Source organism: Sciurus carolinensis, chromosome 5, assembly GCF_902686445.1.
Source record: "Sciurus carolinensis chromosome 5, mSciCar1.2, whole genome shotgun sequence".
Taxonomy (NCBI): domain Eukaryota; kingdom Metazoa; phylum Chordata; class Mammalia; order Rodentia; family Sciuridae; genus Sciurus; species Sciurus carolinensis.
Genome location: NC_062217.1, coordinates 66,563,607 through 66,635,695, shown reverse-complemented (window position 1 = coordinate 66,635,695; position 72,089 = coordinate 66,563,607). Strand labels below are relative to the sequence as shown.

The following is a 72,089-nucleotide window of genomic DNA, read 5'->3' as shown; positions in this document are numbered from 1 at the left end:
TAGTTAAAGAAGGTATCCCTCTCTTGTTCTGGTTTTTAGAGGGAACGCTTTCAATATTTCTCCATTTAGAATGATGTTGGCCTTGGGCTTAGCATAGATCTTTTACAATGTAAGGAAGGTTCCTACTATCCCTAGTTTTTTCTAGTGTTTTGAACATGAAGAGGCATTGTTTTTTGTCAAATGCTTTTTCTGCATCTATTGACATGATTCTATGATTCCCATCTTTTAGTCTATTGATGTGATGTAGTATATTTATTGATTTCCGTATGTTGAACCAAACTTGCATCCCTGGAATGAATCCCACTTGATTGTGGTGCACTATCTTTTATGTTTTTGTATGTCATTTGCCAGAATTTTATTGAGAACTTTTGCATCTATGTTCATCAGGGCTATTGGGCTAAAGTTTTCTTTTCTTGGTGTGTCTTTGTCTGGTTTTGGTATCAGGATGATACTAGCCTCATAGAATGAGTTTTCTATTTCTTTCCATGGAATAATTTGAGGAGTGTTGCTCTTAATTCTTCTTTGAAGATCTTGTAGAACTCACCTGAGAATCCTTCTGGTCCTGGGCTTTTCTTGGTTGGTAGGCTTTTGATGGCGTCTTTTATTTCATTGCTTGAAATTAATCTGTTTAAATTGTGTATGCCCTCCTGCTTCAGTTTGGGTAGATCGTATGTCTCTAGAAATTTGTCAACATCTTCAAGATTTTCTATTTTATTTTCAAAATAGTTTCTAATTATCTTCTGTGTTTCAGTTGTATCTATTGTGATATTTCCTTTTTCATTATGAATTTTAGTAAATTGAGTTTTTTCTCTCTTTTTGTTAGTGTAGCTAAGGGTTTATCAATTTTATTTATTTTTTTCAAAGAACCTACTTTTTGTTTTGTCAATGTTTTGTTTTAATTCATTGATTTCAGCTCTGATTTTAATTATTTTCCTGTCTTCTACTGATTTTGGTGTTTATTTGTTCTTCTTTTTCTAGGGTTTTGAGATGCAATGTTAGGTCATTTATTTGTTGACTTTTTATTCTTTTAATGAATGAGCTCAATGCAATGAACTTTCCTATTAGCACTGCATTCATCTTCATATCAGAGATTTTGATATGTTGTATTGGTGTTCTTTTTTACCTATACGTAATTTTTTTTATTTTTTATTTTCTCCCTGATTTCTTCTGCTATCCATTTGTGATTCAACAGAGCACTGTTTAGTCTCAAGGTGTTGGAGTAGTTTCTATTTTTTATTTTATTGTTGATTTCTAGTTTCATTCCATTATGATCTGTAGAATGCAGGGTAGTATTTCTATTTTTATTTTTGTATTTGCTGAAAGTTGCTTTGTGGCATAACATGGTCTGTTTTTGAGAAGGATCCGTGTGCTGCTGAGAAGAAAGTGCATTCATTTGATAATGAACAAAGTACTCTATATATGTCCATTAATTCTAAATCATTGATTGTATTTTTTAGTTTTTAGTTTTTTTTGTTTAATTTTTATTTGGAAGATATATCCAGTGATGAGAGAGGTTTGTTAAAGTGACCCAGTATTATTGTGTTGTGGTCTATTTGATTCTTGAAATTGAGGAGGGTTTGTTTGATGTACGTAGATGCTCCATTGTTTGGGGCATATATATTTATGATTGTTATGACTTCTTGTTGTATAATTCCCTTAAGCAGTATGAAATGTCCTTCTTTATTCCTTCTGACTAACCTTGGTTTGAAGTCTACTTTGTCTTTATGAGGATGGAAACCACTGCTTGTTTACACAGACCATGTGAGTGATATGTTTATTACCAACCTTTCAACTTCAGTCTGTGAATGTCTTTTCTAGAAGGTGAATCTCTTGAAGACAGTCTTCAAGACTGTTGGGTCTTTTTTTTTAAATCCAACCTGCCAATCTATGTCTTTTGATTTATGAATTAATGAGATATGATTTGTATTCCAGTTATTTTGGTTTATTTTTGTTTTTTATACTTGACTTAGTTGTTGGGGTCCTCTCTGCCACATCCTGTGAAAAGGAAAGGGTTAACTGCCAGAGGAGGATGTTAGTGTTTTTTCTGTCTATTACCCAAAAAACTTATCTACTCAATAAACACACAAGAGCCAATAATCTTTTTATGAGGGGGGGGATGTGACGGGTCCAGCTGTTCCAACTCTGGTCTCTTTACAACTGAGTCGCCAATTCTCCTTTATTTATAATATGCAGGTAAAGAGGGCAAAGAGTGGGAGGAGCTTCTGTGATGGATAGGATAAAGTAGAGTTAGGGGAGCTTTCCTCTTAGGGGGAAATTCCAGAAGGAGACAGGGAACCACTCCCAAGCAGCACCACATACTTCCTGGCAGTTCCTGGAAGCCAGGCCTCTGCAACACATGGCTCAACTAGTCTGATTCTACTAAATAAGGATGGCTTCTTAATTTTGTCCTTTCAATAACCTTTCTTTAGTGTAGTTCCTCCCTTGGCTGGTTGTCATTTTCTTTTTTTTTTTTTTTTTCATTTCTTTCTCGTGGAATATTTTGCTGAAAATGTTCTGTAGTGCAGGCTTTCTAGTTGTGAATTCTTTTAACTTTTGTTTATTGTGGAAGGTTTTAATTTCATCTTCAAACCTGAAGCTTAATTTTGCTGGATATAAAATTCTTGGTTGGCATTCATTTTCTTTCAGAGCTTGATATATATTATTCCAGGATCTCCTGGCATTGAGGGTCTGGGTTGAGAAATAAGCTGAAATCTTAATTGGTTTCCCCCATGTGTAGTTTTTCTTTTGCAGGCTTTATAATTCTATCCTTATTCTCTATGTTAGTCATTCTCATTATAATGTGCCCTGGTGTGGGTCTGCTTAATTTTGTACATTTGAGGTCCTGTAAGCCTCTTGTAGTTGATTTTCCATTACATTCTTTAGATTTGGGAAATTTTCTTATATTATATCATTGAAAAGATTGTGCATTCCTTTGATTTGTATCTCCATGCCTTCATCTATTCTGATAAATCTTAAATTGGTCTTTTCATGTTATCCATATTTCTTGGAAGTTCTGTTTATGGCTTCTTTCCATCTTCTCTGTGTGGTTGACTTTACTTCCAAGGGTAAAATTTTGTCTTCATTGTCTGAGGTTCTGTCTTCTAAGTGGTCTAGTCTGTTGGTGATACTTCCATTGAATTTTTAATTTGGTTTATTGTTTCCTTCATTTCAAGGATTTCTGCTTGATTCCATTTTATAATCTCTGACTCTTTATTGAAGTGATCTTTCACTTCAGTATTTCCTCTCCAATACCATCCTCTATTTTGAAGATCAGTCTAACTATGTATTTTCTAAATTCCTTCTCTGAAATTTCTTCTACTAGGTTGTCTACGGATTCTATTGTTGGAACATTTGGTTGTTTGAGGCACTTTGTTCCCTTGTTTTTTCATGTTGTTTGTGTATCTTCCCATCTAGCAGTATGGATCTGAGGCAGAACAATTTCTAACCTGTAGGAAAAAAATATTTATACAGATTTTTTAAAAAAGTAAAAATATAAGAATACACAACAAAACGATACTATATTATTTAAACATCCCATTCCTCAATAAATTCATGCACGAAAAATATTGGGATTCAAAGATGATAGAGGTGTGAGAGAGAGGGAAAAAGAAAAAGAAAAATCTCAAAGGAAAATTGAACAATTGCTTCCACTGGCTTTCAAAAATTTTCTCAGCTTCCCTTCTCCACCAATAGGTGGGGTTGTCTGAAGTTTGATATTAGCTCCAGTCCAGTGGGTGCCGGACTGGTTGAGTGGGTGAGCCAATAGCAAGATGCCTTCACACCTTCTTCCAGTCTTCCCACCTGTTGTAGCTGAACCCTTCTGTCACTGTGCACTTCAGGACTCACTGAGATGGAGAGAGCTTGGTTTTCTCCAGTTTCTCCAATCTGTGATCCCCCCAGGGAACTGCCCCTAGTCTCCAGCTTTCCACATGCTTGACAGACCCAGATGGACCCACACAAACCCAGCTGCAATCTATGCACCTGGGCTTTAGCTTCCTCAGGCTCTGCCTTGTTATAGTCCCAAGATCTCAATGCCCTGTCAACTTGGCAAAGAGACCACCAGGATGCATTTACACAAAGCAGCGACCCTGCAAAGAGGCAGCTAGACAACTGCCACTAGCACACCCAGTAGAAAGACCTCTGGTGCAAGAAGACATGCAGGTACACCAATTTATCTTCAGGCCCTGACCTGTGTCTCCAGACTGAGGTGGCCACACCCCGAGATGGTGGCAGGGGTGGTGGCAAACCTGCAGGTTCCATCCAGTGACATAAGATGGCGGCAACTGCATGTAACCAAATCTGCGGGTACTGTGCCAGTGGACTTCCAGGCAGCTACAGGCAGCAGACCATCCACTGGTGGTCTGCTGGTGGTCTTCAAGCTACTGACAGGCGATCTGGGGGTGGACATTGGTGCAGTGGGTGATGGGTAGGTGAAAGGTGGGAAATGGGCAGGTAAGAAGCAGGCAAACGGGCAAATGGCAGACGACAGGCAGTGGTCAGTGAATGATCTGTGCTCAAAAGGCAGGTGATATGCTGGCAAACTGCAGGTGATCCAGGTGGACAAATGGGGGTTAAGTAGCAGGGAATCTGTGGGCAGTAAGGGCTGCCTCACAGAGAAACAGTATTTCCTCTGCTTGAATCCTGAGTCATGGAGGGACAAGGAATGCAACCTCCCTCTAGTTTTCCATCTTGGGTCCTCAGATGACATTTGAAATCTTATAGTGCATTTCCTGCATTAAAATAGATTGATAATTTATTACCAAGACTTTCAGTTCAATAAATAAGAAAAGTAAAAACAAAACAAAAAAGTAGAAAGAAATATGTAATATAGGCAAACAGAATTTATTTATTAAGATAAGAAAAAATAAAGCCAATAGTTTTTCAAAAAAACATATTAGACTAAACATTGGCAAAACTTTCTGAAAACATAGTGGAAAACAATGATAAGATGACAAATGAGAAAAACATATATCATACCCCTTTAAACTACATTCAAAGAGATTTGAAAATCTAGATGAAATGAAAGATTCCTACTATAGATGAAGAAGGGTATTTTTATTTTTTTTAGGAGAGGCTAATAATCATCAGAGAAATTCAACAGAGGGTACCTTTTAATAGAGGTATGATGTCCAGATAATTCTCTGAGCAATTTGTGCCACATCTTTCTCCAATATGTCAACTCTTTCAAAAATAATAATTGGCAGCTTCCCATAGTCAATTGATAGCTCTGATATCTAAGCCAAATACAGTTGAGAGAAAAAATAGAAATCAAATAGTATTCAAAGCTATAAAAATCAATGGAAAATTTCTGAGTCAAATATTAAAAAAGAAAGTCACCACATTTTAAAACAATAATACATTGTCAATAAGTACAGATTATTTCTATAATTCAAGAATGTGTCAATAATAGCAGGTTCATTGATATAGATGATCATGCTGGTATATTAAGGAAGAAAAAATAAATATGAGCATTCTGATAGTTATGGATAGAGTTTGATAAAATATATCATTTTATCTAAACCAATATTAAAACCAGAGATAGTCTTTCCAGAAATTAAAAAAAAAAAAAAAACTTCCTAACCTAATATATGCTCTTGTGTAAATACTCAGAGCAAATACCACAATAGCAAAATAATAGTTATTCTCCTAAACAAGACAAGATGGCATCTTTTAACATTGCTGCTCAGCTATGTACTAATTAATAGTGTAATCATTCTAGTTGTGAAATAAGAAAATAAGTAACAGTAACATATAATATTAGGAAAATATTGTCATTGTTGGCAGATATTAGAATTTCAGAAAATCTATAGAATGAACTAAAAACTATTAGAAATAATATAATTCAATGAGGTGACCACATTAAGAAAACCACTGATTTTTTATTGGACAATAATAGTGAAAAATAAAGGAACTCAGTTTACACATGCAAATAAGCCAATCTCCAAATAAGATAGATATAAACCTAACAACAATGTGAAAGTTCTCCACAGAGATAACTTTAATGAAATTAATGTAAGAAAAACCATAAGGGTAAGACATATAATCCCAGGGGTGACATAATATAGTAAGGATGTCTTTTCTCCTAAATAGATGCACTAATTTAATGCTTTTCCAGTTCCAATCTTATAGAATCTTTGTGACATTTGACAATCTAATTTTTTAAAAAAATACTTTAAAAAGGGACAATGAGAGCCATTTTTTGGAAAGAGAAATACTAAGTAACTTACTTTCTACTAAGTTATTATTTATATAGAGTGAAATTCAGAGATACCTGTTAATGTCTGTCTCAAAAGTTTGTTCCTCTTTATCAGTAATATTCCATTACATGAAAGTACCACAATCTGTCTCTTCTGTTGAGAAGCATTAAAGTTGTTTCAATTTTTGACTGTTTTTCTGAAATCTTTTCAGTTTGTTTCCTTGGGTCTTTGTCTATCCTTCCTTTTGCACAGATTCCAGTAAGCTACAGTGAACTGAATGTTCCGAGACTATTCTTCATGATGGAAAACCGAACTTTCTGCAAATGTGAAGAGAAGGCAGTGATTCTCACAACTATAGACAGTAAACAACCCTATCATCTTTCTCTCTTCTCTGTCTTACTTTACTCCATAAGTCAACCACTTATGAAAATGATGATACAGAAGAAGAGGAAAAGGTAAGGTAACTTCTTTTTCTTCCAGACCCTTCTGACTTATCAATAAATAGAAGGTAGAGACTCTTAAAAGAATGTATATTCATCTGTGAGTAAAATGATAATTGAGTTAGTTTTGTACAACTTTTCCACCATTTTGGTAAGAACAAAAAACATGCATATATAAGCTATGAAATGCAAATTGTATAATTTTGCTGATTCCAGTACAAATTTTTATATTTGCATTTAAACTGGCATCATATGAAAAAGTAAGCCTGGCAAAAATCCATGCTAATAGTGTCAACTTTCAATTTTTCTTTAGTTAGAATGACATTAAATAGCACATAAAACCACCATGACAAATTGAAGGACTATGGAAAAAGGAAATACAAAACAAAACAAAATAAACCCTGTAGGTTATAATACCTTTAATGGCACTTTTTCCCTTTTGACAAAGGGCCCTAAATCTTTATTTTGCATTAGACCCTGTAGATTATATACCAGCTTTGTCCAGAATACCCACCATGATAGAAGAGGGAAAGAAAATAAGAACATCGCCATCTGTTTGAACCAGAGTTCTTCAGAGCAACAGAGCCAGGTGGAATGTACATGTAATTATAAGAAGGATTTATTAGATTGATTTACATGACTAGAGGGATTATTCAATCCCACAATGGCCATATGCAGCCTGGAAAGCTGGATAAACCAGTAGCTTCTCAGTCCAAGAAGCTGGGGACCACAGAAGAGGGACAAATGATGTGGCCCCATCTGAGGTTGAAGGAGAGAGTCACTGGAGAGTCTGTGTTCAAAGGCTGTAGAAACTAGGGTCTGATATCTGCAGGTGATGGCAGCAGGAAACCATGCACCTACTCAGCAAGAGTTGCACGCGTACATATGCGTCAGCTTCCCCCTTCTTCCACTTTTTGCTTCATCTGGCCCTTAAATCTTTGGGATGGTGCCACCAACATCCAGGATTGTCTTCCTCATTCAGTTCACTGACCCATATGCCATCATATCAGCAAACACGCTCATTACACATTCAGAAGTGTGTTGTTCCTATTTTCTAGGCATCTCTCAACCCAGTCAAGGTGATAATCAAGATTAACCAACCCACAATATAGACTCAGATATTTTTTTGAGAGTCCCAGAGTGGTTTCCTAGAAATAGAAAGGAATAGGACCATTCTCATTTCTTAGCTTTGATTGGCTTGCTTTCTGTGAGTGGCTTTCCTCACTACCCGCCGCCAGTGCCATTTGAGATAATGCTGCTTGACTTATTTGTCTACTTACTGGGCGCTGCAGTGCTTCATCAGGGACCATTAAGAGGACCTTGAGCAATTCATGGTTAATCAGTTTGCCCTGAAACCATTTATACAAAGCAATTTCACCAACTTTAACTTGACAAAATGTAATCTGATTAAAATCCAGCAAGCTACACTGGACAACAATTTGTTTTGAACAATGAGTTGGTTGAAAATGAATAATCTATAGTTTTTGTAATTTTGAATTCAGTTCCAGCAATTAAAGCATGAGCATCAAATGACTGAAAATGAACTGAAATAGCAACCTCCAAATGAGAGGAGATGTTCCCCAACCCTGGAAACAAAGAAGAAAATGATTAAGATGAATAAAGTATGGCAAAACCCTTCTATTGGACATTAACATTTCCTAATTAGTGCCTCACTCTCCCATGAACAAATGACCAGAGAACTTGTGAGTGTGGAACATTTATTTTATTTCAGTTATATAACTTTGTCCATATTGCTCTGTCTGATCCTTGTGGTCTCTATTTATATTGGTGGACAAGAGCCTCTCCTCTCCCCATGGCGACTGCTTTTTCCAGGGCAATGACATAGTTCCCTGTCTGCGCACAGGGACATCATGACTTTGTTGACTATACTTTGTTCAATGTTTGTCTCTCTTTTCTCTATTAGGGGAAAGACAGTGCTGCAAGATGAGTAGAGATTCAGATGGCATGCCATGCACCAATTCTCTTCCTCTCTGCTCTCCTTCTCGATGCACAGTCATACAAGCACAGACTGAAAAAATCTCCCACTTTCAGTCCAAAAAAAGCAAATCCTCATGCTTATCAGGGCATAAAGAATGAAGATGCATGCCACAGAATCTCTTCATAGTATTCACCAGTTCCACAAATAGCAAGCTCAGAAACTAGTTTGGTCTCATTTAGGTGTAGGAGTCATCTAGGAATAATGCTAACCTCTTACAAAAACCTTTACTGAGGATTTTAAACATAGGAAGGTGACCTTACTAATCCTTGTACTTTTCCTGCAATTGCTCTGCTTTATAGATTATACCTGCCTTGAAATTGCTGCTCTTTTATAGCCTCAGGGATTTGCTTTGACCTTCTTGTGCCATTGCTGATGCCTGTTGTTAAATTAAAGTTGGCCTGATTTGCTCTCCACACCTTGAGTTCCTTTATTAATGACTACAGCCTAACTTAGTACATTAACAAGCTGAAAATCTAAGTTAGGGATATAACAAGCAGCCAGGTGTCCACCAGTAATAGGCAGCCAACTGATCAGACCTTTCCAAATAAGGCAAATGCCTAGCTGTAACCAATCAAGTTATTTGTGCATTCTACCTCCTTGTTCTGTCTAGAAATAAGTACTGCTCACTGTTGTAGACTGGAAGTTTCTGAACCTCCTCTAGTTCTGAATGCTGCCTGACTCATGAATTGTTCACTGCTCACCTAAATACTGTTAAATTTCATTTGTCCAAAGTTTTTCCTTAAGCAGTGCATGAGGTGATTATTTCTTAGAAACTAGCCTACCCAGAGACAAAATACGAAGAGATATAGATCAGGAGGGTAAAATGCATAAGCAATGTGTTTTTTTTTTTTTTTGTCTTTTCCTGATACTGAATTTGTGATGTATTTATACTTATATCTCTAAAAAATATTTTACCAAAAAGCTGAGGATTGCTGAGGATTCAAAAGTGTGTCATACATAACCATTTTAAGAAACACCTAGTTTATTGGGCTAGCCAGATCTGTGCACAACTTCAAGATAGGGAGGCAAGTTCCCTTGTTAAGGGTCCAGCATATTGATACTGAATCATTCAACTTTTAACATGATGTCAATAATAGTGTAAATGGAGTGTCAGGAGTGAATCAGAAGGTCTAGCTAGAGGTATGATTTTAAAAAACTTTTCAGACAAAAGAGCAAAATCCTTTCAAAGATACAGAGGAGAAAAAACAATGAGGTACATTCAGGACCTGAAAGGTGAGTGACAGTATGACTGGGACATAAAATGTGCTTGTAGGAGTAACAGAGGGCATGCCAGGAAGGGCTGGTGTTTTCTGTGAAGAATCTCTGACTTTCTACTTGTTATGGTTTAGATTGAGATGTCCTCGAAAGGCTCATGTGTGGAACAATGCAAGAAGACTCAGAGGAGAAATGATTGGGTTGTGAGAGCCTTAACATAATCAGTGAATTAATCCTGTGATGGGATTAACTGAGTGGAAACTGAAGGTGTGGTTGGAGAAGCTGGGTCATTGGGAGCCTGGCTTTGGAGTATATATTTTGCATCTAGTGAGCGGAGTCTCTATCTCTCTGTTTCTTGATCATCATGTGATCCACTCTCCTCCACCACACCCTTCCACCATGATGTTCTGTATCACTTTTAGCCCCAAGGAATGGAAACTGGCTGCCTACAGGCTGAGACCTATGAAATGGTGAGCTTCAAATAAACTTTTCCTCCCTAAAATTGTTCTGGTCAGGTCTTTATGTCACAACAGTAAAAAAACTGCCTAAAACACTACTGTAGAAAAATTTTAAAGATTTTGAAGATGGGATATCCATGATGAAGATTATGGGTTATAAAGATCATTTAGGGGAGAGCATGGGGGAGACTGATTGAAGCAGAGTGGGTCTTCCTAGAAGAAAACTTGTCATGAAGTCAGGGTAGGACTTAGATTAGAAAATGTTGAAGCAACAAACAGAACAGTGGTAACTGGAATGGAGAAGAAGAAACATCTGAGAAACATACACAGGATTTTCTAGGCATCAAAGCTAACTGCATGCCGGGAGTGAGAGAGAGATGGAAGAGCCAACCTTGCAAAATGGAGGACAGGGAGTGGAGCTTTTCTCTGAGGAGCAAGGCTGAGTGAGGAAGAGAATGCTTTAGTGTTAGACATGCTGAATATTAAAGTCAAGTTTGTTCAAGTATCACTGACATACAAAATTTACCTTTTTTGGTATTGGTTCTATGATATCAATCAACCACCAAAATTGAGAGGGAGGGAATATTCATTGCGCCAAAATGTGGCCTTAAATAACGAACGGCTTCCTTATCCCCAACCAGTGGAAACTACTAGTTTATTTGCTGTTCTTATAGTATCTAATTTTCTAGAACTAATTTATTTGCTGTTCCTATAGTATCTGTCTTATAAATGAAATCATATCTTAGTTTTTAAAATATGACTTATTTTACTTATTATAATGTCTTGAGATTCATGGAGTTACTGATTACATCTGTGATTTGTTAATTTTATTTATAAGAAATATTCCACTCTAAGAGTGTACTAAGACTTATGTATCCATTCACCAGTTGATGGACATCCTTCAGTTTTGGAGGCTATGAATAAATATGTAACAAGCATTTATTTGTATACAGGTGTTGTGAAAGCCCAAGTTTTCATTTCTCTAGGTTAATATGTAGGATGGCATTCTTGAGTCCCATAAGTATGTGTTCAGCTTCATAAGAAACTTCTAAACTGTTTTCTAGCACTTCTTTATATTTAATAGAAAAATTAAATTAGCTATTCTAAGAAGTTTGTAGTGATATTCCATGGTGATTTTAATTTTATTTTTTCTAATGATTAATGGCATGAGTATCTTTTCATGCACTTATTTTACATCTGCATATCTTTTTTGTGATGTTTCTATCAAAGAGTTTCCAATTTATTCTATCAGGTTGTTTGTCAGATGTGTGTTTCACAATTTTCTCACCATCTGTGACTAAACTTTTCATTTCCTTAATGTTACCCTTCCCCCTACATTTTTTATTGGTGGATTATATTTGTAAGTAATGATGAGATTTGTTGTTACGTATTCATACATGCACACAACGTAACAATACGATCTGGTCAATATCACTCCCTAGTACTTCCCCCCTCCCACCACCTGGTCCCTTTCCTCTACTGATGAGTTCCCTTTTATTTTCATAAGAAGACCCTCCCCCTTTCTTTTCCTTTATTACTCTTTAGCTTTGTATTTGAGAGAAACATACAAACCTTGACCTTTTGAGTTTGATTTGTTTTGCTTACCGTAATGACCTCTAGTTCCATCCGTTTTCCTGAGAAAGACATAATTTGTTTTTCTTTATGGCTGAATGAAACTTCATTGTGTGTGTGTGTGTGTGTGTGTGTGTGTACACACTACATTTTTAAATTCATTCATCTATTGATGGACACTTAAGGTGGTTCCATATTACTTTTCGAATAGCTGAAGTTTTTAATTTTGGTGAAGTCTAATTTATCAGTTTTTCTTAATAGATTGGATTTTGGTATTGTATCTAAGGAAGCTTTGTTTAAACCAAGTTATAAAAAGCCTTTTTCCTGCCCCCTTCTCCCTGACCCCACCCTGGAAGTTTTATACATTTTGGTTCTAAATTTATGTCTAAGATCCATTTTGAATAAGTTTTTCTATACAGTGTGAGGTATGACTTGAGGTTCATTTTTAATTTTTGCAAGTGAATATTTAATTGTTCCAGAACCATTTGTGGAAAAGACAATCTTTCTTTATTTAATTGCCTTTACACTTTTGTCAAGAATCAGTTGACTCTATATATGTAGATTTATTATTGTTCTTTGTCTCTTTCACACTATATTAAAAACTCTTTGAAGCATAGAATCTCTTTTCATAATGATTTTTTTCTTATTTCCTATTATATATGAGATACTCCATGAATGTTGGAGGTAACAGAAAATACCTGCAAGAGCATGAGGAATTGGGCTTGAATTTGAACATTTCCATTCATTAATCTGATTTTAGATCATCAATTACATATCTTTCCTATATTCAAGTTTCCACATTCTTGAATATCAAAACATTTAGTCCATAGAATGTTGGAAGGATTAAATGCATACAGAAAAAAGGGTTGGTATTTGGTTGTATGATGCCTGATATGTACTAGATACTTCATTAAGATAGTTATTTATATAACTGAATAGTTAAATCCTTCTTTCTTGAGAAGGATGAGATTAAAAAGTGAATGTTAAATTATGTGGACTTGGTTAATTTTGCATGTTTCTCAAAGAATATTAGGCTTCCAGTCACCTATGAAATAACAGCTGCTTTCAATTATGTACTGATTTGAATGAACCGACACCAGCTCAGTGAAGTTGTATGAGAGAGGAAAAGGTCAAGTGGGTGCTGAAGCAATCTTTCTGTTCTGTGCTGGAAATCTCAATAGCTCCACCAGTGGGCCAGGGAGTGGCAATTTTTTCATGTTTCTGATTGCAAAGCAGAACTTGTTTCTTTGGGTCGGTCTGCTATGTCGAAAGTAGTTGTGTTGAAAGTCTCTGTACATGGCAAAAAGCTGTTTCCATGACATGACAAGGATGATGATCTGACCTGCCACTGTCTTTGACGTGCCACTGACATCTGCAGATTTCCTTCACTGTCCTTTCCATTAACATAAAGATTGTGAGACATGGTCTAAAAATATCTGATGGCTAAACAGGCTTTTGTTTGACAACAGAATGCATAACCATAGCTTCTGGGGCCACACTGTTAGACAGTCACCCATTTCTTGGCACTTCTCAGGTCAGCTGGTGTAGCTTCCAGTCAGGGCACAGTTCCCAGGCATGACTGACATGCTACCAGCCCAAATGATTTGGGTAATTGATACCAGAATTTCTTAGGTATCTACTTTGCAAGATTTTTTTCTTCAACTGAATATAGATTCTCATGGACTCTTAAGCTTAGACACAAAATTTATTGGCAAATCTACCAGGGCTGGACAGATTACCAGGGAGGGAATTGTAACAGAAAGCCTTCCCTAAGAGAACAAGTTAACTGGTTGAACCTGGCTTGCACTTTGGGAGAATGTGTTTGGCAGTATCAGATTCAGAATTTCTGGAAAGGACCACGAACAGTGTGTCTACAGTACCTATGTGGCCATACCATGGATGCATAGTCATCTCAGAGGCAGGATAAGTGACATCCCTGTTTGTGATTCTCTCACATTGGAGTTAGGGTTGACCCTTTTAAAATACCTGTGACTCACTTTTATCTTTCTATATCAAAGCTCACAAATCATACCCAAGAACTTTCCAACTTAGATGTGTGCACAGAAGAAAAACCTTTATTTTGTGAAGACACAGCAAATTCTGCCAAGTCTTCTTAGCACCCTGGCAATTCAATTAGGTTTGAATGGGCTCTAACTGATTGTTTGATTCTGATTGTAGCATTAATTTGGTAGCAATCACACACACACACACACACACACACACACACACACACAAATTACTCAGGATTCACTTTTTAAGGGACATTTTCCCTTTGACCTGATGAAAGTCCTTCTCTTCGTGAGTATGTGATCTGTGAAATCAAACAGGACCCTGCACATGGAAGAGCTCATGTTTGGCTTCTGTCACCATTTTAAAATTCTAGACCATTTTTGAACACAGAAACAAAGAAGAAATTCTTTGGAAGGATATGAGTAACTTGGGGTCAATGGAAAGCCTCAAAAACAGCCTTAGAAAATGCTAGAAACTGACAGAATTGGGTATTTCCAATCTCAGTCCAGGTGCTGCCTCTGGGACAGAGCAATAGGCAATGCTGGTATCTCCACTGCTGAGCAAGGCTGCCCAAGACACAGCCACCAGAGAGGAAGTCTAAACCACACCTGATCCTCTGTCATACTCACTCCCAATGCATAGTCCTGTTTGGAAACTTCTGGTTTGCTAAGAATAGGTCATTGTTTCTAGCCTCACTACCAGGATTGAGAGAGAGAATAAATAATATTCTTCGATGCCCCTATGCTAGCTGCTACCAACTGGTAGGACTCACGCAGTGACACTGAACAGGAGGTGGTTCACATTCTGGACAGTCAGCACACGGGAAGAAAAAAGTGACACAAACCCACTTCACTTGACTTCTTAGATACTCTGGGGTTTTCTAAATAACTAACCTGTTCATCATATTCTTCCCTAAGCCCTCTTCTGTTAGTTCTTTATAGCATTGACCCAGAGCACTCTATTATTAATTTTGCAGTGCTGGGATGGAACCCTGGGGGTTCACCCATGCCAGGCGAGCACTTTACTGCTGAGCTGCATCCCCTGCCCTCTATGTTAATTTGGTTCTCATGTTCATTTCTGGGTGAACTCGTTTCTATATGGTTGATAATCCAAAATAACTCTGGAATCAACTTACCCATCTTCCACTCCCAGTTCTCAACATCTCTCAGAACATTTCTGTGCAATATGATTGAAACTAAAATTCACTCTTCTAACACCCTAACTCAAATGTCCCTTTCATTTATATTCATGCTTAGAACCACAGTGAGAGATTTCCACTGGCATATTCTCCAAAATATAATGATCTTGGTATCTGGTGTGGTGAAACTAAAGCTCTTTCTTTCAATTATTCACATAAGGAAGAGAAGTTAATTATTGAAGAGGTTAATTGGGAATATCTAATTTCAATACGGCACCAGGGTGATTATGCAGAAGAAATGGACTTGTTTTAACTATTTAATTGGGTTTTTTAAATTTGTTTAAATATTTCTTCTAGATTTACATGATACAGTATATTACATTTCTTCTGAAATTATAGATTTTCCTCACTTCCGTTTGCATTGACTCCCAACTTATTGAGTCTTTGATAAAGTCCTTTAATTTACACATCATTAAGAAATCCATGCACTATCAGGTTCAAAGGAGAGCAAGGCAGGTGTGAACAAACTTTACATAAGTCAAGGAGTGTGGCCACCCTGCTTTCATTTCACCAGTTTTTCAGGATCATATACATTTTTACCAGGGCCCTGTCTTAAGGTTCTATCTTGTCACCTTTCTGAAAAGTACATTAAAAAAAAAGGAAGACAGATGAAGGTGGAAGCAGAGGACACTAAAGAAGGATAAAATGCACCAAAGTTAAGACATCCTCCAAGTTTGCCCCTCACTTTCTTTCACCTTGTCTTTCTTGGTTCTTGAAACCTGAGCAGAAAGGGTGATGAGGTCTCACTTCATCACATGCTAACAAATGGTTCTCACCTTGATTTTTTTTTTTGCCATATTTTATGAAAGTTAACATACTCTATAGAGTGTTTTCCTCCAGGTGTCTGGTCAGTGAAAATGTAATTTTGATATCATTTCCAAGATGACATATTTTTACTATTGTCTACCATACAGATTTTAGTAATGATCAAAACCAATTTAAATACCTTAGCTATGAAGAGGTTTTATTTTCACAGTGGATATTTTAATTCATTCACAGGTGTTCACTTAAAAATGTCACCAATGAGTACTTTAGATTTAATACAATATTTTAGATATTAAATCATAATTTGAAGTCTTGTTGGGAGTTTTAATAATATAGAAAGAATTTAACAGAATATGGAGCAACATACAGACTGGTGATAATGGGGAAAATAAACTAGAAGAGCATTCAAAACAGAAAAACAAGTACACATAAAATAAAGTTTCAAATTTCAAATTTTTATACTCATTTCCTTATCTCAGTTATTTCAGATAGATTGAAGTTACCAAAAGTCCTCAGGAATTTTCCCATGATCATGTTGAATTTCCACAACCTACCCATGTTCATTCAATTGGCAACTGTGTTTTATCAGGTCTATCCTGGCTGTCTGTGGACTCTCCTACTTTTCGGGGGATGAGTACTAGGGATTTAACACAGGGGTGATTTATCCCTGACTGAGCTACCTCCCCAACCTTTGTCTAATTTTTAATTTTGAGACAGGATCTCACTAAGTTGTTTGGTACCTCACTAAGTTGCTGAGGCTGGCCTCGAACTTGAGATCTGCCTGTCTCAGCCTCCCCAAGCTGCTGAGATTACAGGCATAGAACCATCCTCCCCACTTCCACCCTTATGGCAGCTTCTCCCACTTCTAAAGCCACTGCTGTAGTACACAGACACATCATCTCCTGATGACTTACCAAGGAAGAATAAGGTTTCCTGTTGACTTTATGTTGCTGTTGTCCTCATTTCTGGCAGAATGCTCTTTCGAATATTCATATGTGATCATTTTATTTCTCCAGTTTAAACTACAAGGTCATTCAACTGCCTTCAGATTGAAATCTAACATTGTTAGCATGACTTCCAGGTCAGACAACTTCTCCATTCTTGTCTCATTGCACAACCTGCTGTAAATATGTGCCCGTGATATTTAAGATACTCTTTCTTCCTAAAAGATACCATTTCACTACTTTATGTGTCTACTCACCTATCAAGACTCAGCTCAAGCTTCCCTCCTTCCTGCAGCTCTTCATTGTTACCCAGCCACACCATAGAGTTTTCCAATTTGTTTTCTGTACCAACTCCTTTATTCCCACAACTTGGTGTGGATTGCTATTAGAGCATATGTGATATTGTTATGTTTTATTTGTTTACCAGTCTTGATCATTACACAAAAAAACGGGAGTTGTTTTCTTAAAAACTTTGAGGGCAAAATCTACTTTTTAATGATGTCATTCACATACCATGAAACTCATCATTTAAAAATGTCCAATTTCTTTGTTCTTATTTTATTCACAAAATTTACCACCCATTGTTAGTATTAATTCCAGAATATTTTCACCATCCCGAGAAGAAATTCTACAATCATTGTCAGTCACTCCTAATCTCTTGTTGTCCCAGATTTTAAAAACTAAGAATTTCATTGGAACTCTATGAGTTTACCTAATCTGGACATTTCAAATAAATGGACTTGCATGACCTTTGTCTGGATTCCTTTACAAGCATAATATTTTCATGGTGCCTCCATGTTGCAGCATGTATCCATACTTTTGCTTTTATGGTCAGTGTTCCATTGTATGAATATACTACATTATAAAAATCTGATGAACATTTGGGTTGTTTCACTTTGGGAAACTATGAGTAATGCTACTATGGATATTTATTCAAACCTTTGCATGGACATATGTTTTCATTTCTCTTAAGTTTATACTTTGGAGTGGAATTTTTGGGTCACTTGTTTTAGACCAGGGAAGGCAGCCTGCTTTTGTTTCAATCTAAATGTACTTTTTCTTCTTTCATTATTTCCCATGCTGCAGCTAAGGAAAGGATTTTAATTTCATGTGATAAGTAAGAAAAATATTTCTCCATTGGTCAAGCACAACACAATGTCCACCTCAGTGAGGTGACCAATGCCTCCCCAGACTATAGCATCTTCAAGTGTTTCTGTCTTCTTATTTGTTTTCTAACATCTTGGCTGAGATAAATAGAGAACTTTACCTAAGATCAAGTATGAGTAGGGAGACCATATTTCCTGCTTGTCTGTGATAGTTCAGGTTTATATGTATTGTACAGTTTAAATTAATAATAATGCTCCCTTTAGTTCTAAAACATGTTCTGGCTTAGATGATAAATTATCTGCTTCCTCACCCAGTAGGGACAATATCTGATAATCAGAGAAGTTTTTTTTTTTTTTTTAAGTCTCATCTTCCGATATTGATTTTAGAAAGTCTCCTTAGCTTACACTTCAGGCACTTAAAATTAAGTGATAACTTAGGTATAAAAAACTACTATTTATTAAATTAGGTATGAAAAAGGTCTTGTAAATTACCTGAGGAATTTAAACCATACTTACGCTAATCAAAATAAATTAAAAATAATTCCCACATGGTAATCAAAATATTAGAATGAGTAAATGACCCATGAATGATGTCCCTTATGGAGGAAACAAGATTCTTCTGTCAGACTGTGGTCATCACAGGTGTTTCTCTCTTTGAAGAATTACCTGTTGGTCTACAATTGTTTGTAATATTGAAAAGAATATACACTATAGAATAGTGTATTGTAGATCATATGGTGTATACAGTCAAAGGCATCAACTTTTCCAGGAAATATATCCAGGGAATGTTTCTCAAAATTCCAAATAAATTTATGTAAGAAAACTTTTTTTTAATAATGAAGAGGTATTACACAAAATTTCCTGGCATGTTCTTAGTTCTGTTCCATAGCTAGTTCACTAATATGGCATCATTTTGATCTAGTAGGAAATAGGACGTTTTACTTCTTAGCTTAAGAGGCAATGGGATTTTTAGCATTTCTCTTAGTTCTGTGCTTATTATTAATAAGATTGCCAAACACTATTGTTCCTGGTATTGTCTGTACTTCCTTTAATTTCATTTATGGAATTTGTAGACATTAATTTCATACATTATTCCCCAAATTATCTGAGTATCTCAAGCAAAATTTCCTCCGGAAATAATGATACAAAGTAGAGTTATGTTCCTAAACAAATCCAATGGAGGTGCTATGAGATGTCCCCCCAAATCTCCTGTTAATGCAGGAATATTCAGAAGTGAAATGATTGGATTGTACGTGACAGTTGGGACCTAATCAGTCCATCCAGTTTAAAAGAGTAACTGGGTGGTAGCTGTAGGCAGGTGGGTGTGGCTGGAGGAGGTTGGTCACTTGAGGTGTGCCCTGGGGTACATCTTGCCTATAGCCCATTCCCTCTCTCCCTTTCTCAACTTCCTGACCCTGCCTTGAGTCCAGCAGCTTTCCTCCACTGGCCTCTTCCTCCATGATGTGCTGCCTCACTTTGGGCCCAGAGTAATGGAGTCAACCATCTGTGGACTGAGACCACTGAAACTGTGAGCCCCAAATTAATTTTCCTTCTATAAATTGTCCTTTTTGGGCATTCTGGTCACAGTGATAAAAAGGCTAACCAAAACCAGAGATTAGCTAGTGAGGAATATCTGACCTCTCATAATTCAACACGTCAACTGTGGAGGAAAGTCTACTCTATCTGTATGACTATCAGAGTGCTCAAGGCATCTTCAGTTTTTCCTTCCCAAAGAATCAGGTAAGTCTTCCCCCCAAACAATGTAGTTTTGAGTAATTTTCTGTCTGTAAGTACTGTTTGGTCTTTTTTCAATATCAGAGATAGATTTTCCTTTGAGCTAACAGAGCAGGCCATAGGGAGTTACTGCTACTACAGAAGTCACAGAGGTTGATCCAAAAAGCCATAGTGCAGTTCAATAATATGGCATCATTTTGGTCCAGTAGGAAATAGGAAGATTTTCTTCTTAGCTTAAGAGACAATGGGATTTTTAGCATTTCTCCTAGAAATAGCTGTAACTTTTTTTGTTTGTTTGTTTTCTTAAGGTATTTGATGAACTTTCATCAGGGCCTGAAGTGATGTAAATGACAGATATTGTGTGGAAAATGTAACTATTAAGTAATTGTTATTCATGAATTAATGTGTAAGTGATGGTCTTGTGAAAGGATGACCCATTTGTAAGTTAAGACAGTGTTTGATAACAAATGGCTATTAAAATTGAAGATATTTAATCTTTCAGCAATCAATGGGATACAAATTCAAATAATATAGGTCAGTTTGCCTTATTAATTTTGTGAAGGTTGTAAAAATATATAATATCTATTGCTGACAAGAATGCAGAAAAATAGGTACTTTGTAGCCTACTAGTGAGAAAGTAGAGATATAAGCTTTATAGATGGAAAATTTGTAACAACCATGGAAATCCTTAAACATGTCTACATCTTTTGATGTTAGGCATTTATTTGAAGTAAAATACTCCACTTTTTAAAAATTATTATAAAGAAATAATCATGTACAAAGATGGCAATTAAAATACTACATATAAAACATTGAGAGAAATTAAATAAACAATTAAAGATTAAGTTCAAAATGCAGTCCACATGGGTCTATATAGCTATTTAATTGTATATGTTGGAAGGATATTTAGAGAAATGGAATAATATTTATGACATTAACTGAAAAAAAGCGTTATAAAACATATTACAGCATGATTCTCTTTTTATAAAATAAGATTAAAGGAATATACAGTATTGTTTATTATCAGTAGAATGGAAAATAAATTATGATATATTCCACAATGGTATCCTATAATACAATGAAAATAGATGAACTTCAGCTACACAAAATAACATGAAAGAATCTTATGAATATGCTATTGAATAAAATAAACAATGAGTGCAAGAATACATGTAGTGTGCTTCCATTTAGTCTAACCTCATAAACTGGCAAAACTAAACAAAGCATGTGAGGGTGCATAATAGATAGTAAAACTAAAGGAAAGCTGGGAATAAGTACAAAACTAATCAAGAGAGTGGTTACGTTTGGGGAGGAGGGACTTCTGGGCTGAGAATGATGTATGATTTCATGATCTTGTAGTGGTTATATGAGTATTCCCTTTATATCTGTTTGTTAAAGTTTTTGTTGTTGTTGTTGTTGTTTTTTCACATAAGGGAGTTCATTAAGCAAACAGAGTGTCTCCCAGCAGGGTAAGAGAGAAAATGAGAGAAAAGAAAGGGAATGAGAAAGGCACGCACAAGAAAGTGTGAAAGCTAGGAGGATAGAGAAAGTGAGTAGGAAAGAGAGAAAGATGAGGAAAGATGGTGGGGTAGCTACAGTGAAGTCGTTGAATTCCACCAGGCTAACAGGGGACCAATATCGGAGAAGGATACTTGCAAGCTGACTGATGAACCAATAGCTAGCTAGGATGTTCACAGATTGACAAGTGGTTGGGAGGTGGGGAAAATGGCTGCAACAGAAAGGGCGGGGGAGCAGCTTTGTACATTACATTCCCCCGTTTCTGTTTTTATAAGAAAATCTTTTGTTCTCCACTTCTTTCCAAAGCCTTCTCTCTCCTTCCTGCTTAAGTGACTGGGGCTGGTTTTGCAGGTGAGATGTAAAAAGTCCATTCTCCTTCCAGACTTCCAAAGGCAGATGGTTTTCATGGACTTCATTTCCTCGATTTGACTGATCCCCTATTTCTACACTAACTGCCTGTCCCCAATTCTGGCTTCATTCACCCCTCTAATTTTAGGAACTCCTTTGCTGTAGGGAAAGGGGGTCGATGACCGCTCTGGCTTCTTCCAGCTGGAAGGGGGCAGCATGGGGCAAGCAGTTTGGAGTTCCCTTTTTAGAAATCAGGTCAATTGAGGGGTCCAAGGTAGAAGTCTGGTTGGGGAAAAGCAGGTTGTAAAAGCATCTGGGGATGGGTGCTTCTATGAGAGAAAAACAAAAAGACATGAGTACTGAAATGAGATTGATACAATATAAATGTTGCAGAATCTGGAACATATCAATGCATATTATAAAGATGACAGAAGTCAATAATTCCTCACCAGGGGGTGGAAGAACTGAGAAGTTTTTCCTATAACAAGGCCTAGCAAAGGCTGGAGAGGACAAGGCCTTTATTTGGGAACTTTAACATTGTCCATGTTATCAGGAATGTAAACACAACATTTAGTAGAGATCTCTCTATTTCTGTTACTAGCAAACATAGATTAAGCCTACCTGTGTCTGTAGGCTTTAAACTGACTAAAACTTCTGACTCTGGCAGTTTCTCTTGATAGATATCAGGCACATTTGCCTAAGAATCTCTTTTGTAGCTTTTAGTCTTTATTCTAGTGGGTTAACACAAGTGTACATCTTAAGTTACACTTAAGTATTTTTTCTTTTAAATGCCCAAGAATGGTTATATTTTGGTTTTAACTGTTTTGCTAGGTGTTTAAGATCAAGTTGGTCAAAGTGACCTGTTCCTGTCTGTTAAAGAGTCAGCTGAGTTCCCACAGGGATCACTCATAGAGAACTTAAGAGCAGCTTCTTAGTTCCATTAGTACCATTGGTTAGGCAGGTTCTCCTCGATGAGGTGGCTTCCCTTGAAAGCACCAGGGATGTCTCCCTTTTTCCTTGACCCTCCTCTGCGGCAGGTGCACTGAGTGGCTTTTCCTCTAATGGCCTTATCAATCTCCTTGATCAGGAGGTTGTGTGACCCAGAGTTGCAAACCTCCTTAGAGAAGTCCTCTTGTTCCCTGAGTTCAGGCTGACTTTGAGGGCAAGACCCAAATATGAACTTTTCTTGACCTCTGTATTTAATCTCAATCTCTAAATTTGATCTTAACCATCAAGCAATCAGTCTCACCAGTCATAAAGTAAGAGTACTGGGCTTTAGCTTCAATGTCTATAACTTTACAGTTATTTACCCCTTTTTATCTAATTGGGGTCTACATTATCTGTCCTATAGGTGATGGCTTTTCAAGTTAATCTATGGTGTACTTCTGCAAAATATCAGGCAACAGAGTTTATAAGCAAATAAAAAATGGAATCACCAACAGTAAAACATTCAGTTTGTGCAATAGCTATCTTGAATTTTGGCTGGGTTATTCATTATATCCCCTGGTTGAGATCACAGTAATCTTTACAACAAACATCAAACTTTTGAACACAACTTTAAATGAGTTAAAGTCTGGCTTACTTTGGAGCCATTCTAATGTGCAGCAGGGTTGTGAGGCAGAGCCTTATCTCAGGTAAGGTGGGGCTTCCTCTTTTGCCATGACCAGCATGACCAAATTCTCAAGTTCAGTGAGGGACAAAGGAGTATTAGAAAATAAAGGTTTATAAACACAGATTTTGAAGATTAAGCCAAGATCAGATGGAACTCTGTTCTCTGATGGAAATGCAGATCTAAAGAGTTATGTCTGCAATCTTTATATATGTATGTAAGCATTATTCTTTGTTTTCAGGAAAGTTACAGAGACTAGGACATTAATGTAACTTTTTTCAGAGCTGCAAAATGCAATGTTAGGAGCTCTGTGTAGCTCTTAAGGAAGTCCACTGTTCAAAGTTACTATAAGGTGGGCAGGAACCAGAGAAGGGAGCTGATGAAACACTGGTTATCTAGCAAAAGAATTCCTTCCTGCCCAAGAGCTGTGTGCCTGAGATCAATGTACTGCCACAGCAGTTAGGCATCTTGTGCCCTTGCACAGGAGCACTCCCAGGCACCAGGCATGCTACAGCCATGAGGTCATCAGAGACTTCAATCTCAGTCACTGTTGTCCCATTTTTGCTACTGCACATTACACTTTTTCTTTTTTCTTTTTTTTTTTTTTTTTTGCGATACTGAGGATCGAACTCAGAGCCTTGTGCTTGCAAGGCAAGCACTCTACCAGCTGAGCTATCTCCCCAGCCCACACTCTTTCTTAAATGTTATTTTAAGAAGTTTACATATATTGACTCCTGAGTCTATATGAGTATTAGTTAACACAACTTAATATTATATCTAAAACATGAATTAAAGAAAGGCTGAGAGAGATTTTAAGTTTCCTTTTGTGTGGCAAAGTGGCAAAATGCTTTCATGTTTAATCTTTAAATAAATCAGCCTTTCAATAACTTTTAGAAATACATTTAACAAATTTTACATATATCCTATTGATGACAGGTCCTATAATAGAACATTAAATGATAGGTTTACCATTACAGACAAGTTTAATTTGGAGAATAGCAGCTTGATAATTTTTCTGCTTTAAAGGCTTGTATACCGGGAAAATATGAACACATTCAATATACAAGGAATAATGTTTTTAAGTATGTTACTCCATGGAATAACTTTGTAAATTAATTAGATGTTTCTAACAATCATGTTTGAGTAATCCCATACATGCCATCTCTAATTCACTCATCTTATTGTAAAAAAAAATAAGATATCAGACAAGTGTAAAAAAACAAGATGTTAGACAAGTGTAAACAGTATTTGCTGTTTCTTTCCTGTTGAAGAAAAGTTCTAGAAAAATTGATGTTAGACTTTTTATAAACATCAACATTTTATTAGTGTGACTACCTAGAGACCTGTGAGTTAATTTTAAAGACATTTTACTTCTACTAGTTTACCCAATTTAAAGTGAGCCTCTTTAAATCACGTGAATTAAAAATATTTGGATTCATTTTTAAATTTTTAATTTTTATGTGTGCTTATATTTAACACAAAAGTAAAGGCCTTGTAATATTTATCTCCATTGCAATGTAACAGATGTTCAAAAATAACTCTAGAGTTGGATAAAAAGAACTGATCAAAAATCATTAACCTAGGTATGTAGGATCAAAATAGTGAGCTCAAAAATATAGCATTTAAGAAAAACAAAAGTCCTAGAAGAAAAATGATAATGGCCATTAATTATAGCATGAGAAAATGAGAAAGAGAAGGGCAGAGAGAAGAGGAAAAGAGAGAGATAAAGTGTTGTGTTGCAGCCCAGGAAAATTTAAGACTGACGCTTTTTTTTTCCCTTGGTTTTGAGACTGGTCTCCCACTGCGCCTTCCTCCATTTACATTTCAATGTAAGCCTTGACTGAGATCTGAATCTGAAAGGGGCTAAAATGTTCTAGCAGAAACTTGATGCTTAGGTCCTTTTAACCCTTTTTCCTGGTTAGTAATTAATTTAGGTTTGGATGCAGAAAATTGTCAAACAATTATCTCCCACTACTTGTGGGGAATGGGGTTGCTTAGATTACATGGGGGAGCAGGGGAAGATGGAGAAGCAGGGTCTGGAGGCGCTTGAGCCTGCAGGAAGAGCCAAGAAGCAAGAAAGAAGAGACTTGAAGATAAGGAATCCCTTTCCATCTGCCTGCTCGCTCACAGAAGCTGTGTGCCATTACACAAACGAATTTTGATGGCTTTAAGTCAGGGGTTGGGCGAAGGGTTCCCAGGGTTGAATCTGCCAGATTGGAGGACCGAGATTCCATGGTGGGGACTGATACAGCCGAGTCTGTGCCCTGGCGTCCCGAGGTCACAGAGTAGTCGACTGAAGACAAGAAGGCAGCACATAGATGGTGTCATCACACAAACATCAATGTGGGGCCAGGCAAAAGCCGAGAAGAGTTGAGGACCTGATATCAGGGTTTTCGAGTGCGAGAGCACGAGCACAAGATTAGCCTCAACACTGAGAGAATCTCCACCACAAAATCAGGAATCCACCCGGCAGATAAGATCGACTATAGAGGCCAGCTGTAACTATAAAAGTTGTGGCTGGGGTACCCCCACCCCTCAGCCACCTTGAGGGTCCCAGATAAATCAGCCTAGGGGAACCAGCCTAGAGGACTCACCAACCTGAAGTCCGGTGATGAATGCAGAGCAGAATGGAAGGTGGGGCCATGTTCGGGGGCAATGGGGCTCAGATGGGGTTCCACTCGCTTAAGAGACAGTGGAAGATTCCATCCCAAGTCACGGCACCAATGTAAGGAATCCCATGGAAACCACACCGGACACAGGAAATCACATAAGGGAGTTTATTAAGCAAACAGAGTGTCTCCCTGCAGGGTAAAAGAGAAAATGAGAGGAAAAGAAAGGAAACGAGAAAGGGCGCGCGCAAGAAAGTGTGAAAGCCGGGAGGATAGAGAAAGTGAGTAGGTAAACTATAAATTTTAAGCATAGTATGTGTAATGTAATACAAAGCTGCTCCCCTGCCCTTTACACTGCATCACAACCTAGCTCATCAGTCTGAAAGCTGCTCTCCCCGCCCTTTCCGCTGCAGTCATTTCCCCGCCTCCCAACTACTGTCAGTCTGTGAACATCCTGGCTAGCTATTGGTTCATCAGTCAGCTTGCAAGTATCCTTCTCCTTTATTGGTCCCCTGTTAGCCTGGCGGAGTTCAACTGCTTAAGGATAGCTTCCCGCCACTTTTCTCTTGCTTTCTCTCTCCTACTCACTTTCTTTCTTTCTCTTCTTCGCTTTTCCACTCTCTCTAGCACGTGCCCTTTCTCTTTTCCTCTCATTTTCTCTCTTACCCTGCAGGGAGACACTTTGTTTGCTTAATAAACTCCCTTATGTGATTTCCCGTGTCTGGCGTGGTTTTCGTGGGTTTCTTACAGTATGTCAGTGTTATATTTCATTATATTAAAATTTTAAAATTATTATCAGAGGATATCTCTAGTTGTAAGATTTTAAGCTGTGTGACTTGGATATGAGGTTTTCCCCAAAAGCTCCTATGTTAATGCTGTAATTTTCAGATGTGAAACAATTGGATTGCAAGAACTATAACCTAATCAGTCCAGTTTGAATGGGCTGACTGGGTGGTAACTATATGCAGGTAGGGTGTGGCTGGAGGCAGTGGGTCACTGGGGTATAACCAGGTAGTACTCATCTTCCCTGAGGCCTCTTCCCTCTCCCTCTATCTGCTCTCTGGTAGCCATGAGTGGAGTAGCACTCCTCTACTGTGCCCTTCTGCCATGATGTTCTTCTTCATCTTAGCCCAGAGCAATGGTGTGACAGCCCATCATGGACTGAACTTATGAAACCATGAGCCAAAATCAACCTTTCCTCCTCCAAGTTGTTCCTGTCGGGTATTTTGGTTCCAGTGCTGAAAAGTTGAATAACACATACATTATCTTAGTTTTATTTTGTTTACATATATTGTCAAAATTATTTCTATGTTTAATTTTTAGAGACTAATTTTCTAACAAAGGAGTGTCACTTTAAATTACAAGACTTTTTTGGTAATGTTAGCTATAAAATAAGGTTTTCTCTGTGTGCAAAATTATTCAGGGGCTAGTAATTTGATGACATAGTAAATTACATGTCATTATTAATTTCATGATGTAGTCAATTCAAAAAAGGGGGATGGGAGAAAAAAAAACTTAAGAAAGTTGGAGGACGCTTTATAATCAACCCAGGAAAAGGAACCTAACTGGCATGTTAGCTGGATTATATGAAGGAAGGGTCTAGAATAGAATTCTTACCTCAACAGTCATATGCATTTTTCTTTATTTTAAAATTTAAATCATTTATTAAATACCACGGAATTTTTGTCTTTAAATATGAGAACCAATACCTTGGTAAAAATGTATCATTTATAGTTAATCAATAATTACCTAAAAATGTGACATTGAACACATTGTGTAATTGACTTTGTCCTGATATGTACTACTTTTTATGCCTTTGAGACCTGTATCTGTAGTAATTTGTTGTATTAAGAAACACAAACACACACACACACACACACACACACACACACAAACAAACAAAAACAAAACTGAAGACTCTTCTAAAAAGGATTTGCCAGGAGTGGAAGGGGCAGTTTTCCTCTGTCATGCCTTCCTGCCATGATAGTCTACCACCTCAGACCTGGAGCCATTGCTGACCATGGACTAAGCTGTCAAAATCATTAGCCCCAAATAAACTTTTCCTCTTCTGAAAGTTCTTATCAAGGGAAATCTGTCTACAGAACTCGTGACTTCTTCTAAGGACTACTCTGCTTTCCAAGATAATGTTCCATCTCAAGATATCTAATTATATCTGCAAAGTTTCTTTTGCCATTTAAGTAATATTCATAGGCTCTGGGTTTTATAACCTGGACATCTTTTGGGGCTGTTATTCAGCCTGTCTATGTGCAATGCTCTCAGCTTGAGCTTGTTGCCTAGATGAGTCTATTAATTACATTCAGCAGAAAATATGGTTTTGACTATATTTTACAGGAGATATATATTGGAACTAATTGTAAGGAAAAGTAAACAATATCTACATAGAATGTTTCCAAGATACCTTCGAAAGGGAAAGGAATAGTACAAAGAATAAGGACAGTTAGGTAACATTACAAGAGCCATCAAATCTCTGTTAAGACTCAGTGGCCATATGACTGACCTTAAAATGAGGCAGCCAATCAATGTTTATAGCAGCTCAATTCACAATAGCTAAACTATGGAACCAACCAAGATGCCATCAACACATGGATGGGTAAAGAAAAGATGATACATATACACAACGGAATAGCATTCAGCCTTAAAAAAAGAATGAAATTATGGCATTTGTAGGAAAATTGATGGAGCTGGAGAATATCATGCAAAATAAGCCAAACCCAAAAAACCAAAGGCTGAATGTTTTCTATGATAAGCAGATACTAATCCGTAATGGGGGGTGGAGTAGGCAAGAATGAAGGAATTTTGGATTGTGCAGAGGGAAGTGAGGGGAGGAGAAGGGGCGTGGGGGATGGGAAGGACAGTAGAATGAGACAGACATTATTACATTGTAAACATGTACGCTTACGCTTCCTCAGTCAGAGAAAGAAGAAATGTGCTCCATTTGTGTACAATGTGTCAAAATGCATTCTACCTTTATGTATAATTAATTAGAACAAATTTTAAAAAAAGAAGGGTGGGGGTAGAGATCTCATGAAAAACAAAGGGAGATCAGTAGAGGCAAGGGACCAAGGGAGGAGGAGTGGAGGGTGGGGCAAGTACTGGGAAGTGATATTGGCCATTGTGTGCATGTATGAATATGTAACAAAAAATCCCATCATTATGTACAACTATACGACACCCATAAAATTTTAAAAATTGTAAAAATAAGAATATTTTCTTAAAAAAAAAGCAAGGCAGCTGAATTAGAAACCTCTAAGTTTCCTTCTGGCCCTATTTTTTTTTTTTTTTGCATGTATTTATCACTAAAGTACATTTTTGAATACACGACATGTATAAGAATTCAATTTTTATAAATGATGTAGACATACAGATGAAAAAGATAGTTTAGTGATATTACCACTCCATAAGGTTGTATTAAAAAAAAAGATATTGAAAATGGTGAAGATATTGAAAATGTTATCAAACATTAACATTTAATGTTAAACATGAGCATGGGAATCATACAGGAATCTATATGGCTTATTTTTCTAAGGAGGAAGTGGAGTAATCTGACCAGATATGAGATGAAGGATCCCATGATTTTGACAAATGTCCCTCAAAAGTCCATAGGAAAACACTTAGTCCCTAGGGTGGTGATATTGGAAAGTGCCATGGACTTTTAAGATGTAGAACCTAGTAGGGAGTTCTTAGGTCATTGAAGGTATATCCTTGAAGGAGACTCTGGGACCCAAGTTTAAGCTGTTTTCTCCATTTCTGGCTCATATGTGATCTTTTGCTCCTGTAGTTTCTTCATGCCATTGCTACCCACTACCTTCACAAGAAGTGAGTCATTGAAGATGCCATACCTTTGAACCTTCCAAACTGTGAGTTAAATAATCCTTTCTCTTTCTCGTTACTTGCCTCAGGTATTTTTTTTGTAGTGACATAAAGTTGACTAATGCAAAGGAGGGACATCTTTTCTTTGACTTTTGGTTGGAATTTTTAAATGAATGCTATAGTACCTTTGATTCTGCCTTGATATTTTTATGTATATGTACATATGTGTTAATGTTATGAATATTTGAGATTTCTCTGCCTCCTGATGATATTATCAAATTAATTTATAATATATTTAAAAGAGTTCTATTAAAATAAACTCAGAGATAAATGAGCATTTACATAAATTAAGTTTTCCTCAAAATGTCAGAAATATATAAACTAACCCCCAATTTTTTTACATTCACATGATCTGGGTTAATTTTTGATAAATAAAGTTAGGTTTAAGATTGTAGGTAAAGTAAAACTAGAAATGTATTCAGAATTGTCAACTTTAAATATAATGCAGACATATAATTTTTTCTACCTAAGTTGACTGATCAAATAAGCTTGTCTATGTCATCTAGACATTTAAGATTACAAGAGTATAAAATCCAACCTAAGAGCAAAGTGTATAGTAAAAATGAATTGTTTGATCCATATCAAGCATGGCAGTTAAAAAAATAGAGGATGGAATCATGTTTATCTTTTTAGGTTTTTTTTTTCTTCCATAATATTTTTGATACTTGCTCAATTTGTCAACAAGAAAAATAACTTAAGATAATGACTAGCTTTGTCTAATGTCTCATGAAACTTTCATGAGCAATTCAAGCATAATTACTATGAACAAGTGAATTGAATAAATGTAAATGGGATAACAGTTTATAAATGAACTTTTCAAAAATAATATTTTATGCAATACAATAGTTCCAAAAGTCTTTCTGAAAATTTGAAACTTAAAGTTAACTTAGCTACACTAAGTTAAATGATGGATATTCATTCAAAGACAGATAATTTCTGAATAAGATGTAATTCAGAAACATTAGCTGAATATACATTTAAGTTTATCTACTTTTGGCTTCTGATTTCAGTGGAAGTAAGATATTTGGGTATGTTGGTAAACATGTACAGCACCAAATGAAAACTATTTCTTTAGGAAGCACATGCTTCTAGAAATTATTAAATGGTATATTCATGAATTTGCCCATCTACAGAATGCTGGCAGTTCACAATTGTCTATATTCTTGTTTTCACTGGAGACTGGAATTAAGAATTCTTTTGTTTTTCATTACAACAAAACAAAACAAAACATCTTTAAAAGTATTTTAACAGTGTACAAATACATTGACAATATAATCCACTGATTAAAAGACTCCAACAAAGTTTATAGTACCTACAATGGAATTTAGATGCCTACAATAGTTTGTGGATTGGTTTAGTTTACAGTTACATATATTACCTTGTTTAAGAAATATTATTAATACAAATGTATGATTTACAATGTCCCCATTATAGCAAGAAATAATATATTCATGAAATAAAATGTCTTTTAGGCATTTAATATGCCAAGTATTTAAATGATTATTCTTACTATGACATAAGAATGATACTCATTTATTTTATTAGCACAAAAACCACTTAATAGTTTCCAGGAGGTTCCAAAATAAAATCTGGCTATCCATGAAATAAATAGAATAGCAGCAATCCCTGGGTATCCCTTAAGCATAAACTATGAAGATACCATTTAAATCAATTAGGCCTTAAGTAAATGATTTGCTGCAGTATAAAAAGAAAATTTTAGAAACTAGTTAACACTACCAACCTGAATTTGGTTTTCACTTGTGCATGCCTAAGGTAAGCAATTTCATCATGAAGTATATATTAAAAATTAACTAATGTTTCTAACTTTTCTAACTCATACACAAGCCAAGTGCTCACTCTTAACCATGGAATCAACTGATTTCTGAAAATAACTTGAAGAAATAGTATGTAAAACACAATGACCTTTGAGATAGACTGTCCTATGTTCTATGGATCAAAATGAAAACATCTCTGTAACAAATGTAAACAAACACATTAATTTGGGATATACTGATACATTACTATATGAATACATATGTACACCATAAAATAAATTCTGACAATGCTTCTAATGACACCGTACTTCCTAGCCTCAACTACTAAAAAAGAAAACAAAAACTTTGTTTGAAAAAAAGATAACAGTTTTCATACTAAATTTTAAGTGGAAAATAATAAAATAATGTTCCTCTTTGCAACTGGGCTGAACTCTAAACAGTTCATAATCAAGAATCTCTTCAGTGGTTCCCGAACATCACAGAATACATAAGTTTTCTTTCTATTCAAGAAGTCTGATCATCTCTGGTGTTTTGTGTTAAAAACTGCTTTCCAAGATACAAGGTAGCCATGCTGGTTAAATTCTTCTGGCTGCCCACTTTGCACAGGATGGAATCATACAGGTTGGCACCCTTTATGAGAACCACAGTCAATCACTTCACTCAGGAGAAGAGAGCACTAAAAGCAAATATCACCCACAGCACTGGACAGGCAATCACTCGCCAACAGATTCTTGATTCAGCATCTGAAACAGTTTTATTCTCCTGAGGAGTTGCCTTCCTGGACTCAAACACCCGATTACTCTTTCTATCCTCATCAATATGATTCCACCACCGAAGGCCAACCTTCAGTCTACCTGTGACATTCTTCACTGCCCAAAAGTCACATGACAAGAACAAGATAATTGTCACCATTCAGGCAATAAAACTGCTGTTGAACAATTCACAGAGAAGATAGACTGTAATGGCACTGACCGGGAAGAACAAATGGAAAAATGATGTCACTGGATGTCCAATTTTGGATTTTCTTGGCCCATTAGTTGTCTCTTCTACATCAAACAATGAAACATCTTTGGTGGCATCATTCCTATCCTGTGACAAATGACCACCCTGTGACAACATGGCCACCCTATGCCAGCTCCATTTCGTGGAGGGACATCAGTGCAGCAGCCGTCAGGTCTGATCTGCAACATACATAGCCTGGTCCCCAATAGAATTAAGAATTCTAATTAATATATGTGATTAAAATTACTAGAAAGTTATACAAGGAAAGTAAGGTGTATTTTGATAAGAAAAAGCATAGGGATGCATTTTTGTTCAGAAAAGAATAATTTTCTGCCAAATAAAATGACCTGTTATTCAAAATGAGAGAGAAGAAAAGAGTGGAACAAAAACTAGGTTGAAAAGCAAAATAAAAGCACTATTAAATGTTTATGGAAGACAAATGGGAGAAGGACTTTCATCCTGTGTGTTTAAGGTGACTGAAACTGAGTGAATATATTTTAAGAGTTTAAAATTGAGCATTCACATCAAAAGAACATTGGACAAAGCTAGATGCTGTTTTTTTTTTTTTTTTCCATGTTAAAATGGCAAAGTTCTCTTAGATTATGGTTCTATTTTAATTAGAGATTATCTTATTTATTATTATTATTATTTTCTTTTTCTTTTAAATAATTGGTCTGAGAAACAAATATTTCATGTTCTACAAGATAATTTCCCATGCTTCATATGTCTTCTTGATGTTTTTGATTACTTAAAAAACTGAGACTTTTTAATATTAAAAGAACTTTTTCCCCTCCTTCCCTCCCTCCCTCTCTTTCTTTCTACAACTATGTAACTCTGTATTTGCCTTTAAAATTCTTTAGTTACCTTGTTATTGCTTTATGGTGATCTGTGATCTTATTTAATTGTTTTAAAGTTTTCCACATTTTTGACAATTTCAGAAAATAAAATTTTAAATTCAGTCTTTTTAACTTCAGACTAACTTTGGTAATATCAAAATGGCCCTGGAATAGCTCAAAAAATTTTGTTCTCTTTACTTATATAAAAAGATATGTTAATATAATTAGACTTATTTGATATATTAAATTACATGGTAAGTATTGTCAAATCAAAAGTGATACAAGATGTTCTTAGATTATCTTTGTGTACATGTAAATGTTTTAGAAATTATATGAAATTCATAGAAATTTGTTAGTACTCTCACTGTTTAACTATGTTTGGCAGGATGTTTTCATTTGAATTTTGGTTAGTATGTTAAACAATGGTTTACTACAAAGATATCCTTGTCAATTGTATCACTTTTGTAGTGATACAAATTAGATAACCAAATCTTTTACCATGGATATTTTTAGGTCTTCTATTCTTTACAGAGAGAAAACTGGTCTTGGTTTACTTTGATTCTTTTTGAGAATATCGGTAATCAGCTACACTTTTCTTCTTCAAGGAAATTAATGAGAAAGACTTTGACCAGTACTTGAGAATCCAGGTTTCTGATAACCAAGGCTATACCACTGGATTGCATGAGAATTTCGAGAACTCTAATGAAGAAACTGGTGGTTTCATGAAACTGCTAACTCCAAAATTAAGCAGAACGAGAGTTAGTTATAAGGCAGTAAATAAACATATAGAATGATTGTAAGCTCTTTAAATATTTTTTTTGTCTGAAATATTGAATACTGAATGATAGACCTTATTTAAAAGGTACCCCACTATACTAAGAAGAAAGGAACATCCTTACCTCTGGAGCTACAGGAACATAGAAAAGAATCTGAGCAAACAAACCTTGCTATGTTCCCTCTAGTTTAGAATCCTTAAATCAGATTTTTTTTGTCCAGTTATGTGTCTTCACAATTACCCCCTCCTTCAGAAATCCTAGCATAAAAAATACATAGATTTACTCATTTCTTTAGCTCATCTCTTTATGAAGGCTCCCATATCACATTATACTTATATAAATCTCTTTGTTTTCTCTTTTTAACTTGTCTTTTGTTAGACAAAAGAACTTAAAATGAACTTAAAATGGAAAAAAAATGATGTTTTTCATTTTTTATACCACCTAGACATGCTTTTGTCGTTTTTGTTCTAGAGCAGGATATCTGCTACTTATTTTTTGAATCTAGAAAGTTTTCTGATAATTGATGAGTAGTTCCTTTTAAATATTAGGAAAGAACTAAAGGAAAAAAATGTACTTTTATCTTTTAAAATGTATGTAACTTAAATGAGAATTATTTAATTATATAAGAAAGCAACCTTTGCATATTCTAACATATATAAATTGTATACTAAGATAAATATATATCTAGAGTAAAATTTAATGAGTCAGTTTACAGACTGCAACATGAATTGGTTTGTTTTCCATAGATAAAACAATATTAAGAGTCTTCCAAATATTTACTAAGTAATAGGAATAAAAATTCAAAAACCATTTTATTTCATGTTTTCCCCTTACAAAACACTGCCCCCTCAAATGAAAAGAGCTCTATAAAATGCTTCAAATATATGTCCTATCTATAAATTCACTTCAAATAAAATCTAGAGAGGAGCAAAAAATTAGTAACATTGTGAAGTGTTTGCTGTTTTATTATTAGGGACATAAATTGTATTTGCTTTTAGCCTAGCCTTAAAATATAACATGAAATAAAATGATATAGTGGGGGAAACTTCATAGCAAATCAGAGAGCGAAAGTGTGCCCTTAGCTTGGCCATGTGCTAGAATCGTGACCTTGGAGGAACAGGCTTAAACTATTCTCTCTTTCTTCATCTGTGAAACTAAGATGTTGAATGAAAGGAACTTAAATGAAAGTGTTGGAATAACTCCATGAAATAAAGAGCCATTCTGTGGAATGCAAAGCAAAGATAATTGCCTCAATAAGGAGTTATGAAAAGGTAAACTGAAACTCATCACTCAGTCTAGATATTCTTTCTCCATGGGAGTCTTGGCATGAATTAATGTGTTTAGTTGTAAGTTTAAGACAGGCTTTCTAGAACTCAACTGGCTTGTTCCATCTTTTACCTTCAACACCACCCATTATGGTGTATCACTGAATTAAAGCATGAAACCCATACTTGAAAACCTACAGAAATTTTGTTACTAATACCATCTGGGTTTTATTTGTCCAATGATTTTTTTTTTTGATATGCAGAAAGGAGCATTGTTTAATTCTTTCCTTTTTGTGGGACCACAAGATGACTTTACATCATTCTGCATTTAAATATAGCTTTTGTAGATGTGTCTTACCCACAGACCACTGTGTGTTCTCCCTGGGAATATATTTATTTTTATTTTATGTGTGACATACATTTCATGCTCCATTTGAAGAAGAGCCTAAGAAGTAGATAATGGTTTTGTTTAAGAGACTTAAAGATTTTCATTTTCTTGAGAAGTTTATTGAACTCAGTTGAGGTTTACATCAGGTTAAAAAGTCATTGTAATATGTGCAAAATCAATGAAAATCGAATGTGTTGAAACTTTTAACACTGTATTAATTTAATCTTTTCTACTTCCGTTTTCTTTTCTCTCTCTCTGAAATGACCACATTATTCAAAACAACTCCCTTCATCCCCCTGCTGGAAAAAGAAAAATTCCCCAATACACTAGGAAAAAAGATCAAAGAAATTTCATTGCAAATGAGACCATGACACCAGTGATTTAGGTGGGATAGCATGTTCTGGGTTTCAGCAATAAGATAACAGCTCCCTTGGCTTCTGCTCTTGGAGAGGTTTGAACTATTCTGGCAGCTCCCTGGCATGATTTAAGGCAGTGATTCTGGCATGCGATTCATACTAAAGCAGAGACCAGAGCAGTGTGAAAACTAGTGAAAAGTTTGCTTGCCATGGATCAAATAGCTACGGAGAAATTCAAAGAGCCGTTTAAACCTGTAGGCAACCATTGAAGTGTTTGTAGTTGGGTGATTTAAAATAAGAGACATTTGTATCAGGTTGAGGTAAACATTGGAGACAACCAAAATTTAAGAAAACGATTACAGTATTTAGTCACTGATCCAGAGAAAGTGCTGATGATCCCTGTTCCTGAAAGTCTAGCAAGTTGACGGTGCTGGATAATTTGTCTGGGTTTACGAGATGCAAAGCGAGTGCTTCTAATGTAGGATGTCACTAGATGTCACTCTGGATTTCATTATTTGGTGGTCTAAAGATTTCAGCAGCTTTGCCATTTTGCTACCAACACCTCCTGCAGAACCTGAATAGCCAATGTGAAATGTGCATGAATAACAGGGAACTGCTGACGGAATGTCAATTTTTGAGTGTGTGACTTCTATTGATCACTCATTATTGACATGAAGGTCTCTAGCGTCTTTGCTTTTCACTTTAAGCTCTTTCTCAGCTAAAATTTCCAAGCATCTGAACAGCGAGGCCTTGAAGAACGGGATGATTCAGGTCTCACAGGATGTTTTACAAAGTACTTTGACCTCTGGAAGAAATCACAGGTACTTTTCATAAATACTCAACAACTGCTTTGAATAAAAATTCAAATAGTGAGACAGAAAAGCAAGTACATTCTTTTCATATTTAAACGAGTGCATTCTCACCTGAGTTTATAAATAGCTAAGAAGAACTTAGATGAGAAAAACTCTTGCATGTTTATTGTTATGTTTTATAAATCTATGTACTTTATTTGGTGTGTAGTCAGTAAGTTCGTGGTGTCCCCCCACCCAATGGTGACAAATGACATGCTATACAGTATCCTGTGATTGTGGATCCACGGTTTTATTTCTTTAGCTTTGTATACATTAATTAGGTATACACAATCAGAGCTGAGTGCAGAGGCAGCTAAATAAACAAATGACACTGTGGAAAGGTCTTTCTGCATACTAATCATATCCTACATCTGCAAGCAAAAGCTCTATAAATCGATTTGCTCTTTCACATCAAAAGACAAACAGTGATGCAAGTCAGCAGTTCCTTTGTCAAAGTCACAGAGATTGCTGTTCTTCACAAACGCATCTTTACAAAGCGGGATTCAACCATTTGACGATTAGCATTATTGGCAACTCTTCAAAGAAGATTCATCAAGTGATTTGCAATTGGATTGGTTACCATTTTTATGATGCTACTCCATGAAATCTAACTAAAGTGATTGGCATTTGAATTCTTGCTTAAAGGATGAGAAAGTCAGAAAAAGAAAAGACGTCTTCTGATTCCACAGAGACTGTGCCATAGCTGTGTGTGTGGGGGCCAGTGTGTCAGCCTCAGGGCGCAATTGGCAGGACCTGGCATGAAATGGCTGCTGGGTGATGGGCACTTCTAAGAGGAGGCCAGGAGGATGGGTCATTGCTTGTCATGTTTTTACTAAAAGTGCAAATGTCAGGTTTCAATGAGTTTTGTAAGAACACATTGATATATCCCATTTTGTTCCATTGTTCAAGAACAAAATGTTAGTTTACACTGGGGAAAACCCAGGTGGTCCACTCTAGCTAGAAACTGTGCTGCATTAGTTGGGGTAAGACATGTGGAAGAGGTACAGAAAGTAGAGGTAGAGTCTTCAGTACAAAGAAATGTAACCCAAGATAACATAAGAAATGTTTCCATACCAAAAGGAGAAGTTTAGGGTAATAGCCACACTGCTGGGTTAGTATAACTTAGGCATCCTCAGATCTCAAACAACAGTGAATTTAAAACTTGTTTCTGATATAGACCTAAAAATATCATAATAACAGTTCCTATTGGATTTGACATTTTCTATTTAATCTACTTATTAAATATTATATGTTCTTTAGATGTACATGAGATACCATTGAGAGGTAAACTATTCCTGAAATGGACTATAGAGGATAAGTCCATAACCTCTCCAGAGTATACTTGATAAATTTCAGGCACATAATTTGATTCCCCTGTTATTTTCAAAAGATTTGTCATTGACCTTGGAAGACTTAGTAATAAAGAAATGTCCCATTCACAGAAGTTTAACATAAATATCTATTTCCCCCATCAAATTATACTTTCAATTCAAAAGAATTTTCACTTGTAGGAACTCTTCTTTAAAATTTTGTCCTAAAACGCCAGAGAATATGTTTCAAAAATCAAATTTCTTCCTCACTGGTCTAAGAAGCAGGAAGCAGAGTTGTTGCATAGTCCGGGAGGGTGGTGCTTTTAGTGATGTTATTAAATGTTCAGATCAGGCCAGGAACTGATTTTAGACAAGTAACTCAAGCACATTGTGCCTCAATTTCCTACCTGTTAAATGGAGACAGAAATATTGACTTATTACTGAAGAGCATTCTGGAGATTGGCTAATAAATGATGGTGGGAAAGCAGTGTGTAATTCTAAAGTGCTATATAAATGATATATTGTTATCACCATCACTACTAATAATTATAACGATCATAAAAAGTGAACGACTCTGCTGTGGAGCTTGAGTCTCCCAGGAAAGTTATTTTTTCTTAGTCTGTTTTCATGTTTTAACTGGGTCCTTAAAGCTGCTTAATTGAATAAGAGCAAGGATTTCAGTGTTCTCAGCATTTGTAACCTCGTTGCTGAATCTTCCCTCTAAGAATCAAAAGTGGCTAGAATTATCTGGGCTTTACTTTGAGGAAATTATTCCCATCACCAGATTGTTTTTAGAGAAGAATCAAGATTAGCAATTATTTCCCATATTTTGTTAAATATTATAAGGGTAGTTGTGAGAAATGGGATTGTAGAAATACTATGAAATATTGCCATCTTATTATCTAGATATCAGCAATATGTTTCTGAAAACAAACCCAAATACATCAAAATCAAAGAGAAAACAAGCACAAAAGTTCTAGAAAGTCTAAATCAACACTGAAAAATTCAGGAACAGGAGTCACACTTGTAGAAAAACACTCGAGTCTATTCTCAATGTATATTTTTTTCTTTACACAATATTTTAACAGATTTGGTAATCTATGTCTTGGAAATAGCAAATTGAAATGAAGAGGTGGAATGAAGAGATCAAATACATTGGCAATTTTGGTTATTAATTACTGCATAACCATCTTACACAGAACATACTTATTTTGCTTATAGATATGAAATCTAGGTGGAGCCCAGTGGAGATAGGTCATCTTTGTTTCACTTAATATCAGAGGGGACAAAGCTGAGGCTAAGAATTGGAATGTGCAAAGCACTGTGCACAAGTCATCACCTTAGCCCATGGCATCTTGGGCTGCACTTTTACTACTTGCCCAAGACAGTAGAGACAGAACACTGACACACATAGCAAGTTGCATGAAGTGAGTTTATAACTTACAGATAGGCAGCAAAGGACAACAGAAGCCTAAGAGTCATACTGAGTCAGTCTCCCAAGGATGAGGAAAGTTGCTTGTCTGTACATGTCCCACTAGCTGATGGACCCAGGAAAGCCGCCTGATTTGGTTTATACACCCTGGGGCAACAAGATACTGTGGGCTGAAGCATCAAAGGATATCCTGTTTCTAGAAGGCAAGGGAACAAAGTCTGAGCTGCTCTGGCCAGTTCCTCTTTATCTCAGGATGTTGCATTCCTAGCACATTTTACAGTTGTTTTCAAGAAGTATAAGTTATAAAAGGAAGAATTGGGTCAGTCCATGGCCCCTGAAGAACTATTCTACAGAACCATTTGAGGGCTCACTTGCTTGCATATTTGGCAATTGGACTGGGAAAACTCAAGCAGCTGGGAGCTGGAACATCTGGGGCTCCTCAGGTCTTGCTGTCTGCCTCAGTGTTTTCTGTCCACAGCTCTCCAGCTCTCAGGGCAGCCAGACTTCTTTCACATTAGCTTGAGAATCCCAGGGAATATGTTCTGAGAGAGAATGAGGAAGCCCAGAGAAAGCTGAATGGCTTTTATTACCTAGACTTGGAAGTCTTATTCAGCTCAGGCTGCTATGACAAAATACCATACACTGAATGACTCAAATAGCAGGTATTTATTTCTCACAATTATGGAGGCAACAAGTCTAAGACCATGGTGCCAGCATGGTTGAGTTCTGGTGAGGGCTCTTTTTCTGGTTTGTAGATGGCTGTATTCTTGCTGAACATGCAGAGAGAGGAAACATTAGTGTTTCTTTTTCTAAGGACATTAATTCCATTTGGCGGACTCTACCCTTGTGACCTCATGTAAACCTAATTACCTCCCAAGGCCTCTTTCCCTGGTACCATAGTATTGGAGGTTAGGGTTTCAACTTGTAAATTTGAAGAGACTGTTAGTGCATGATGTTCACTTTTGCCACTTCCTTATTGCAAGCAAGTCTCTAAGATCAGCTCACAGTCAAAGGGAGAGGAATTATTTCTACCTTCTTTTGGGGAGATGGGAGAAGTATTAAATTTTTTTCAAACATGTCTTAAAATCATCACAGTCATAATGGAGAGGTAAGTATGTGATGGCTTCATCCTCAGCAAGATCCAGGGCTGTCTGACCCCAGCTTACCTCACCCTTACTTCCTCCACTAATATGACCTTGTTTGCTGCTTTCAGTTCATATTATTTGGGAATTTGCATGCGATGTTCTCTTTGCTGTCTGAAACTGTCTCTGCAATCTTTCCTTTCCCTTCTTCTCTATCTCCCCATCTGGCCTCTGGCAGTATAATGTGGGTTTAAGTTCTTGATGGGCTATCAGCAGTGCAACTCTGGATAAGATACTTCATCTCTCTATCTGGAGCTGAAATAACTCCAACAACTATGTACTGCTGTATAACAATATGCTTCAGGATTTAGTGGCTTATTACTTCTCATGATGTTCTGGGTTAGCCAGATGATTCTTCTGCTGGCCTTTCCTTGACTTAATCAGGCTACTGCAGTCAGTTGGTGGTACCCTGGGTGGAGGCTGAAGGAATAAGATGGACTTACACCTCCAAGTCATAAGTCACCAGGTCATCCCAGACAACTCTGTGTGGGGAAGTAGACTCCGCCTTTTGATGTGAGGAGTGGCAAATACTGGTTCCATATTGTTCAGTCTATGCGAATAATACTTACCTAATAAGGTCTTGTGAGAGGTAAATAAGGTGGTCTCCATAAAGCCCTTTATATAATGCCTAAATATAATAAGTACACTATAAATGTGAGATATCTTCATGGAGATTTTTCTAGATAGGCAACATAGGACGGGAATTAAACATGAGCTCGAGACAGGTTGAGTTTGTATCATGGTTGTACTACTGACTATGTCAACTTGCAAGTGGCTTCTAGGCTCCCATTTTCTCATCTGTAAGATGGAAATTATGATAGTGTCTGCCTCATAGAGATTTTGGGACTACTACATGTATCACACACAGAGAGCATTGCAGAGTAAGTGTCCAATGATATTATGGGACAATGTTATTATACTTTAGGCTTCAGATTAAAGCTTTATCTGTACCCACCCACCATGATGCCCCTTGTTAGGTTCTGTCATTGTGTTCTATAGTTTCGTTCATAACACTCGTTTTGGTTTTATTAGTGGTGAAACGACTGCCTTTCTCTGTGTTAATACTTTCCTCCATGATGATAGAAAAAATAGCTTTTGTTCCCCACATCCTTTCCCTCCCCCCTGCACTAGATCCTCCCCAGGTCCTTGCACTGTTCCTGCATATTGTGGATGTTCAGTAAATATATAAATATTTGCAGAATGAGTGAATAACTGCTAAGCAAATAGAGTAAGTAAAAAAAGCAAACAAATGACTCAAAAAGCACAGGCACTTGATCTTCTTAATAAAAATAATGTCCCTGTTTTGCAATGTCCCATCATCTGCAACTTCACAGGTATCCTCTCTGATCTAGGAAGTCTGTAGTGGAAGGTAGAGAATGACATAATTAACAAAAGCATTATTAAAAGTTCATGCATCTAGAGAAGTAAGCCTTATTATTTGAAAATCCAGATAGTTCTCCATTCAATTAATTTTTTATGAGTGGTACTAAGTTCCAGTTCCAGATACCAGGGATCCCTCTGTGGAAAAGAAGAATTCTTCCCCCACAAAATTTATATTCTTTCCAGAATAGCTTTCTCTTCAAAGATTCTGGAAAAATCAAATTATTACCTCATGATTATTTTAAGCCCATACTGAGGAAATATTTCTGGAACCAAAGCCTATGATTCATTTCATTTTGCTTTTTATTATTTTTCTTATCACTTAAAAAATTTGATTGGATTTTTATGGGTCTTTTGCTATGTTTTTCTAAATGCTCCATTGGATCTATTAAACTCTTACCAGTAATTTTTCCATATGCTCAGACAAAATTATTTCTATTATTTCATTTTCCCCCAGACATCTCCCTCCTGCATTCCTCTGTCTCCCAACTCCATCCTGGTATGGCTGGTGTCCTAAGACTTTGAGCTTCTGTTGTGTACAGGAAGAAGTTCTCCTTTCTTGAATCCTGTGGTTGGTTTCATGTTGGTGGATTCTGAATTTCTTTTGATAATGGACACACACCTAACCATTGCCTAACAAAGAGGGTAGAAGACTATATTTTAACCATTTATTCTACTGTCACATTTGATTCAAAATCTTGATGAAAATAATACTTTTTACTGAGAAAAAAATTTCCCTCCTAATTTTGAAGATATTATGCCAAAATCCTCAATATCCAGAATAACTGTGGAGAAGTCTGAGATTAGTATGATTAATATTATATATGACCCGTTTTCTTCTCTCTGGAGGCTTTTAAGAATGTGGTGAAAGGCTTTTGGCATGGGGTTTTCATTTTATTGACTGTGTGGCCATTTTCAATCTGAAGAAATGTGTCCTGTTTCAGTGTAAAAAAAAAAAAAACCCTAATTCTCTTTGGTAGCTTTTCTTCCGACTGCTCTTTCTGGAACACTGAAAAAAAATTTATTTGTTGGACTTCCCAGATTAATTTTCTCAGCTTATTATGGTTTCTGTTCAATTTTCCATGGCTTGTTTTTTAGTTCTGTGAGTTAGCCGCTTTATCTTCCAAGATCTTTATTGAATATTTCATTATGAGCATTTTTATGATTTCTAAGAACTTTTTCTTGTTATCTGATTACTTTTTTCACAGCACACTTTTATTATTTTACTAGTCATAACATCTTCTATCTTTATGAGGATATTAATTTTATGATTTTTTGAAAGGTCCTGTTTCACTTGGTCTTTGCTGACAACTCAAATCTTAAGACTTAAAACAATATTTTTTTGTCTCACCATTCTATGGGTTGATTGTTTGGTTCCTGTGATAGTTATCTGTCCTCACTTAGCATGAAGGTTGACCCAGGGGGTAACCAGGATAGCTTTGATCCAGGTTACTTCTCAGGAAGTGATCTTAGGTATATTAGAGTATATTCATATTTCTGAAGAATGAAAAAAACTTAATCATATTTAACCTTTAATATTATTTTTAACTTAATTGAGATCAATTAATGGAACAGTAAGTTTTAATCTTTGTGTGGTACTTATACAGTATGTAAGTTACATGAATATTCCCTGTTCATCAGCGTGAGCATTTGGACTCATCTTAAGGAAGCCATATATGGTGAAAGATAGAAGAATTCAGGAAACTTGGGTTCTAAGATTTTCTGAATGAATGTGTCTTCCATGAACTAAATCTGTTACTCTGAATGTATCATGTAATTCTCTAGTCCTGGATATTTTCATCTGTGGAACATTTTTAATACAGTTACCTATATATACCTCTCTTTCACCTCCAGAGTTTTATGACTTTTAAAATGAAGTTACGATTTCAAATTAGCATAGAAGATGAATTCTGTGAAAATTAGTATATGAGGTGGGGGGGGGGGGAGAAAGAGAAAAAGGCATCCAGTAAAAACAAATTGACTGAAGACCTTCACATGAGTTGTTTCTGGCATCTTCTGGTTCCTGGGCCCTGAAATTTTACTCATATCACCTACCGACCTTGCCTAGCCCTGTTTATAGTGTCTGTGTCGAACACAATTTGTCTGTTTTATATTTCATTTTCTATTGAGTCCTTAGTCAAGTATATAACTTCCATTTTTACTTGTTTCTATGGAAAATCTACTTTCAGAGGTCTAGGAAAATTATGATGAACTTAAGACAGTTTATACATGTGTTTGTTGTTGATTTTATCAAGAATAGTATATTGATTTCCTAGAGTTGTCATTAAACACACACACACACACACACACACACACACACACACACAGATTGGTGCTTTCAAAACTCAGAGATTAATTTTCTCATAGGACTGCAGGTTGAAAGTTTAAGATCAAATTGTCAGCGGGTTTGTTTTTTCTGATGCCTCTCTCCTCAGTTTGCAGATGGCTTCCTTCTCTATGTCCTCACGTGGCCCTCTTCTGGGCAGGAGCATTGTGGTGTCTCTTGTGTGTCCAATTTCTCCTTCTTATAAAGACATCAGTTATATTGGATTAGGACCCACCCTAATGGTCTCATTTTAACTTTATCACCTCTTTAAGGCCCTGTCTCCAAATGCATTTAACTTCTGAGGCACTGGGGATTAGAGCTTCAGCATATGAATTTAGGGAAGAAACATTACAGTCCATAAAAAATTACTGAACACATATTTGTCAATCTCTACCAATAATAGCTATCAGCCTTCAAGTATAATTAGGTTACATTTAACATCTACAAATAATCTAATAGGAAAGCAATTTTTAGGATTTAGAAAAAGAAAACAACTGGAAAGAAGTCTAGATCAAGATTTGAATTTATAGTCCACTATTTTTCTAAAAATGCTTTTAGTTAGTCCAATTACAACCTTCTCAAGGAAAAAGTCAAATGAATTCCTATCTTCAAACCACTGAACTTCTCTTTCTAACCAGTTCTGCATCTTTAAATAAAGGTGTTAGACCACAATAGTAATTTCCTATTTCGAAATAGGAATCAGAATCTCTTAAGGTTGAGATCAATTTTTAACAGTATCCTGGCAATTCAGATGTGCATTTTATTTTAGGTGCCATTCAGTTAGACAAAACAGTGATATACCTATAACCAGCTGTGCATATTTTTTAATAAAGCAACAGAAATTCATTTTCAATTTTTTGTAGCTTTTTAGAAGTATATAGTTCTACTCTGCTGTTCTGCTGAAGAACTTCTACTGAGAGAGAAAATGGACATAACCATGTGACAGCCGGAAATGTGATTTCAATGAGACTGCTGGGCAGGTGTTCTAGAGCAAGATATGAACACTGCAAATTTAAAAAGTGTACAAAATGACCTTTAAAATATTGTAGCTATTTAATGTAGAACATATGATGAAGAAGAGTGCAATTTTTCTAAAATGAATTTTGTGCTGTTTTCTGGAGTGATATAGTGTGTAGATAAGTAGCTCTTACAATATTTTTCTTTCCTTAGACACTTGCATGCAATGCAGTATAGCATGTAGATAAGAGCATGGGCCTGAGTGACATAGAGCATTGGCTAACACACACACACACACACACACACACACACACAAACAAAAACAAAAACAAACAAAAAAAAACCCCAAAACGGAGAAAAACATAGTAGTTTGGGTCAATACTTCTTATTAATTGCACCTCTGACTGCATCTAAAAGTGGAAATCCTGACCTGTGGTGAAAATATGCCTTTCCAAACTATTGTGAGGAGCTCCCCATAAATGTCAAAACTCTAAAACTTTCTGGGTGGAATACAGCATAGAAGTCATTTAATCCAACTCTTATTTATAGGAGAGGAAACTGGGATACAGAAAATTGTACCTCATCTAAGATAACCCACAACCCAGATCATTTGTTTTTGAACTCTGATTTTGTCCTTCTCATATACCATTCTTGGTCTTTGAATCTTGATTTTGAGGATTTATAGTGTGTGCGTGTGCACACGCGTGCATGTGTGCGTGTACACACACACACACACACACACACACACACATCTGAACCTAGTAAAATAAGACTACAGATCAAAAGTTCCAAATGGGTAACCAGCAATTGAGCCTCACTTGTCTCACACTATTAAAATATTTTCTAAATTAGTGGTTAACATTTAAAATGTGTGAGATTTCATATAAAAACACATATTAAAAGTATCTTTTGAAAAAAAATTAGGTCTGGCAATGCTGAGCCCGCAATTCTTCGTGGTAACCAACAGTAGGAAATGAGGAGCAGCTGCTCTTCCTCAGACGGCGCATTTGCCTTCCATTTACTCTGGACCCACTGGGTCTGCAAGGCTGAGACCAAGTGGCAATTCTCCTTGTTCCTGACCCATTCACCCTTGTTTTTCATTTATTTATTTTCTTTAATAGTGCAGTTAAGCAGAAATGGAAATATTTCTTGTATCCATAATTCTCTTAAAATTGAAAAACCAAAATCATATTTCAGGGGAGAAATGACCTCTCCTTATCCGGGTCTTTTATTTAGGTTGCATGCCGCCCTCACAGGCACTAAGTGTGCAGTGCCTGCTGAATGCGATGGCTCTTACTCTTCTGCAGCGTCATCCCACTTGAGGTCAGTGAGGACTTGACTTGTAACAGCCGAGGTATCTGAGCTGGGAGGTGGATGTGCGTGAAAATGGATGTGTTAGAGTCCGCGGCAGGTAAAAACAGGGTGAAGACTCAAAGTCACCCTCCCCTTCTCATCAACTTCTCTGGGAAGGTGTTTTTTCTCCTGTTCTTTCTATTTAAAAATCACTGTCTTTGAGTATCTGCTTCAAAGTAAAATTTCAAATCTTAAGCTCCATTTGTGTATTATTTTAAGTCATCAATATCAAACTCCTAAACTAGATAATTCCATTGTGTATTTAATTTTATTAATCTCACCCCCCAAATATACGTGTATATGATTTTTTAAACTAAATTCACCTTTTCAATGTTCATACATTTTTTAACTATTTGAATTTTGGAGAAATTCCTTTGTTTTATTAAAAGGAAAGAATTAGCTTATCCAAGTGAAAAATTCAGTATTGACTTTATTGAAAGTTTCTGGAAACAATATAAACTGTAAGATCAAAAGATGAATGGCTGGGGGAAGATCCAAAATTCAGTAGGCATGACCTGGAAAGCTCAATCAAAGTCATAAAATAAATGCTCCCAATGTTCCACACAACTATCAAAGCCTTTCCTATATTAGAAAAATGAGCTTTCACAACCCAGAGAGAATAAATACTCTCTTCTAATTTCTTCAGTTGTCTTCCATTTAACAGAATCCAGGATGCCGTTATTGTCATTGCATAGCTCTGAAGGAAATTCCAGACACTCCATAAAAGTTCATATTCAATTGAACTTCAGATAGACCATCTTTTTTATTTTTTTTTAATAACCATTACCAGATTTGACTTTATATCTTAGAACAGGATGTTGAGAATTAATGACCTGGAAGTCAAAACAGATATTCAATAAAAACTTACTAGTGAGTGATTAGATTATTCAAAGAAACACCTACTTAAAAAGTATAATCCTTTCTTCACTGATGAGATAAAATCTGTACCTTTGTGCTGCAGATTTCCCCTAGAATCGGTCCCTTTAATACACCATGTATCTATGAAAATTAAACTGCTTTCAGCTCAGTTGTTGGCTTTCAAAAGAATTGAGGATCTGTATGTTTTGATTATATATAAAATCAAGAAGACAATTGTTACTTATAAAAAAAGTAACCTGGTTTCTCCAGCATTTGTATTTTTTCTTAAGTAAAGTTGTTTGGGAGGTAGAATGATTGGTTAGTAGCTGAGAATTCTTAAATAGTCTGGTAGAAAAAAAATGAAATTTTTTTCTCAAATGACGTATGTATCAAAGTCCTTGCTGGATACTCACCGAAAAAAATGGTTATTAATAACTGCTTTTAAAAAATCATCTGACATTTTCTATAGCACAGACAATAGTTGCTCTGGGGGTTGGGAGTAAGTTGTCAGCACAGATTCCCAGGGCCAGTGAATTAGAAGAGGGCTGGGGCAAACTCATAAATGTTTTTAGTTTGTCTGTTTTTGCTGAGGGGCTTGGAATTTTTTTTCCCCTAAACTTCTTCTCTGAAGTCCTGAATTTAACTTCCATGTTGATTTGAAATAGTACCTTCATTATAAAGGTCATATAATTCTAGAGCAGAAGAGAAGCTACAGGTATATGAATTAAAAACATTTGTCTCATAGGTCTAAATATCCAGGACAAGGAAATTAAATGACTCAGAGTACACTATTTGGTTTATGGCAGATTCATTCATTCAGCAAATCTTAGAACTCAAGTCAACAAACTCCTCTTCATTTCACCATATATGGCTTCCTTATCAATAATTTGTCAAAGGGGTACAAATACCTTTGCTGATGAACAGGGAAGTTCAAATACAGCATAAGCACCATACACAAAAGATTCAAACTTACTGTTCTATTAATTCTCCTTTCCTAAGTTAAAGATACGTACCATAATAATGTTAAAGATTGAAAACTAATTTTCTTCCCCCTCCCTCTGCTTAGAAATGATTTGTAGGACTGATTTGGATGATGTGTATCCATTTTTAAAAGAGGTGTCCGGCAAAGTTTGAACTACTACCTTCTTCCTCAGCTCCATGTAAAATTATGACTTTGTCCTAGTGTGATCCTCATCTACATGCATAGTTTTCCTCAAAGTCATCTTTTATATTTATCACCATGGAAGAATGGTTGCTGCCCTGGATGTGTGCCTGACCACCATGAAAATGGCAGATGCATTTCCAGAAGTTACGTCTTGAATTTTTTCCCTTTGTATTTTCTTACTGCCGTTCACGCTGACTATTAGAATAGTAACAGCCACTTCTAAAGTAACAAAGTCCTAATTCAGAAGTGAAATTCTATAAAGCTCTTCAAATAGTTCACATGATTTAAAAAAAATTAAGCCAGCTCAGTGGAGTGGAAGTGTTACTCCCTCACTCCCTATGGTTTCTGAAAAGCCATTAGCAACACATGTCTCCTTCGAAGCATTTATGCTAACACTATTTTCTTTGGTTTGTTTCCCAGTCCTGCTGCCTTTCTTATAAATAACACTTGCAAACAGGAACTTAACTGCACGTAATGGGGAGAAAAGATGTCTTTTTTTTTTTTTTGGTAGCATTATAGCCCCCAAATGGGGAAGAGGATGACCAGCAATTGCATACTCGACCAGTGGGCATAGAGATAAAACCATAATATCAGTGCTGATTCTCATGGAAGCAGCATAGCCTGAAGATGCACATTTGAAATGCTACAAAATGGTATTTCTCTGAATATTCATTTCTTAAGGTTAGAATAAAAGTGTATACGTGCATAATTATACATCAACAAATCTGATGCTGGTTCAGTTACTCAGGTGCTCACCTCCTTACCACACCATATTTATTGAATATAACCATAAATTTAAAAAAGAATAATATTACTTTTCTCCGCTTATTTTTGTTTCTTGCCCCTGGAAGTTAAAGAAAATTCATTTTTATTAAATCATTTCCCATAGGGGAAAATTAGGTCATATGTTAGACCAGGTCCAAAGCTTGAAATAAGATTGGACACAACTCATGGCTCATAAGCCATGTTTCGTGTTAATCAATTAGTGTTTGAGAGAACAAATCTCCTTCAACAACAAGTGCTAATGCAGCTTCTCTGGAAAAGATAGTGAAAACAGAGTGCTTTCAGGGAGATTGCTAGAGTGGATGATCAACTGTTGAGAACAGCCTAAGGGTGTTGGTGCCAGAAGACAGAAAGGCTCTGCAAAGGAGTAGGAGCACCCATACAAAAGACGAGGAGAACACTGCCCAGCAACTTTGTTAAAATGGAAGACTTTGTCAGTACTAGGGATAGTGATTGAAATATGATATAACCATAATAATCATGTTGGGAGGTGCGAGGTATTTCTTTAGATCAGATTACCTTTGAAGATCACAGAGTTGCCTTTCTCAAAACAGGAAAACAAGACTAGAAGATAAAGAACTGTTCTGAGGTAGATTTATATCAATTTAAATTACATCTGCCTTTCGTCTACATACTCTAATTTTTCTACCCCAAATTGGACATAGTAGTAATGCAACTGGGAAAAAAAAATGCAGAATGGGGGAAAAAAAAGCACAAAAAAGGAATAAGAATTAAACAAAATTTGGAAAGAGGTAAACCAAATAAAAGTGTTTTACATTCAATTACATTTTATTAAAGTTGAATAAATAAACCTGTAAAGTAATAATACCATTTAGGTAAACATTCCTTTAAACAAATCCCCTCCAGGCACATATATCTTCTTGAATTTTAATAGTAACTTTGACTTTCTCTCCAATTTTGAGAAAAATGAGAACAGAATTTATTCAATGATTTGGCCAAATTCTCTTTATTAATGCAGAGAATAACAAATGCTTGATTTCATTCATTTATATTACATAAAACTAAATCCCATGTTTTTTTCAACAAAATATGCCTTCTTCCAATATTAATATTTACATGCATCAAAACATATATAGGACACTTAGACTCAACATGAAACACAAAATTAAAAGAAGCCACAAAAATCTGAGGCCAGGAAAGACCATTTAGAAAGCCAGACCTTGTAAGTATCCTGTTGTACATCCAGGTGTGTTGCCCAGATGGCACAGGTATAAAACCTATGAAATGGGAAAAATGAGATTGTGAGTGCTATTATGACTGTTCTACATCTATAATACATTTATCCCAAGAGGCTGTTGTACAGCTGTTAACATATATGGGCTTGTATTTTCACTTGTACTTGCAAAGATATTTAAGATTTATGATGATGGGTATCTTTCCTCTATAAAGACTGCAAAATAAGGAAATTTACCAACGGTACAATCAGGTGATGAGATGTATTCCCCGAGGATTATTGCAGCCAATGAATAAGCAAGTTAGTAAGGCTTCTCTGTCCTAGGAGCCAGTTACTGAGGAATTACAGCTAGAATTCTTATTTCTTCGTTGGTTTATTCTGTTATGATTCTTTCATTAACTATGGTGAAGAAGAAATAGAATAAATTGCAATATTGCAAATTCCTTTTCAGAGGAAAGACCTTTAAATATGTACTTTATTTGAAATCATCCTTTGAACTCTAAGAAATAAGAAAATTTCAGTTGTGAAATGCAAAGTCTTTTTGATGGTAAGTTTTAATAGAGCACAGTTTTATGGCATAGTTTTAATGTTGCACAGTTTTAGTTAAAAATAATCTTATCTGTTTGCATATTTGAAACAGACGAATTTTAGACACTGGCCTTTAAAGATACCTAGTCTTCTTTAGTAAATGTTGGGGGTGGTAGTCATTCCATTGCTTGCTGTGACAACTATAAATTTGGTGGCTTAAATTCACACGAATATATAATCTTACTGTTTTAAAGATCAGAAGTTCCAAAAAGGTTTCACTTGGTTAAAAATCAAGATGACGATGAGACATGTTCTTTCTGGAGGTTCTAGAGGAGGGCCTGCCCTCTTCTCCATCTTCTTCCACTTGCCTTCCTTGGTTGCTGGCTTCTTCCTCCATCCTCAAGGCCAGCAGCAGAGTAAATCTCTGACTCTTTTGCCTTCCACTTTTACTTATAAAGACTCTTGTGATTAGACTGGGCCCAACTGAATAAACCAGGACAATCTTCCCATCTCAGCATCTTTAAATTCATCACATCTGCAAAGTCTCTTTTGCCATCTAAGGTAAATATTCACAGGTTCTAGCATTTAAGATTTGAACATCTTTGGAGGACCATTATTCAATCTACTCCAGGGATGAATACACTTGACTTCCATGTGAAAAGTTTACCAACATTGCTGCCTTTGCGCCATACCTAAAATTTTCGAAACCTGCAGTATATCTTCAGTCTTAGTGTCAAAAGTTCATTTTGGATGCCAAATCCTAAGCAATGGATAGTAAAGTCAGTCCTCTATATTCATAAGTTTCACATGTGTGAATTCAGACAACTATGGAGAATCCGCAAGGCTGAGCCTTTTTTTTTTTTTTTTTTTGAGTAGAGTCTCCCTGAGTTGCTGAATTTGACCTCAGCCTCCTGCCTCAGCCTCCACTTTTACTTATAAACTAAATCCTCCTGCTGGGATTACAAGCATACACCATCACATCTGTGCCCTTTTTCATAAGGACTTGAGCATTCACAGATTTAGTGTCCATGGGGACCAATCCTCACTGATTCTGCTGGATGATAATGCTTATTAGATGATGAAAAACAATTGTCCAAGAAAAGGAGCAATGTCTTCAGATTTGAAAATGTCACCTTAGCACTTTTTCCCATCACAAATCCACAGTCTGAATTCAGCAAGTGTTATGCAGAAGAGCAGTGTTCTTAAAGAGATGCTTCCTCTGGTTTTTCACTTAGCAGCTCCAATGATTATCAGAAAATAAATCAACCGTCAGCAGTCATAGACAGCTATTTAAATCTGAGATTTGAACATCTTAATTGGTGCGTTAAAAGTTAAAGAGGCAAAGTCATGTTAGATACATAAAGCTGCTTATGTGCATAAACTATAGTACACTCTTCCGTGGTTGAGAAAGCATCACATTGTTTTCTGCAATAAATTAACTGATCTTGAAGCTTTCATTTGAAAAACTGAGGAAGCTAGAATAAAGGTCTTCGATATGTATTACAATACAGAGAAATCAATTGTTTACAGTAAATTCAACCTATACATACAAAATACGCAACAAAAATTGTCTGTTTTTAAGCATTGTAATTATATATCAAAACTGTCCTTTGGAGTCCCTGAGCTGGGAACCCAGAGTTGTTGAAGTTCATCAGAATTAATCTTAATGCATTTTATTTTTCATTTAATATTTGTGGGGTCAAATAATTTTTTTCCAATATTGCAGACATCTATCTCACTTCTTGGAATCTGCTTGGTCTTTGAGATCATTATGGCAAGACCCTATAACAGAATTTACAGGTTTATTCATTTCCTTTAAGGCCATAATCATTAGGGGACAATTAAGATAGATATGAGTTTTCTGTGTCACAGAGTGAGTTGTCCACAAAGAAATCCTGACCATCCATTAGAGACAGCTGATTTTGGACAATGTAATTCCTAAACTATTTCACCCTGAACTGGTACTAGTTAGTTTCACCAAGTTAATTTTACCACTGACTTGAGTATTAATGAGTAATAGCCTTACTTATGTATAATAAAAAAATCTGACTGTACTTCCACATCATTTTTAGCTATCCACCAGAAACCTGATTTATAGAACAATGTAATAAATAATCATTGAAATCCATAAAGTTATCAGAACTTTAGATTTTGTGAAATACTGTTTTTAAAACATTGTTTAATTATATTTTATAAATATGGTAAATATAGTCTTAAGCAGATTCTTAGGTGAGAAATTTGGTTTAATGGTGACACTAGCACTTTTTTTCTCGTCACACACATTTTTAACAGAGGTAATTATCCATTTTACAAAATTTCTTCTTGCATGCAACTTTCCCTGTAAACTAAAGATGTTTAAAAGTGAAATATTCCCATGCCAACTACTCAATTAAAAATGTGTGGTTTATCTATTTTGGGGATAATTTATGTCAATTTTTAAATCCTGGGTTAATTAAATTTGACCCTACATCCCAGCATGTTATTGGATATTTATTTAAGGAATGCAAATAAGTTTAAAGCTAATCTTAATATTAACCACTGCTTATGTAATTAGAAGTAGAATCAACTAGGGGGAAAGGAATGCACTGTAAGTACATACACATACACACACGACGTTTGTGATAATCCGTCTTTATAATTGCATAAAAACAACTTTTTAGACTTTTTGGAAGTGTCCTCCTGGCCACACATATTCATTAGGCTTTTGATATTGCAATTTGAAATTATATTTTGATTGCAAAATAGTAGCAGTTTCATCTCCCAATGTCCTTCAGTTATAGAATACTGCCTCTAGTGCTTTTTGAAGGCATCTTTGTTCTCTGTAGACAAGTCAGAGTACAGAATGATCAGCAGACTTGCAACCCCTTTGCAAACATTCCCTGACTTAACATGTAATCTTGAATATTTATTCAATTCAGTCACTGCATTATACAATTGTTTAAGATAACTGTTTACCAATATCCTTTATTCTATTTCAAAATATTAAATGTATCCAATAGTACACTTTAATTTCTTATTTTCACTTGTCTGGTGGATTTATGACACTTCAATCATACACATGCTATCTTTTCAAATGAAAGTTTTTAGCAACATTGTTTCATTTTTAAATACACCATTCCTAAAAATGCAAGTTTAAAAATATTTTACATATATACATAGTCATACATAATAATGCTCTCACTAAATTCAGAATAGCCATTGAATATTGCAACACGTTGGCTACCACCTTCTTGCTAAGTATGTGATATGAACCATGACATTACAATCTTAAAACTGTAACAAGAATGAGTTATGTTTGTACTATTTCCCATTCTCATTATATTCTTTGTCACACAATGAATTAATGTTGTGCCATTTTCTATTCTCATTACAATCTTTTCCTTATGAATGGGGTATCAGAATTTTAATGTCTTTTGTAATCTGTGAAATATAGTAGTATGCTTTGTTATACTACTATGACCTTGCTAATATTTTGCATTTTGATTGGTTAGTTCAAGCTGTAATATACAGGGTAAGGTTAGAGTGATTGGCCAATGAAATAATTCTTAGTGGTTTTGACTGTTTTAATAAAATCAGTTTAAGGAACATTTTAAAAACTTTAATTTTTGCATCCTTGAAAAAAAATGATAACCTTGGGATAATAGGCAAGTACATTTCCATATAGGAAACATACGGTGATTTTGCCCTATAAATTGAATGCAGTATAGAGAAATTATTTCACATTATAAGAAAGTTAGAAATGTGTTTTCCTACAGTTTTATTACTCTTTTATTTATCCTTTCTAAAATTTGCATATAGACATGACATTATGAAAACGACATCATCGCTTTGTCTTCACCTTTGCCTCTACTGTCCCATTAGCCTGTTATTTGAAAATTTATACTGATGCCAAGTATTTTTTGCTCTTTGAGGTTTGATATTTTTATTCCATGTTGGAAATTTAAAATCTTAAATTATTTTAGGTAAATATTTCTGCATAACTTCTCATAAAAATAATATTATTAAGAGAAATGATTTGGAGGTAAGTATAATTCAAGTAATAAGTTTCATAGCTCTTAAGCTTCTTTTAGAAGAATTTATCTACTGGACATTGTCACTTATGTCTCTATCTATCCTATCATCTGTGTGTCTTTTAATACTAGTACTTTCACTTGACCCAATTGTCTTTGGAAACACATGCTCATACATGGGGAATACATGATATATTGGCCTGGGTGCTTTTATAAGAAAGTATATGACTGACATAAATTGCTGTGTGTTGGAGTTTAAAAACAGTACATAAATTTCCAGAACAACAAAATAAATGCTTAGGAAGTTGGAAAAATATTGTAATTAATATAAAGTATGTGGTCTGACTCTTAATGTACATAATACATTGTTACTCTTTGGGGGAGTAGTACTATAAAAATATTAAAAAGGGAGAAAAATTATCAATTTCTAGGTTAGTAAATTCTGATAATTTTATGTTTTGAGGAGTGCCCACTTTGAGTTTGTAGGCAAATTCTAATTGTATTATAGTACCTAAGAAAAGAGCCTAAAATTTGTTTTAAGTCATTATAAACAAATGATCCATTGGCCCATTCCATTTCATGAAGCAGAATAATAGTGACTGCAATTTCATGATAAAATGACAAGTATTCAAAATACTTTTGATTTCTAAAGTCCTAATTACAAAAAATTGTTTATAAATCTTCTAAATAAGTGCCTTCATTTTTTTTAGTTATCCTTTTTTGTAATTTGAATGCATAGATCTGCATTTTGGTATTACATTTTATGACTATAACTTTATTTTTCTTCATTCATTTCGTTATTGAAAAATAGTGATGATTTCTACTGAGCATAGAGCTACATTGTAACTTCTAATGTTTTATATATTTGATTAGTGAGGAAGAATCTGATCTGCTGCTCAAAGATTAAGACTATTATCTTCATGCCATTTATATAAAGAGCAATTTCTGGTATCCATATCAGTGAAAACAAAGTCTTCTCAAAGGCTTATTTTCACACTTAGAAAATACAATACTAGAGAGAAAACAGATTCAGAGACAAGAAAGTTTACTTTGTTCACAACCCACTCTAAACCTGCTGTGTCAAATCTGAGAATTTCCTTACTCAGTTGAGAATGAAATAACTTTATCACGCTGAAACATCTTTAAGTGTGCATGAGGCTACTTCTTGCCAGCAAATCTTTTTTATTCAGCAAATCATCCATTCTCCAGAAATAATGTGATTTTTTTATAGCAATTACAAGTTTAAAGTTTGGCTTCTCGTCTTTTAATACTTTTGATTGTTTATAGTTGGAATGCTCTGGTTTGTTGAATTTTATTTGCAATGATACAGGTATCTAGTCTACTTTTCAAACTTGAAAATATCTTTGGTGTGCAATATTTGTTTTAACCTTTTATATTGGAATTTAATTCTTCCAATCACTCTTTATATTAAAAAGTTAAAGTAAATTATGTCACTTAGTTTTTTTCCTTTAAGACTTTGAACATTGTAGGGGTTTATTATCATATTTTCCCATGTTCATTCTTGAATAGCAATTAAGGTTTTTGCATTTCCTTTCAAATTGACATTTCATTAAATATGTTTCTAAATTTTTTCAGAGATTAACAAGTCTGAAAAAATTTGTCATAAGTAATTTCTTGTTTGCAAGTGAAAAAAAATTGGCTAATTTAAAAATCAAATCCATGTAGCAAATGGCATAGTACAGAGATATAAAGTATAATCATGGAAACATCCAGTCACACTTAGATCTCCATTAAAACCTATTTTTCAGGGCAACCTCCAGGTGCCTCCCTACTTATTGTAGTATCTAGAGATCAAACTACTGGATAAGAATGCTCATTCCAGTTATCCTATGTGATCGGGGTGAACAAATTGTCATAGTACTTAGACTATTCTCTGTTAGGGTCACATTTTGCCCTCTGACTTCACTCTAAGATTTCCATGAACTTCAATGAAACTTGTAAATATGCATCAAAGGGATGGATTTATTTTCAAATGGATAAAGAGAAAAGGAAAGCATTGTGTGCCTACTGCTTCTCAGGTAAATAAACATACATGCTGATCATCTAAAATCCCTCACTGATGTGACTAAGCCTTGTCATTCTAGATTGTATGCTTAAATATCCATGAGATCCAGCATGACATTTATTTGTTCCTATTTCACCAAAAGAAAAATGGTTAACATTTCCAGGGATAACTTTAGTTGCTGAGGATTCATCATATATACCACACATTCACTATGGGTTATAATGGATATTTTTTTATCAGATAAGGAAATAACGAGTTTTATTTTCATATATTAATTCTAATAAAGCTAACATTTTTTATTATTCTCTGCATGCCAGCCACTCTTTTAAATTTTTATATACAATTATTAATAAATTATCACAATCACTATCTAAAGTACTATTGTTTTGGGTCTTATATTGATGAGGAAACTACAGCATAAGAAGCAACGTGAATTTCCCATGGGTGCGCAGTAAGTCACTGGCAGATATAGAACTTGTGCACAGATGATATGACTTCGAAGCTGTTGTTTTACTTACTAAACAACCTTCTTAAATCACAAAAAATGTGTCACTGTGAAGCTCTTTTCCTGATTGTAGTATTAGCTGAAATAGTTGAAGTGCATTAATTCCCAATTGGGGTATGTGTGCCTTCAGGAATTAATTGACCACTACACGAAACTATGTGTAATTCTCTAAATATGTTTAATGAAGACAATATTTTTCAAAATATTCTCTAATAAAATTTTTCCTTCCCAACAATCTCACATCTTTTTACTGCAGATTTTTCTTCTTTTAAGGCAAGAGTAGAAAAAAGTGAAGGAAATAATAGCAAAAATAATACATAGGAAATACATTTCTAACAGAAAGGGTACAGAGTCCATCTCTTTAGGAGGAAGAAAGAAACAGAGAGGCAATCACTTAGATGTGAATGCCTTACCTTCTGACCCCTCCACCCACTCAAGTGGAGACTGTCAAACAATGAGGATGGTTTGGGAGAGTTCAAGCACTGCTTCCTTTATACTTTGAGACTATAGCCTGAGAAGGTTGCAAGCTCTTTGGTTTAGTCCCTATACCAATACAGTGTACCCGAATCAGCAGGGTGAAATAGACAGTGAGAGAGCTGACATTCCTTATTTCTCATGGCCTCCAAATGTCATAGAAGAGATTCAGAGGTAGCCATGGGATGCTGTGCGAGTGTCTGGGAGTATCTGAGTGTTAGCCATGAGAAAGCCACCATGTGGGGTTAGTGAAGTCCAGAGCAAAGGCTCTGAAAAGGGCCCTCTAAAACATTGGCCACATAAAGGTAGTTCAGTTGGGGGTGCTATGCATAGGGGGAGACTTCCATACTCCAGTTTTCCAGGATCCATGCTCACTCACACTAGCCCATACAGAGAGAATCTGCAAAAGTTATAGCAACTGAATGACACCCAGAAACCAGTCGGGAAAAACTTCATACAATGAAGATTAGGAAGAACTTGTAGAAAAGGACCACACAGAGGCAAGATACCTCTTCTCTTCCACAATGAGATGACATGAGCTTCCCTTGTGCCATCTGGAGGCCACCAGAGGAGAAGCAAAGGAGAAAGGGAAGGACAAAGAAAGCTTGGAAGAATGAATTTCTCAAGAGACCTGGTTTACCTCAGGACAGGATGCATGTATAGAAACTCAACTAATAGTGTTTCGGTATTCTTTTGATCAATCAGTGAAAATAACAAGGCAGGAAGGAAATATCCAGAGCAAGAAGAAATTAATTAAATAAATTATGTGTGTATTGTCATTTTGGTAAGTAAAACCCTACCTGTTGCAACCTATGCTGTGGGACTTCCCACTTTTTTCACATGTTGGAGCCTGTTTCTTGGTAGATACCGTCTTCCCCATTATTTCCATCTCTATTTTGTTGTTATTCTTCACCTGAGATTTGTTTCAAGAGATCCTTTACTTCGTGCAAGTACTCTCAAAGCTTAGTTATTCTTGCCTAATTTGAGTTCCCCTAGGTCCCAAGTGTTCCTCTAACAAAATGCCCTGTGGTAATTAGTGATTGTCACTGTTTTTGCCCACTAGACTCTGAATAACCATGTCCTGTTCATCCAAGTGTCTCTCCCCACCAGCACAGTACCAGACATGACAAGTATAGGCAAAATAATTAGAATTTTCAAATAAGGCAGTCTGTTAAAAAAACAAAAGTCTCCTTTTTGTTACAAAGATCACATGAGATTTTTAAAAAGAACTTTTACAATGTCTTTAAGTATTTACATAGGTTCTTAGACTCATTCCATTGATACTCCTCAGGTCAGGCAGCATCAGGGTAATTGACCTTGTTCAATGGCATTGGGAATGTTCAATAAAAGGAACACAAACATCAGGGTCTAACCATTGTACAGATGATGAAATGGAAACTCATGGGATGGGTCAGCAAAAGAAAAATCACTCCTGTCCTGGTGACTTCAATGGAAGCCTCTGTCTGGCCTCAGGTGAGGTGGCCAGCTCTCTCCTTTGTCCTTCTGCTCCTAAAGCAATTCACTTTTCTGAATTCCCCACAGCAGAGCTGAGATGAAGGGAAACACCTCCCTCACCTCCATACTTAGAATCCAGAGGTGGTTGGTACATGTCTCTGTGTTCATTAAATGTCAATATTAGAAACTCTATATCTTTACAACATTAGTCTCTTTCTAAGATAATAAATTAGGAAAACACATTCTTTAGTGTTTAACAAGTCTTTGCACAATTAAACACTTTTTAAAGATTCAAAACTTGGAGTACAGCAGATATTTTTGGAATATGTGTGTTTGGATTGAACACAGAGCCTGAAGTGCTATTGAAAAAATTATCAAGCTTTAATAAACTTTACGCATGACTTGGTTGCAGTTGTACATCTGAAGAAAACAAATATAGTTCCTAATTAATTCACCTTAGAATAGCAACTATTTGTTTAAAATAAGCAGTTTAGTCAAAATTATAGATAATCATTCGTAGAATTTTTAGTGTGTGATTTCGTTAAAATTTCTGTCATAAAAGACTTCTTTTAAAAAATTTGTTGTACAAAATCCTGTACTATACTTGGATTTTCTGTTTTATTTTTATGTTATTCTGCAATTTTGCTTAAAGTCATTTTTTAAGCAAAAAATGATTAAATAAAACATTTTAATTTATTGTTCCTTATTCCTATGTCTTCTCTTTTATATTATATTGCTTGTGATTCAGTTTTTTTCTTTAAGAAAATGTAACATTTATTTTTGCGCATGATTTTCCCCATTGGCTACTTCCACATTTAATTGTGGTCACAATTCCTCTTAAATTAGATTTAACAATTTATGTAAATTCTAGTAATGTTTAGTTAAATGATATTGAATTTCTCACCTAGTCAATATGTCATATGTCAAATAAATATCTACCATAAGAAAGTGCAAAGCTATATAAGACATTTTTCTACCCTTAAGGAAGGGATCTATTTTAAGACACAACACACAAACACACACACACACACACACACACACACATGCATGATTATCAATACAAAGAATTATGATATATTCATCAGTTGAATGCAAAGTGAGAGGATTGGATGAAGTTATCTCAAAACTATTTTAAGCTGTATGATCTTGGAACTATATCATGGAGGAATATTTATGAATGAGGAATGCACTAGCTGTTTTTAGTAGGAGGTTATTCTGTGCAATATTCATTTAGGAGCTTCACTGCAGTAGGGAACACTTAGAAACCAATGTTCTCAGCAGTGGACTAAAGAGGTTATTTGGACAATATCTCATTGTTCACTGGAGGTTTTAGTCTATTTTATAGTTTTAGTTGGGTAGACACAGTTGTTTAACGTTCAGGTCAACTCTGCAGATGACCAATTGGGTAGGAGAGATGTTTCAATGAATTTATAGTAGAATGGGCACATTTGGAAGATGGGAAAATGGTGCAAGTGGTCAAGGATGACAGCATGAATGTTGGGAAAAGCACTGGGAAATAAGGGTTAAAGGGAAGTGGGACTAAATTCTGAAGAACTTTAAATATGGGTAAGGAATTTGCATTGCGTGCAAAAGACTCTGCAATCTCTGAAATTTTTTGAGTGTGTGTTTCAAATTGGGCAGTCCAATATTTTGAATATTGGTTCAGGAAAGAAATTGAAAAAGTATCAGATATTTTGATAAAAGGAACATTCTGTCAGAAAACCACAAGGATCAAGGGAAGAATTAGGAGTTCGTAGGCAGGCTTTGGTATTTCAATCTCTGTGGTTTCTAGCCAACTCCCCCTAATGAATGGGATGTGGCAGTGAAGAGGGACATGCTGAAAGCTTCTAATCATTCATATTCTCTTTAATCTGGGGCATTTGAAATGCAAGTAAGTGACTGGCGTGGCAGCCCTCCCTGTGCATTTCAGTTGTGTGAGTCACAACACTGGAGAGGAGGAAGCCAGCAAAGAATGTGGTAATGTGGTTTTATGATCCATCTGGCAGAGCTCTGTGATCAGCCTGCTGGAAAACCCACCTCTAGGCAGTGTGGCACCATTGGAGGTTTTGAGCAGGGGACGGACATGATCAAAGTCGTATAGTCTGACTTTTACCAGATAAATTATTGGAACCATGGAGACCACTTGAGAAACCATTGCAGGAGTCTAAATAAAAGTTGGCCTGGCCTGGACTAGAGAAAATGATAAGGAGGTCATACAGGAAAGATCCAATGCAGGTGATTTTAGGAAAACAATTGATATGCCTTGGCTGATAAGGGTTGGCCCATTCAATTGAACTAGCGTATATATACTTTGACAAAATAGACTTGGCTTGTTTGAATCTTAAGTCAAATATAGACTAGCTCTATGGGCCTTCAGCAAGTCACTTAACCTTCTTGCTCCTAATTTTTCCTCATCTGTCAAAAAGACGAGGGAATTCTGAAATACTGTATATCTATCTTAAAATATTTTAAGCATTGAAGAAGATGCAACTTTGTGGATTGGATGTAGACTATAGTGATCATCATTTCCTCTTCTAATTATATGTGAGATAAGACAGGAAAATGAAATGGGAAAATAAAAATGGGTGATGTTTTGTGCCTAGGAAGTGAGAGAATTGTGGTACTGTTGAAAGAACTAGAGAGACAAAAGGTAATTAGTTTAAAAATACCTATTACATTGTTAGCTTTGATAATTTATCTTTATTAAAGAGCAATTACAGTTGCACACAAAAAAAGAATATTTTGGGAATGAACCTGATAGATTTTTCCAAGAGAAAACAGGAAAAATAAACAGAAGGAATAGTGGACCTTTTGACTAGACTCGGTGATGGAAAGGGCTTCTGATGTTAAATCAGGCTTCTAATTTTAGTGTAATATCCATTAGACTACTTTGTGTCTCACTCATATATTGAATGTTTAATGTGAGTTCAGCTAAACATATAATGTGTTTCTATATTGTACTTCATCAAACGGCCTACAGGAGCTACCATTGAAATGCAAGTACTTTAGGAGCGGATCATTGATTTCATGCAGGAAATATACTTTAGAAAACAGTTATTACGATTGTTAACTCTAGAAATAAAAGGGATATAGAAAACTGTCATTGTCCAAATAAGAAAATGGACTGGAATGTAGGTGTACTTTTCTTGGTTCGGGTATCAAACTAGTTTTCAGATGATTTGTTAGAGTTCAAGATTTTTCCTACGGCTGCCTTAGGAAAAAAAAAAAAAAAACATTTTTAAAGAATGCTGCTGTTTAGAATTTTGGTCTTTTTATCTTGAGGACTAATGGGAATTTCTCCTTCGCTTCTTTTAAGACATTTTATTGTATGTAGTGAATTTTGTTAAAAGAGCAGGTTCTGAAAAGCTCTGACAGCTTCTTCAGCAAAAGATCTGGGATTGTCAGCCATTGATGCAAAGACTTGAATCTGCTTTGACACCCCAGAATAGGCTCCTGGCAATGTTATGTCTTTCTTTTAGATGTTTGGATAAATCACACAGCTCAGAAACTGCATCATACATTATGCCTAAGTCATAAACAAATGCTGCTGAGGTAAGGGTATTCCTTAGTCCACTGTACTTTGTTCAATGTCTTGCAACTGTGGATGTGTCACTTGAACACATCAGTAAACAATTCTTTGGGGTTTTAATATGCATTCAAAATGGCTTTTATAGCTCTTTTATTTGATCACCTGAAAGAACTCAGTCTCACTACTAATTTCAAGCAGCTGTTTTTTTTTTTTCCTCAACCAGTAAAATATCAATGTAAACTATCAGTGAGAAAGAATCTGTGCAAAAGAAATGCACAGATTTTAGAATGACAGAGTTTAGTTGGGTTTTACTTAACGGCCGCCAAAGATGGCCACAGCCACATCTTTATCCCTGTAACCTGTGCATTTCTTAGGTTATGTGGGAAAGAGGAATTGAGGTAGGAAATGGGATGAAGTTGCTAGTCCACAGACTTTAAAATAAGATAATCCTTGATTATTCAGGTGGGCTCAATGTAATCACAGAAGTTCTAAAACATGGGTGGTAGACAGGAGACCAAAGAGATAGGTCAGAGATATGTGATATGAAAAAGTCTCACTGGTTACTGTTGACTTTGAAAATGGAAGGGATCCAAGGACCAAGGTAAACAAGCTGTCTCTAGAGGCTGCAAAATGCAAGAAAACAGATTTTCTCTCCAAGTCCCATCAAGGAACACAGCCTTTGGGGCACCTTAATTTTAATCCTGGGAGATGCATTTCAGACTTCTGACTTCCAGAACTGTAAGCTAATCAACAGGGGTTGTTTTTGCCCACTAACTGTGTGGGAATCTGCTGGTAGAACAATAAGAAATCAATTAAGTCTATTTTTAAAATAAGAATTGTCCATATCTGGATAATATAGAAACCGCTGAACTCTCCTCAAATTTTAATTATCTAGAAAAAAAGTCAAAATTTTCCATAGAAGCAGAATGTTTGATATTAGCTGCATATAAAACTTTGCATTTCAAACATCACTCTTTTAATTTCCTTTCTCATAAATTTATGTCACACCTTCTAAGAAATGCCCTATGAGATTTATCTTACAGAAAACAGTTTTGATTAATTCCACCAAATCTCATCTATAGTCTTTCTCCCACCAAATTTTAGTAATTGATGATAATTTAAAATTATTGATATTTATCAAATAATTTATTTCTGGTTTTATTGCTAAAGCAAAATACAAAATTAATGTATTACACATACTTTGGTGTATACCTAGCCATATTATACTTGTCTATTGATAAATATGTACCAAATAACACCCTGGAAAATAGGGAAAAAATAATCCTTTTCAATACCATCCCATAACCACCACCCAAGAATATTGTAGGAATGTCAGGAAAATATGAAACACCAGAATTGTAGCATAGAATGCTTTAGATTTTCATTCTGACCTCCAGAACTATAATTTTCTGAAACTGTATAATTGATAAAAGCAACGAATCTTCTAAATTTAAAATAATTTTTATATACTATGTTGCATTATTATAAAATCAGAAATTATTTTTTAACACTTTATTGTGGAAAATTTGAAACATATACAAAATAACAAAATAGTGTAATGAACCCATGTGTCTTTATCATCCAGTTTCAACAGTTATTATTTCATAGTCAGTCTTGTTTATCTATTTCTCTTTTATTTTTCTCCTCATGCATGTTCTGCTTAAGCAAATTCTACATTCACATAATTTCATTCTTACGTATCTTAATATATAGCACAAAATTAAAATAATGCTTTGTTTTAATATAACATGTTACCATTATCATATCTTTAACAACATAACATCTTAAAGGCATCAAAAATCCAGATTTCAAATTTCTGTTTTTCTCACAAATGTCATATTATTTTACTACATGTATATTTGGACCAGAATCCAAATCACATTCATGTGTTGTGAATGATTGACATGCTTTAAGCATCTTTTAATCTATAGTTTGTCCATTTTCCTATTATTTATTGGATAAACTGGTGGTTTATCTGTAGAGCCTTCCTCTCTCAGGATTTTGCAGATCGCATTTCCATAGTGTAGTTTGAAATGTTCCTCTGTCCTCCATACTTCAGGTATGCTGATAATTAGATCTAGAGGCTGAATAAATTCAGGTTCAGGAAATTGTCTACCTGACATGTTAGCAGAATGTGCTTTATTTTTCACCATTGCTGACAGATGAACAGCTCTTGTGCATTTGGAAATTTAACTACAGTGTAAAGCATAGTCCAGACAATTTTAAAATATTTCAATTTTTCCATTCTGAAGTCTCTTTTAATGCCATTCATGACTAGAATAGAAAACATCTCCTTTCAGAATAATGAAAAATGCCAAGTTAAGGGAGAAAAAGCTTGTTTTTTTAAAGAGCTCATAATTTTGCTTAAAAGGGAAGTGAAAAGGGATAATTTAAATAATTTCTTAATTTAAATAATAAAAGAAAATCTAAATATAGGATTGTTCTTAGTGAAGAAGACTTGATCTTTGCCCAAGCTGAGTTAGAGAAAGAGAAGGTAGAGGAGGTGATATCTGGAGCGCAGTAGAGGAGCTGTAAATAACAGCAGCAGTCTTCCTTTATTAGTGTTTACCATGTGCCAAGTACTGTTCTAGGTACTGTATCAATAGTATCTGATTACATTTCCAAAATGACCTCATTTTACAGACAAAGACGTTGACAAAGATTAAATAACTTGCCCTAGCACATCTGGTGAGTGAACGCTAGGGCCAGGATTCCAAGTCAGAAAGGGTGATTCTAAATTTATTCTTTTAACCTTTTGGCAAAATTGTCCTGAAGAACATGCACTTGAAAGGAAGACTTAGATGTACAGCTAATTAAGAGCTTCTTCACTGTTTTTATTTTGCTTTTATAGATGTTGCCTATTAGTTTTATGCCTGGGTTTCATTGCTTTTCATTAAACTATAGTGTAAACCCAATCCATTCAGGGACATGGATTATATTTGCTTTTTATTCCTCACAGAGTCCAGAAAAGGGATCCATAAGAGCATCTTGAACTGTGAAAGAAGAAATGTAGATATTTATATGCAAGTTATACAAAATAATTCTTATTTTTTCAGAAATGAATCTAGACCCCTATCTTTTGATGTTTGGTTTCTTCAACAAATATTTTAGCTACCCAAATAGTGGCCAGAAAACATTTTCATTGTTTATTCTTAATCTGCTAATTTTGAGTTGTACAAATGTCTTAACACAAGTAACTTCACAAATGGGATGAACAATATAGGATTAGATCTCTCATAATTTCTACTTTCAAGTTATAATGTATATAGCCCATGGACTGATTCCTTAAAACAAAAGGCAAAATAAAAGATGAATGAAAGTAAACTTTAGATCTAGATTATTCTAGAAGTGTGTACCTCTTCTTGTAATATCCTTAGTAGGACACACACACACACACACACACACACACACACACACACAGATACACACACTCTCAAGTGTTTTAATCTCCCTGTGTTGGAGAGGTACCATTCCACAGTGGAAATATCAAAGACTTTGGAATCAAATTGTCTTGGAACTAAATCTCTTCTCAGTCTCTTACTATAAATATGATACTTTGTGTAACTTCTTTGAGCTTCATTTTTATATCATAAAATGAATGTTGCTAATTTTTATTATATGTAAAGTACTTGATTCCTGGTGGCACTCAGCAATTTTAAATTTTATAGTATAATGAACATATTTTGCTTTAAATTTCTAATTTGAATATCTTCTTTGGAGATTTCCTCCTTCCTCTTCTAAATGTCAGAATGTCAAAGATGATGTTGAATAATACAATTTTGGAAAAACCAGGAATGCTTTCTACCCACCAAACTACGAGACTTGATAAAATCAAATATTGAGTAGTCATTCTCCACAACCATGGCTATCAGAGGAAATCGTGTTGAGTTCAGCTAAATTTTACCTATTAACCCAAACAGTTAATGTTTTTGAAAACTTAGACAACTTACCTAAATTCACTGAGCCTCCATTTCTCCCTTTATAAAATGGGGACAATACTACTGATATTGTTAAAATAAAGCTAAGTTACTGGAATTTAAAAGTTGCCAAAATTTAATGGTTTAAAGATACAGTTTATGACAAAGTTCCCAGGAAAATGATCTAGGGCATCAAAGCAACTATGCTCCACATGATCATCCAGGAACCCTGGCTTCTTCCACTGTTATTCTTTGATATTGTCAAGTGATAATGTCATTGGTGTGGTAGAACTTGGGTAGATTCCATGTCTGAATTCGCATGAGAGTGAAAGAAAAGACATTGGGGAGAATGTAAATCCCATGTCCTCAGACCAAGTCTGAGATTGTATGTATCACTTCTGCTGAAACTGCCTTTGCACAAACTTTATCACATAGCAATATCTAACTGCAAGGGCATCTGGGAAGTCTCCCCTAGCAGGGAAGAGATTCAACTAGAAAAGAAGGGGATATGGATTTTTGTGTTTACTAGCAGCCTCTATCATTTTACTTTATGTGATCATGGTGATAATTAAATGAGATTTTGAGATGTGTTTATACATTGGCAATTGCAACCACTGGAAAAGTGTTAGCTCACTGAGTGTCTGCTATGAGACTCAAACATTCTCTGACTGAAAGCTTGAGGAATTCAAGGGTGAAGTTAGTGGAATACACTATTTTGGTTGCAATAAATAGTAAGCTTATGGACGTGAACTGAACAATTTACTAATCTCTTTATGTTACTTCAATAAATCTCCTAGCAATTTAGAAGAGTTCAGTAAGATTATCCCAGTTTTTGAGATGAGGAAAACAAGGAGAGATCACACTGTCAGGTAATGTTGGAAGAAGGATTGAGAAGGACTTTAAATATAGATCTTTCAAATCCTGAATTTCCCACCATAAGTTTTTCTATTTTAAGCATGGGGAAAAAAATCAAGATAGATTTAAAAATTTGATTTGACAATATACTTAACTATATTTGGCTACCTTGGATAGTGAATCACATTCATGAGAAAAGAATTCATATAAAGTGAAAAGAGAATTATTTTCTATATATGTATTACATCACTACCTCTAATGGGAAAATTATTTTTTTTAATTTAACTACAAACGTTATCACGGCATTGTTTTTTGTTTTATTTATCTTAATTAAGATAAATTTATTTATCTTAATTAAAGAGTAAAAATCTATTTGGTTTCTTGTACCAGGATGATACCCTGTTCCATATTTTATAATCTTATTTATAACTTTTTCTGAATGATAGGGAAACTACAAAAGAAATTCCCAGCAAACAGAGGAACACATTCTTCAAACCAATTAATTGAAAAGGGTTAGTGAACATTGGAGATTTTGAGAAATATCAAAATTATGTAGAAGAAAACAGTGAAGGAGAAAAAAGATTAGGATGATAAGAAATGCAATTTAATATGAAAGTAATTGATTGAAATTAAAATGTATTTTTTCCAAATATATTTATGTATGTGTGTATGTGTGTATGTGTATATGTGTGTGTACCACCTCATTCATGCAAACCTTGGTCTTCATATCTAATTTTTAAATACCAATAGGGTTTATGATGAGCTTTAATATCAGCTAAAATTTGTACAGTACGGAGAAATGGGAATGATGCTTGAGGCAGAAGAAGTGTGAAGAAAGATGGGAAGACCATAATATAGTGAAAATGGTCTGATTCTGACAAGCATTTATTTTGAAGCATTGAGGAGAAACATTGGGAGTTAGGACATAGTAGTAAAGGGTGTGGATTTCTGGAGTCAGGCAAGTTTAATTCCTGGATCTATACTTACTTGTTGTATAATCTTGAACAACTTTCTTGTCCTTTCTGTTAGTTTTCTTATTTTTTAAAAATGACAATAATAAAAGTAAAGGATATAATCAAAGTGGAAAACTCAGCAAAATGCCTGGTATAAAGCAAAAATCAAATAGTAATAATAGTAATAATAGAAATAATGGAAGAGAATTTTTTACTAATAATTTTTGTTTATTGAGAAGTTGAATGGCACACAGGTACACATACACATAACACATTCATATGAAAGAAAATTTGTCTTGACAAATGGCATGAGAATATACCCCAGGAACTTATTAGAAAAATCCAGATATTAGTGGCCTCTGTATAGTCTTTTTTTCCTGTAAATTTCCTGCCCTTAGCACTTAAACTTTTGCAAAATATTGCTTATCAAGTGAAAGTTTTAAATATCCATTCCTTTTTGTCTGGATTTTATTTAGACTAATGCTTCTCATTTCTTCTGGTGCTTTCTGTTGGTGTTTTCTTAGTTGGTTTTAGCCTAACCTTCCTTGCCTGAATTTGGAGGTCCACTCAGGAAGACAGCTGGTCTTCCTTTCTGTGTTGCCAGAAAACTAAGCCCCCAGTCACACTCAAAGAAAAGAATTGGTGTACCTGGACCAGAAGTCTCTGGGACAGCCCCACATATCCTTCATTCTCACTTGTAGGTGGAGAAAGAAAAGCCATGATGTTCCTTTTTATGTTTTCTTAGAGTACTGAGATGTGGTAGAGGTGAACTTACTTTTCTTTCCACAAGCATTATTTCACAGTCCCTTTTAATTTCATGGTCTGGCACCTTTTAAGATCTAGCCATGGACCCCAGTGCTGTGATTACGCCCTCCAAATTTGCAAAGATATCATCACACTCTCCCAAGGTCCATAATGATTGCATCACCAGAATGTAGCAATGGATTTTCCAGCTCAGAGAGTATCCAACCAAAGAGCCCCCATTTTAATAGAAAGTCTTGGTTTCTGTGAATGATTTTCTTGCAGTCTTCCTCTTCAGTGTGACTTGTCAGGGGTTGTCCCACCTTTCTCTCCCTGTTATCATTTGGATTTTAAACGTCCACCAAAGACCTGTGTGTTAAAGGCTTAGCCTCCATTTTGGTTCTTTTGGGAAGTGGCGGAATCTTTAAGAGGTTGGGTTTAGTGGGAGGTCTGAGGTTATTGAGGATGTGCCCTCAAAGGGGATTATGGGAGCCTGCCCCTTTCTCTTTGCTTCTTACCTGCCATGGGATGAACAACTTTCTCTGCCAGAAGCTTCTACCATAATGTGCTACCTCACCACAAGCCCAAAAGCAACAGGGCCAAGTGACCATGCACTGAGATTTCCATGACTATTATATAAAATAAACCTTTTTTTTAGGGTTGATTACCCCAGGTATTTCATCATAGTGACAGAAAGCTGACTAACAAACCTCTAAGAGGTATGTTAATGACCTCAAATACTACACATTTTATAATGCAGAAATTAATTAGTTTTCTCCAGTCTTTCTGGTGGCTGCTGGTGGTAGTTGAAACTCTTCTGCCTTTTCCTTAGTTAGCCATGGTAGATTTGTTGAAGGAAGTGTGCTCTTGAGTGCCTTATCCATCTTATCTTTGCAGGGTAATGGTCAATTTAGAGACACATGAAAAAATTTTTGCAATAATCTACTAAAATATTATTAAATTTAATATTTAGCTCTCTCCCATGAGGTAGAAGTAATTGATACCCCAATTTTAAAGATAGGGAAACTGGGATCTCTTGAAGGTAGAGAAACCTGACTTACACTATACAATTGATAGTTGGCTTTGCTAGGATCAGGAATCATGTCTGTCCTCTTGAAACCACTCTCACATTTACACTATAGTATTTTACTTTACCTAGTAAATCTGTTCAGTCCCTATAATTTTAATTTTTTAGCACAAGTCTATAGAATTGAAAAAATTATATTCAGTAGATCTATGATTTAATCAGATTCTCTCAGTTAAAATACAAGATATAAATCTTGAATTATTAGTATTATACAAGTAAACAAGCACCATCTGATAGATTTCCACTTATATATTATTTATAGACTCAATTTTAAAGAGAGTGGCAATGCCCATAAAATAGAGAAAGCAAATAACCATGTGTAGAGAGTGAATCTGCCTCTGTATATTTGATAAGTTAGGGGCGAGTTGTTGCTATCTATCATTGAGCTCTTTGACTTTAAGAAATAAAACTGATTATCTTATTATAAATTCCTGGAAATAAGCATTTACTTAAAAGATAATTTCTTTAGTTGACTCCAGACTTAGCATTTATTTGCTAGAAAAATAAATAAATAAAGGTAAGGAGGGATTAGAAAAGTCAAAGAAAGAAAGATAGTGCCATTTAGATGGTTAGTAATGTTACATTTGCATTTCTCCTGAACTCAAATGAGGTAGGTATGACTCTTGAAAGGAGACATTTAGCAATATTCACATTTTCCTGACTTTTTATTGCCTTGTCCTATCATGCAAATAACATAATTGCTTCAAGTTTCCTGGTGTTTGGATCTCTAAGAGCAGTCCAGAAAGAGAATTCTCCAGATTGACAAGGGGTTGATTAATGTGAAGCATTGGCACTACCCACATTAGGGTCAGCATTAGGGCAGTTTGCTTTTTTTTTTTTTTTTCAGGGGGGGATGGCAGGAATTGAAAACAGAGGTGCTTAACCATTAAGGCATATCCCCAGTCCTTTTTATTTATTTATTTTTTATTTTGAACAGGGTCTCACTAAGTTACTTACAGCTTCACTAAGTTGCTGAGGCTGGCTTTGAATTTGCTATCCTCCTGCTTCAGCCTCCAGAGTCACTGGGGTTACAGGTGGGCACCACTGCACTTGGCCAGGACAGTTTGCTTTTGACATAGTTGCAATATGATTGACATCTGACTAAGAGAGTTCATGTGATCAACTTGAGGATTGATTAATGTTTTCTCAACTGAAGTAACAACACATTGTAAATGAAGGAAAATTTATATTTGATGGATATGTAAATAGGCAGTAATTATCTAGCTAGATAGATGAATGGGAGGTA

The 72,089-nt window shown here is 35.4% G+C and overlaps 1 pseudogene; it reads right to left on the bottom strand.

Annotated features, from left to right (window-relative positions):
• Positions 1-32,048: 32,048 nt before the first annotated feature.
• LOC124985608 (Golgi apparatus membrane protein TVP23 homolog B-like) lies at positions 32,049-32,507 on the bottom strand (annotated as a pseudogene).
• Positions 32,508-72,089: the final 39,582 nt, after the last annotated feature.